We start from the raw sequence: 72,089 nt of genomic DNA, 5'->3' as shown, positions 1-72,089 counted from the left end.
AGAAAAATTTCAATCTATTGGTTATCTGAGAAGAGCCAGGAAAACTCAGAAGTGGGGTTTTTGAATTATGTAAGCCCATTGAAAGACACAATTGTGAAGGTTTTAGGTGAACCTGTGAAACCTATTTTCATAGTGAACGCTGATATCCCCTACGTGAGGATATTAGGAGTGGAGTAGCAATCTGTGTGGCTGTTGTTTAACAGTTGGTGAACACACAGGCGAACCACTATAATTCTTTGTGTATTGTGGTTTGAATGTTTGCTTAATTTCTATATCATTTATCATTCAAAATTGCGGGATGTATGTGTGGATGTAAATGTTGTAATATTTACATTTCAAGCATTGTGGGGAATGTTGTAATAGTTTGGATTCAATTCTTGTTATTTCCTTTCTGTTCCTTTACAGTTTTAGCTTTTAATTCTCTAATTGTTCTAGTAAGGTTGTCCTGCCATAAACCCTTGGTTTTTATGGTGAAAGGTTGTCCTTAGAACAACTAGATTTTGTGATTGCTTTACATTCTGTATTGTGAATTATTATCTTTCTTGTTCTTGGCTATCTTATTGTTTTATTCCGCTGTTATTATTTTAAATTTGGCATAGTCCTATTCATCCCCCCCCCCCCCCCTCTAGGACATATAGCTAGGCCTTTTCAGACCTCGCCATGATGCATGTCTTCCATCCACACTGTCTAATGCTTTAGACGGTGCTGGACACCGTGAGAAGGTGTTGTGGTGCCCCACTATGATGCATTAGTTTCATCCACACCGTCCAGATCATCTGGACGGTGCTGGACCTGTTTGGGATTGTGCAGCCTTAGCTGCTGTTGACTTTAGCAACTCCGTGGGCCCCTTGACGTACATATTATATCTGGACCATCCATCTATATGGACCCACTTGATGCAGTTGTTGCTATACAGCAGACGCTAAACGCTAGCAAGTGTTAAAAAAATGATGATAGATAAATAAACAAATAAATAATATATAATAATAATATAATATATAATATTATATCTATATATACCATATATATCTGGTGGGCCCCACGTGGGACCCACCTGCATGAGAGAAGCAAATTAGTTGGTGCGTCTCACAGCAACTAATCAGCTGCTGTTTTGACGTCACCAAGTTCTGTGGTTCCTACCGTGATGTAAGGGTCATATCCACGTTGTCCATCATCTGGACGGGTGGGACCCACCCCTACACGTGGGGCCTACCTTGATGGTATCTCCACACCATTCGTTTAAGACGTGGACCCCCTCCTGATGTTTATGTTTCATCAAGGCCGTCCACCTGTGGTGATCCAGACCATATATGCATTTCATAGGTGGGCCACACGTGTGGATCCCACCATGAGATATGTGTTATATACCTACCGTCCATCTGCTTGGCACAGTAGCCAACTAACCCAGCAGCTATTGCCAGTCAGTTATGTGGGACCTGCTAATGTATGTGTTCCATCCTCACCATCCAGACCTTGGATGGTGGGACCCACCATGATGCATGTGTTGTATCCATACCATCCAACCATTTGAGAGATCATTTTATGGCAGGATGAGTCAGATCCAAAGTTCAAGTGGACCCCACCATTTGTAAATGGGGCCAGTGTCATCCACCGTTCAAACTTCTATAGGCCACAGCAGCTTCCAATCCAACTGATATTTGTTTTCACTTCATCAATCTCTATGTTAACTTATGAATAAGTTGGATCTTAAATACATCACGGTGGGCCACACCATGATGAGTCCAACCATTGATCAGGTGGACCACACCGCAAAGACCAATGGAGATTGAACAGCCACCATTGAACCCCTTTGGGTTACAAAAGTTTTGGACCAATATGATATTTGTTTTCCTCTTTATCCAGGTCTTTGTGACCTTGTGAACAGATTTGGAAGGAAAATAAACGTTATGGCGGGGTCCACCTTGATGTATGTGTTGTGCATCCATGTTGTTCATCTGGTGGGCCCATTTAAGAGGTGTAGGCCCACCTGCTGGTTGTGTAAGGCCCCCTGTTGTGTGGCTCAGCATGATGTATGTGAGGCCTAGATGGAGAGGCCCATGGGATAAGACCCATTATGATGGAATTGTGGGCCCAGATTGAGAGGCCTGATGTGATGTATACAAGGCCCATATGATGGGGCCCACCTACTTAAATTTGAGGCCCATGGGCAAGGCCCATTGTGATGTATTCATGGCCTATGGGCAAGGCCCATTGTGATATATATTAGGCCCATTAGTGCGACCCATTGATGCAGCCCAATTGATGTATATGAAGCCCATTGGTGCGGCCCATGGACGCGGTCCACTTGATGTATATGAGGCCCATTGGTGCGGCTGTGGACACCTTTCACTTGATATATATGAGTCCCACTAGTGTGGCCCATGTGATATGGCCAACTCGATATATATGAGGCCCATTGGTGTGGCCCGTGGATGCGATCCACTTGATGTATTTGATGGCCCATGGGTTGAGGCCCAATGTGATGTATATAAGGGCCATGAGTGAGGCCTAATGAGACATCTATGGCGCCTTTGTATGGGGATGAATGTGATGTATATGTGGTTCATTGCAATTTGTGACTACTCTATGAAGTATGTAATGATGATTATGGCAAGCCATGCCTTGGGAGCAATGATGGTTTAATGGCCACATTAATGGGCAATGATAGTTTAATGTCCACATTGTGACCTTCCCTTAGACCCTTTGTTAGGTCGAGTAAGATTGTCGAGGTCGATTCCAATTCCGATTATCGAGGCCGATTTCGATTGTCGAGGCCAATTCCGATTTCGATTGTCGAGGTCGAGTCAAATTGTCGAGGCCAATTCCAATTCTGATTGTTGAGGCCGAGTCAGATTCTAGAGGCTGATTCCAATTCTGATTGTCGAGGTAGATTGTCGAGGCCGATTCCGATTCCAATTGTCGAGGCCGAGTCAAATTATCGAGGCCGATTCCAATTCTGATTGTCGAGGCCGATTATCGAGGCCAATTCCGATTTCGATTGGCGAGTCAGATTGTCGAGGCCGATTCTGATTATCGAGGCCAATTCCGATTATATTGTGGAGGCTGATTCTGATTGTCAAGGCCAATTCCGATTGATGAAGCCGAGTCCGATTGTCGAGGTTAATTCTGATTGTCGAGCTCGATTCCGATTATCAAGCTCGATTCCGATTATCGAAGCTAACTATTGGTGTCGATTGTCGATACCGATTATGAGTATGTGACAGCATAGCATCATGATACATGCCCATATGCATCATCTGCATATTTATTATGAGATGTGGTTGATCATCGCATATATCATTGGGCAGGTTATTAGAGACTCCCAGATAGGTAGAGATTGTCTCACATGAGGGCACGGTATGTGCAGGACGATGTATGACTGGATTGTATGACTCATATATCTTGCATTGCGTGTTGTAATTATTGTACGCCCTAGCGACATCAGGGTCATAACCTCCACAGGCATATCATGGATGGTTAGATGGGATACCAAAAATATTTGGTTCAAACATCTGGACACTTTGGATGTTCGTGGGTGAAAGTCCCTAAACCTCAGTGGCTAGAAGATGCCCCCATATAGAGATCGAGTGGATACATGAGCGCCCGAGTGCCGAATACTAGTAGGTCGCGTCTCCCACTGTGTCGTGGTAGGTTGGGAGGGGGTGTGGCCTTACCCACCTGAGGGTAGGGGGCATAGCTAATCTGAGTTAGACCAGCTCGTGATTGGGTCCACCATCAACGTGCTGGGTAGATATTGGCTGACTACTGGCCAGGCGGATGGTGAGGTCTCTTCCACTTGCATGGTAGTGCGTCAGTGGGCGGTGATTGATGTAGAGTATACTAGACCCCGATGATGATCTCATAGATGTACAGTACTGATTTGTGGACTGATTGAGCAGGAGTTGTATACTTAGCATTATACTCATTCATTTATTCATTCACTATCCACTCGGGCTGGTGTTGTGCAACTAATTGCTATGTGTACTTTCGTAATGACCATGATTTCGGTTGGGGCACGCTATTAACTTGAGATCAGGAGCTTACCACATTGAGTCTGTCTATCCAAATTTAGGTATGGGACTGATTTGGATAGAAGTCCTTTGTGATAGGCCTCATAGCCTGCGATATCACGTACTATCATCTTGATTTCACATTGCAGCTTGGTCATTTCATTCGCACCACATATTGCATATTGCATTACATCCTCGACATATGGCATTTTGGGCTTCTATGTTTCTGCATTCATATGACTTAGATGAGGCTAATGGTATTCGTAACTCTTCAGAATTACATATGGTATTGTATCATCGGTATTTGATATTTGACTCATTATGTCTCTGCATTGCATAACTGACCTACATTATTTTCTCAGTATATGACATTGGCTTGTTATGTCTTTTCATCGCATATCTTGGATTAGGTTAGTGATATTTTTATATGACTTGTCAGTACTCCTGCTTACTCTGATATTATATGGCTCGTGGACTTACCAGTATATCCATTTACTCTGATATTACATTCTGAGCATGCATATACTGCTTACACACTTACACCACCCTCTAAGCTTCTTATAAGCTTATGCACGATAGATGCCTGCAGGTGATGCTAGGACATATTCGTAACTGAGCAGGACCAGGAGCGTGCAGCCGAGCCTTGTGAAGATTTTTATTATATGCATGTATTTTTCCCTTTCAGCATTGTACTCAAATGATTATATTAGTAGATATGTGGTGATGATGCTGTGCTTGTGATTTGGGTATACTTGTGGTTATGCTTCTTATGAGACAATTCATATTGAAAATCCTCCTTGTAGAATCCCAGGATCGAAAACTGGCGTATAGGCACTGGGAGCCGAGAATGGGGTGCTACGAAGGCTGTCGGCACCGGATTCAGCGATCGAAAATTTTGTGAGCCCGATTTTCGAGTTTAGGGCAGACAGTTAGTCTACCCGAACCAGACTTTGGGCTAGCCTAAGTTGAGTGTATTTAACATAAAATGTGATTCTAAATATGCATGAGTGAAATACACTTAACCTATGGTCAAACTAGGTTTATACTACCTATAGGTTGACTCATACGAAGTGTTCTGAACCTCGAATCATGAAAGTCTTGCTTTAAGATATTGAGCCGTCTTTCCAAATGCTTGATCGAGTTGAAAGCTTCTCTTCAGTTCAAGCTTATGATCGTAACTAGACTATGAAATTTGATAAACTAAAATGTGCTCTTAGTATAAGCACTTACAATCTTCCCCTTTGTCAATTTCGTGACAAAATTCACTTAAACAACAATACAACTCAGCATAACATATTACAACATCTCAAACAATACAAATCTTTTGAGTCGACACTATTAATCTTGTTACTCCCCCTGAGATCATGCATCTTTATCACTCTCCATGAGCACCTAGTTATATCTACAAAAATATAGTTCATAGAGTGCATGCAAATATGCGTGCTCATAAACGAGAGAAATGATGATATTGATCTCATATCCATATCACAAAAATATAACATATTTCTCCCCCCTTTTGTCAGAAGTTGACAAAGGAAGAAGCAATCATTGAAGCATAATGGATATTAAAAAAAAAAAGGAGCAAATAATATAAGGATTAAGTAGCATAAAATAAGCATAACAAAGTTTCATATCTAGATGTATGTCAGCAAGAGCAAAAATATAGCAAGTTATTACAGACCAAGAGTATTTAATCAGTCAAAACTAGAGGAGGATGGTGTCGACATGTCGGGGTCATTAATCCTCAGAGTCTGTTAAAATGATGAAAGTACTTTTTCATGTACTCCATCTGTTGTTTCTGAGAAGCATGTAGGTCATCCACCTTCTTCTTTATATTATTCAACCTCTCTGAGAACAGAGAGGGCTGGAAGTCAAAGTCATTGGTATCATCAAATTCTTCCAGATTTGTAAAGATATCATCCATATCGACATCTTCTTCAGGAACACCTTCCTGATCTCCTCGCTGCTCAGGCCTTAGTTTAAGTAGCGTCATGTTGAGATTAGCATTACCAAATGGGAGCACAAACTCCAATGCTTCAGTTGTAGGGATTTGAACATTATAGCGTAGTGCAATGCAAGTCATGAGATATGCAAAAGGAATAGAGCCATGATGAGGATGAAGATGGTACTCGATAATTTGATAGGTGATCAAAGATGGAAGACAAATACGTATACCAGAAACGACTAAATGAAGGATACACATCATATAGGGAGAAAGGTCTGTCTTATTCCCACGACAAGGATAAACATTCGAAGTGAAAATACGATGTAGAACACAGTATTTTGGAAGAAGATTATAAGCGGGGAGCGAGTTATGGTTACGCTAGATTGCATTAAAACCACATAACTCCCTAGTGAGAGACTCTCTTTCCATTTGGTACATATCTTCAAAGATTGGTGGAATAAAGATTCCCTCTTCCACCATATCAATATCTAAGATTGACGATATGATGGAGGGGTTAATAGAAACTGTGTCTTCCATAAACTGAATGAAAAATATTAATTGTTCTAAAGACACAGTATTTATAGATGCATACAACCCTCTTACGATAGACCAATAAGATGCACCACCCCACGAAAAATATTTTCCCATCCTACCGCAAATAGAATTTCTATAAGACCGAATCAGGCAATATGGTTTGTATTAATGGTGCACTCAATGACAATGTTACGGCTACGAAAATCCCGCACATTTTCTAAATCATTTTCTAGTAAACGGATAGAGTGCACAACCCAAATAGCAGATTGAGAGGAAGAACCAGTTTGAGGGCCTCGCACAGTACGCTTAGGGCGAGATGCCATGATAGAAAATTAATAGATTTTCTAAAAGAAATACCAACAAATGGAAGGAAAAGATCTAGATCAAATTTCTATCAAAAACCCAACAAAATAGGATTCTAGATTCAAGAAAGATGATGAAATCTACAATAATTCATAAGAAGAAACTTAAATCTAAAAGAAAATTCAAAAATAATCACTTACTAGGACATTAGAATGATGGGTTGGCCGAAGAAATCCACGAGCTGACCGAAAAAAATGAAAAATGGAATGATGATTTTTTTTTTAAAATACCCAATATAACCCATTTGCGCATGGTTCGGCTAGCTCGAGTACGTCCTCGGCTTACTCGAGCTAGCCGAACCAGGTGGTCAGCTCAGGGTTGGCCAAATATAAAAAAATTTATTAAAAAATGACATGAATAAGCATTATTCTATTAAAGAAAAATGTAAAATAACAAATTTCAATATAGAATAATTAAGAAATACTACATAAATCAATATCATTTTTTAAATTAAAAAATATGACACTATCAAGAGGTTTTGTCAGAATGTCTACAAACTGTTTTTTAGTATTAATATATTCAAGTATAACATACTTTCTTTCAACCAATTCTCTGATATAGTGATATAGAATATCAATGTGCTTAGTGCGAGAATGTTGAATAGGATTTTTAGATATATTTATTGCACTGGTATTATCACAGTATAAATGCATTGTTTCTTAATCAATACCATAGTCTGCGAACATCCTTTTCATCCACATTAATTGCATGCATGCATTTCCTACCGCAATATATTCAGCTTCAGCAGTGGATAATGATACTGGGTTTTGCTTATTGCTCATCCAAGAGACAAGACAATTTCCAATATAAAAACATCCACCACTTGTGGATTTTCTATCATCCACATTAACTGTCCAATCAGCATCAATATATCTAGCAATTTGTAAGGATGCATAATGATGATACCATAAACCCAAATTAATAGTACTGGCAACATATCTAATTATTCTTTTTACTGCAGCCAGATTAGATTCTTTAGGGTTACATTCATAATTGGCACATACGCCTACGCTGAAAGAGATATCAGGCCTGGTAATTGTTAAATATAAAAGAATACCAATCATACTATGGTAAAGATAAGGATCAATACTTTTACCTATGTCATCTTTAGATAATTTGAATGTTGTAGCCATGGGACTAGCAAAGTTTTTACCATTCTCAAACCCAACTTTCTTAACCAAGTTTATCGCATACTTGACTTGAGATATGAAAATTCCATCTTCAAGTTGTTTCACTTGAAGTCCAAAAAAATAGTTCAATTCTCCCACCATGCTCATCTCAAATTTTGATTTTATAGACTCTGCAAACTTAGAAGAAAGGTTAGCATTTGTTGATCCATAAATAATATCATCTACATATATTTGAACAATCAACAGTTCTTCATTAATTCTTTTGATGAATAGGGTTTTATCAACACTACCCATTTTGAAATTTTGACTAATAAGAAATTTTGTTAATTTTTCATACCAAGCTCTAGGGGCTTGTTTCAATCCATACATGGCCTTTTTAAGATGGCATACATTGTCAGGAAGTTTAGGATCTTCAAAACCTTTACGTTATTCCACATAAACTTCTTCATTTAAATCACCATTTAAGAAAGCACTTTTGACATCCATTTGATGAATTTTAAAGTTTTTATGACATGCGATGCAGATAAATAGTCTGATGGATTCAAGACGAGCGACTGGAGCAAAGGTTTCATCATAGTCGACTCCTTCAGTTTGAGTGTACCCTTGTACAACTAATCCTATTTTATTTCTTAAGATATTCCCAAATTCATCAAATTTATTTTTAAATATCCATTTAGCTCTAATCACATGTTTGTCAGATGGTCTATGCACTAGATATCAAATATCATTCCTGACAAATTGATTTAGTTCATCTTGCATAGCTAAAATCCAATTTTCATCATCTAATGCTTCATTTACATTTGATGGTTCTATCTGGGAAGTGAAGCATAAATGATTACAAATGTTTTCAACTTGTCTTTTGGTTTGAACACCAGTGTGAGGGTTACCAAGAATTTGATTAGTCAAATGGTCTTTGACTAGTCTATTCTTAGTTGTATCTGATTTGATGAAGGTGTTGATTGATTAAATATAATAACCTCATCATCGTATTTATCAGTTGGAGTGATAGTTTGATCATTAATTACAACATTTATGGATTCTTGTATCACTTCAGTCCTTTTATTTAGGACATGATATGCTCTACTATTTAAAGCATACCCTAGAAAAATACCTTCATCACTTTTTACTTCAAATTTTTCCAGATGTTCCCTATCTCATAAAATGAAACATTTGCTTCTGAAAGTATAAAAATATTTTACTGATGGTTTTTTGTTAGACCAGAGTTCATACGCTGTTTTATTTAAACCTGCTCTTACATATACTCGAATAATAATATAACAAGCAGTGTTGATAGTTTCAGCCCATAAATTTTTTGCTAATTTTTTATTATTAAGCATAATAGTCCCCATTTCTTGTAGAACTCTATTTTTCCTTTTAGCTATACCATTTTATTAAGGAGTTTTAAGAGTAGAAAATTCATGGGATATTCCATAGTCATCACGAAACTTCTCAAAATTGCTATTTTGAAATTCTGTTCCATGATCACTTCTTTTATTTTCATGGGAAGTTTTTTTTCCGTCTGGATGCGTTTAAATAACTTTTTAACTTTGTTAAAAGCATCTGGCTTTTCTCTTAAGAAGGCTACCCATGAATATCTAGTGTAGTCATCAACTACAACTAGAAAATATTTTTTACCTCCTCTACTTTCTGTTCGGGTAGGTCCAACAAGGTCTATATGGAGTAATTCGAGGGGTTTAGATGTGGTTAAGGAGTTTACCTTCTTATGACTACTCGTGATTTGTTTGCCTATTTAACAGGCACCACATACTTTGTTTTCCAATTTTTTTAACTTGGGTAAGCCTAGAAGATGAACTCTCTTGCTAAGTTTGTATAAATCTATAAAGTTCACATGTCCAAGACGTTGATGTCATAATTTAGTTTCGTCTGTTTAGACCATATAACGAGAGTGACTTGAGGAACATGATTCATCAATGATATAACAATTTTCAGAGGTTCTTTGACCATTTAATATTATATGACCTTAATTATTAAATATTTCACATCCGTGATCAGAAAATTTAACACTGAATATTATAACATATCTGAGATATGCTTAGCAAATTGTGTTTCAAACCTTCAACATATAAAACATCTTTAAAAATAGGAAATTTTGGCAGTTTTACATTACCTCTTCCGCTAATTTTGCAGTTACTGTCATCTCCAAATGTTACTGAACCTCCATCAATATAATTGATGTCTAAAAGTATCGCCTTATCACCTATCATATGTTTAGAGCATCCACTATCCAGACCATCTTGAATGGCTACTAGCTTTAAAAGCTATATGGATAACAAGACACTTATTTTTTGAAACCCAATTCAATATGATTTTGGGTTTAGGAGGATCTCTAATAACATGATTAGTTTAATGGCCATAATTTTTTCTTATTCTCATTTACTCTCATAGTTCTAGAGTTGGATTTCAAGAGTTCCTTAAGTAAGTTCATTATTTTATCTACAAGAGAAGGATTATAATTTTTCTTTCGATAGTTGAACTTAGTTTTGAATAAAAAGGTTTTTGAAAAGGTTTTTTCTTTATGTCCTTTGTAGTTTCTTCTTTAAATTTTGAAGATTCACCTTTAATAAATATAGGAGCAATTTTTTTAGATTTTTCTGAATGACTCTTGATATAACCCAAGCCGAATTTTTTGTTACTTTGACGAGACACAAATAGTAGTTTTTAAAGTCTCAGGTCACCTTAGGTATACATACAAGTCTTTTTAGAATTTCTTAGAGAAGTAATTTCTAATAGTAAATTTTTATTTTCAGTTTTGAGATCTTGAATTTTAGAATTTTTTAGATTGAATTCAAGTTTGGTTTTTTCAAAACAATCAAAAAAATGTGATTTCTTCAAAAAGGATTTTTTAAGTTCTAATTTTAAATCGGTAAATTTATCCTTTTGAATCTTTAATTTTGTTGCAATCTTACAACTTTCTTTATATAAGGCATCATAGGCTACTTGAAGATCTTCTTCATTTTCAACATCACTTCCAAGCATTTCATAATTAGATGTTTCATCTTCATTTGAAGAAGTAAGTCAAGTTGGGGTCATAAACGCCTTTTGATCATTTTCAGTTTCATGATTTGATTTGTCAGTTTCTGAATCGAATTCAGATTCAGACGATTTATCCCATGTAGCGATCATGCCTCTTCTTTTAGATTTATCATTCTTAGGACATTTCGCAGTTAGATGCCCATAGTTAGAACAGTTGAAACATTGAGAGTCTTTAGATTTAGATTTCCAATTCCCTTTTCTTTTATCAATCAGTTTTTGAAAATCAGATCTATTTTTATTTTTGAAAATTCTATAAAACTTTTTAGCAAGCATAGCCATGTCATCCTCATTTTCTTCATTATCTGAATATTTTTATTTGGATTTTAAGGATTTTAGGGCTATGAATTTACTTTTGGGAGCTTTGAAATTCAGCTCATAGGTTTGTAGAGATCCTACTAATTCCTCCACCTTCATTGTATCAGTGTCCCTCAATTCTTGTATAGTAGTGACTTTAGAATTGAACCGGTCAGGAAGCGATCGTAGGATTTTTGCACATACTTTGCTTTCAGGGACTTTTTCTCCAAGACCCCATATAGAATTAACAATGTCATTTAGTTTAGTGAAGAAATCATTGAATGATTCGTTTTCTTCCATATGGATTTCTTCAAACCTTGTTGTAAGAGAATCTTAGATTTCTTAACAATGTTAATTTCTTCGTGTGTCATTTCAAGTATATCCCAAGCTTATTTTGTTGTATCACACGAGATGATTCTTTTGAACTCGTTTGGTGATAAAGCACAAGTAATAGCATTACGTGCTTTTGCATTAGCACTACTTTCACTTTTCTGACTTGGAGTCCAAAGATTATAAACTTGTACTTTCATAGAATTAGTTCCATTTTCATCCACTACTTCCAACATTGGAGGGACCCATTGGGTCATGGTAGCTTGCCACACACTTTCATCAATAGATTTGAGGAAGATCCTCATTCTAGCTTTCCAATAGGAATAGTTTGAGACATCAAAGGGCGGTAGCTTGGAAATGGATAGACTATCGAAATTTGACATTCCAATAGCTCTGGATTTAGCTCTAGGAAGTTAATCCCAAAAAAAAAACTACCTCGCTCTAATACCACTTGAAAAGACGAGCTATAGAAGTCCTAGAGGGGGATGAATAGGACAATGCTAAATATTTCGATATAATGCGGAATAACAAATCAATGTAATATAATTTTGCAAAGTATTGAATTCTTGATATCAAATAGTTCGTAGGACAACCTTAGACCTAAAGGATTTAGGTAGGACAACCTTTTGTCACGATGTCTTTGAAATCAAAATATTAAACTATTGTAAAGAATAAGAAAAGCACAATAGCATAAATAATAATACGCAATCACCATAATGCACGAAAGAATTATATTGATTCAGTGCATCAACGCAACCTACTCCACTCCTAAAATTACTACCCTTGTAATTTTGGCTTTTACTATTTTAAGGTTTTCCAGGATCACCTTAATAACCTTATACAGTTATTGCGATTTTCACGGGCTATCACAATCAAACCCACTTTGTGATTTTACAAGGTCACCACAAACAAACCCGCTGAGATTTTTGGGCTATCTTAGAAAAAGCCAAATTGAAATAAAATAAAAGACATTACTTATCTTCGATTTGGCGAGTCGAAGTCATAGCTGTAGCTTAAATGCAGCAATTTTCTTCTTGGGATATTGATGAAGCCGTTGTATAAGTTCAACCCAAAAAGATACAAAGGGATCTAATAGATTTTTAATGAAATGAATAAACCCTATTGCTGTAGATTCGATTCTCCCTATTATCAAAGTAGAGTATGGATTGTTCTATCAAAAACAGTTTAATTTAACTTCAAGAAGGAGAATAGAATAAGCTAAAAATAAAATATGAATTACAATTCAAATAGCTTAAGGATGCTTAAAGGATCTTTCTTTACAACACGATAAAAGATTATGAATTTTCGTGGTTTAAAGAGTAAGAGAAAGCCTCTATTTATAGCCAAGGATATTTGTAGTTCGGCTGGCCTAAGTTTCAGTTCGGCTGGCCGAACTTCAAAGATTATGTTCCAATCAGAATATGAAAATCGCGGGATAAAATCTTTCAAAACTTCGACTGGACTAAGCCCAGGTTCGACTGACCAAACTGATCTAAATTTTGAATTTGTTCCATTCCTAGAAACTTGACCGAACCACCTTAGATCTGAATTTTGTCTGAATTTTGTCCTACCACAAAAAATAATAATAATAATAATAAATAAAATTTTAAGATCTGAATTTTGTCCGAATCTTGTGGGGTTGGTCCAAGTAGTTAGGCTGGCCGAACCAGACTTTAGACTATTTAACATAAAATGTGATTGTAAATATGCATGAGTGAAATACACTTAAGCTATGGTCAAACTAGGTTTATACTACCTGTAGGTTGACTCATACGAAGTGTTCTAAACCTTGAATCATGAAAGTTTTCCCTTTAAATATTGAGCCTTCTTTCCAAATGCTTGATCGAGTTGATAGATTCTCTTCAGTTCGAGCTTGTGATTGTAACCGGACTATGAAATTTGACAAACTAAAATGTGCTCCACTTATAGGAATTATATTACAAAAAGTTTTAAAAATTTTCTTAGGGCCCTTTATTTTGAAAAGATCCATCCAATTTTGTATAGAGGTGTGGTCATGTGATTTTTATTTGGCATTTTTCTTTTTGGATTGATCTAACTCATCCTTTTGTTACTTGTTTAGAAACCTAATCATCATAATTGAGGTCGGTAATTATTAACACTTTTTTTTTAAAAAAAAAATTTGATTTGTCATTTCGTGATCGAGGTACGTTTTTATTGACACTTTTTTCTTTCTTTTTTTGAAAAATAATCTTATATTGTCATTTTGTGATCGGATGTCATGATCAAGATTGATTTTTTTTTATGTTAACTATTTTTTCTAAATCTCCCAACTGGTGGGCCATACCATTGCCCAAAGTAGTGCGATTGTCTTAGGTTAGGCCATGGAATTTGTAAGCGTGCATGTAGGGTGCACGCGTTGATCGAGGAGCCAACAAGCTCTTATTGAGGGGTCAAACTGGTCAAAATACAGGTTTTAAAGTAGTATTTCTGGTCAAATTTGTCGTTTTGTATGCACCCAATTGGGAAGCCATTCCCCCTAATGCAAAACTATCTCTGAAAAGGAGAGCTAGCGATGTCCTAGAGAGGGGGTGAATATGACAATGCCAAATAATCGAAATAAATGCGCAATATGTAAAAATTACAAAAATCTCAATCGCTTGAGTATTGAATCCTTGATTTCAAATAATTCGTAGAACAACCTTCACCTAAAATATTAGGCAGGATAACCATATGTCACGAATGTCTTTAAAATTAATCTTTCAAATTAGTAAGATAATGTAAAAGGATTACAACATTCACCATAAGAATGAAATACTAAATAACATCCAATCACAAAAAAGAATATAGCATTTATCATATGGCACAAGGAGTTATATTGGTTTGGTACCTAAAACAACCACACCAACTCCACTCTCAAAATTACTACCCTCATAATTTTGGTATTCACTATAATAAGGTTTTTACAGAGTCACCTTAACAACCTAATACAATTCCTTGTGATTTTCACGGGCTATCACAATAAAAATCTTTTTGTGATTTTCACGAGCTATCACAAATAGAAACCCCACTGAGATTTTCACTGGCTATCTCAGACAAACTTAAAAAGAAATACAGTAAATATACTTATCTTCAAATGTAGATTCAAAGACGTGGTAGAAGCTTGTAGCAGAAGGACTTCTTTCTTGAACGTAGATAGTGTAGTGTTCAATCAGACAGAAAGAGTCTAGGATTCTATAGATTTTAGAAATGGAAAACCCAAATACTACTTGATTCAATTCTCTTAGATCTCAAAGAAGTGTATAAATTACTCTCTTATAATAAAACTTAAATGATCTTGAGAAAAAGGGAATTAAATAAGCTATAAATTAAAATTTATAAATACCACACAGATAGCTATGTCGAGGACTTGAGCTTCACTCTCTTGCAGAAGGATTATAGTAATTTGTCATTATCCTTTAGAATGAGATAAAGACTCAATTTATAGGTTAAGAGGTTAGAACTTCGGCTAGCCTAAGACTGGCTTCAATTGGACGGAGTCCACCGAATTCGGTCTAACGGCTTTGGAATTACGTAGGATAAGGTTTATCCAAAATTCGACTGGCCGAATTTCCACAAATTTAAAAAGATTACATTGGTGGAATTTCACCCGAACTTTCTCAAGCTAGCCGAATTTCAAGCTTAGACTAGCCGAACCAGAACTTAGGTTATTAAATTTTCAACAAAAGTTATTATTTTGCTACGGCTTGAAGTTAGGCTGGCCAAATTTCATAGTAAAAACACTTATAAAAACTGAAGATAGAGAAAGTCTTTCTAGGGTTATACCACCTGTGTTTTAGGAAATACATGAGTCACCTTGTCTTGAACTTTGACTTGACCTTGTCTTGAATACGGGTGTCGATTTCTTTGAGAAGATGTGTCAATCTTGACTCGATCGTAAGCCAATCTTGAGTTGATCTCTGGGCATGTAGAGTAGTTGTGATTCCATACTTATGATATGATCTTTGAAACGCTTTTGTCTTACGAAATTTGACAATCTATGTGTGCTCAACATAATAGCACTTACAATCTCCCCATTTGTCAATTTCGTGACAAAACACACAACATTACATAGTACTACATCCATTAACGAGATTAACCATACACAATACATCTATTAAGAAGATCAACCAGATTCAAGATATAACAGACTTAAAGCTACCCTATGTGAGCATCCATGTACTCTCCAACTATGCTCAATTGATGCTCCCCCTGAGAAATATACATATAGCATTCTAGCATTCCATTCTACTATCATCTTTATCCATAGCTTCAAATTATTCATTCCATACTAGCATTCATTCCATAGTATGTATAAACATACTAGCATGCATTCCATAATTTCTCTCCCTTTTTGTCACAACTTGACAAAGGAAGAACAAATTAAATGAGAGATTATGAAGCATAAGATGAATATCAATAAGTAAGAATATTAGAAAGAAGGAATATCAATAAGCAGGAATAGCAGGGAAAATAAAGCATTTAGTTAAATTACACTGTTTAAAACAGTGTATGTAACGTCCCAGGTTTTCAGAACCCAAGTATATGACTCGTTTTCCAAAAACCCGAGTGTTAACCTCTAAAAATCTAAATTCCACGTATATATTTCTTTTTTTTTCTTTTTAGAGTGAGCATTTAGGCGGAATAGGAACAAATCAAGCATAAATGGAATCTTCATACACATTCAAATATACGAGCAGTTGCCCAAATGACTTATATAAATCAATGTCTCTATACTTAACAAATACAAGAATTACACAATTTAATGCATGAGAGATAATAAAGTGCATATAAACTTGAGCCGCAAGATTACGGAATTACACTTGGCAGATACAGTCATGCATCCTTGACAATTGTACCCTGCTCCTCATCAATATGAACACGAATATCATCTAGGCCACCTACACTACTTGTACGGTTATATATTCGATGAATGAGTGGCCAGCTCAGTGTGAATTCCCATCAAGATTACACATCGCCACATTAGGTAAGCATAGTTATAAATACAAAGACATTCGAAACAATACATGATGATATCTTATTAAATGCATGGATGCATGAGTGCATATCAACTGAGGAAGCTCATCCAGTTGGCTTTTGGAAGAAACCCATGCATGTGGCCGGTCACCTGTGAAAGTACATAATACATGTGTAGTGCCAAGCTCACTGAAAGTGGGCTGATAGTCGGTGGTCTGTGGGCTAGAGAAACGATACCCCAACTAAATCCTATAGACACATGCTACAGCATCCAAAATTAGCCACCCGTCATCACCTGTATGCTATAAATGCATGATTAACCCATCTGTTATTATTTCATTTACAACTAGCCAGTTTAATAAAGCTTAAAGGTCACTAGGGGGTTCATCACCCAGCGTAGGCCAATAGCTCAAGTATAGTGTCTCATTCTCACCATCCCTGACTCATGAGACCTCCACCTTAAGATGTTTAATGGAAGCCCATTGACTAGTGGCCAACATAGTTCAACATATGAAACTTTACCATCACATGTTTATAGAGAAATAAATCATCGAAGCTACAAATGGCAATTACTAAGTCGAAGCCACATAGGGTAAATAATAAATCGAAATCATATACGGAAAATATCAAATCGAAGCCGCATAGGGTAAATATCAAGTCGATGCAATAAAAAGACCATCCTCAAAAGTCACGCAGACACAATAACCCATGGATGGTAGGCCCACTGCAATATTCATATTATTCAAAATAACCACTAGATCGAGGGCTCATTACAAACACAATTAATCAAGTTACATCCCAAGTATGGGTGTACATTTACAAGTGGGGTTTCCCACTGATTGATGTACCAGTTTAAGTTCCATAAGCAATCCACAAGTAATCCACAAGCATGAGAAAATATGCAGGATAAATATTGAGCACGTAATCTAGCATTCAATTCCAACAACTAGCACATGTAATGATAAGATAATGATATCAATTATCAACTGAAATTAAAATAAAAACTATCACTTAAGCTAATGGAAAAATGGAAAGCTCGAGGGAAGAAATCATCACCTTATATTTTGAATCACCTACGACGTCGCTAGGAAGTCTACACGCCTATAGACTTAGACCCTACCATGAATTGTAAGATTATACGATTAGATCGAAGTTCTACACACCATCTATAGTTAGGATCTTAACTTCAGGTTTTTGATACACAATTTAGCTTTAGGATTAGCCCTTTTCTTCCTTTTTTTTGTTTAGAAACTTTGAAATCTAAGTTGTGCACCAGATGATAATTAATAATAGAATTATAATTGATGATAATAATAACAACAATACTAATTAACACATTGTAATATTAATTATAATTTCTAATCAATAGCATTAAAATAACATTAATTGCTACAACAAATAGAAAATAATAACAATATTATTAATAACAAAAGTAACTAATGACGAATCTGATTAATGAAAAGAAATGAAAATTCTCACCTATGTTGACTCGGTTCGACCAAAAGCTAGATTCGATCCCAACTCAAACCAAACTTAGCAAGTCAACCAACTATAGTTCCCTGGCAGCGTCAGAACTGAACTAAACTGAAATAGACCAGATTCAACCCAACTCCACTTCTTCAACCCTGGTCGAGCTGAGTTGACTCGGCAGTTGTACCACATGCCCGTCTCCCCTTCATCCTCCATTCTTCTTTCTTCTCTTTTATTCCCTTCTTCCATCTTCTATCCATCCCCTTTTCACCCAACCTAGCAACAAGCTAGACTCACACAAGCCCTAGGGACCAACCTAGACCCTCTACTGAGTCAAATAACGAGTCAAAAACTCAACTTCTAGACCCGTTTCTAGCTTAGACTCGACGATGAGAACCGAGTTAACTCAATTAGTGCTAGCATGACTGTAGAATGAGAATGGCGCCCCCAGATCTTCTCCTCACACTTCTACTGATCTCCCTCACTACTTAATTAGATGGGGTCGAGACATGACAATGGGCCAGACTCAATCAGCTGGGCAGATTTCTGAGTCGACTAGCCGGAGCCGCAAGTTGAAAGGGCCCTACCTATTCTCTCTATCATCATCTTCTTCTCATCTTCCTGCTAGACCAAATAGGGCTTGGACTCGATCTAGCAATACCACTGGAAGATTGGGTTCAACGCGATCTGAGCTGTGTTGACTCAGTGCAGCATGAAGCCAGACGATAAGCCCCTCATGTCTTCTCTTCATTATTCTTCTTTCTTTCTTCTTCCATTCTCTTTCTCTATTTTTCTTCTCTTTCTTCCTGTCAATCATAGCCAACAAGGGAAGCTCCCATGCATCCAAATCTCGCCCCGACAACTCGGTGTGACTTTGAAATAGCAAAGTGCAGACGTTATTTTGGCTTAAACCGTTGTTTCCCTTTAATGGTCGGACCATGATGGAGTCCTGGTGCTTAAGATGAACTCAGATGTCTTTCTTGGCAGACGAAATAGAGCTGGAACCCGCGGTTCACCTGACCATTCTTCGACGAGGAAGACGGCCAAGCTCTAATGGCAAATTCGAGATGAAGCTTCATTTCTTCATTTTGCTTCTTGTGGATGACTTCTATTGATTCCACAATGCTTCCAGACCATTGATTTTGAAGCTCTAGTTGCATGTCCTTGGTGGTTCAAACGACAGAAGGTTTCGGGTTTTTTTTTTATGAGTCGTCACAGGAGGCTGAGAAGAGATGCAGCTGTTCAAATTTCTTTTTCTCCTTTTATATCGCAACTTAGCTCTCTTGCACCGTTGAATGAGTAATGAACAGCTTGAGTGAGTTCTAGGGCAACTGATATCCTCTAACGGAAGGAATATCCAGCTATCCTTGCACAGCCAAAACCCTATGTTGAAGGGCTCAGATGCTCCGCATCCAACGGTCGAGATGGAGGAGAGATGCATGCGGACTGCCAATGTGGCAAGGAGAAACAAATAGAGTTTCCGCTTTCAAAAGATGCTGCATGCGGCTCTATTTGGGTCTACATTTGTGCGCATGCACACATGCATGAACTCGTGTGGTGGCGTGGTTCTGGTAGAATTTGAGTGGTCGATGCGATGGACAGTTTAAATCGTTTAATCAATGGCCAATGGTGGGCCCATTTTCAAATGGACGATCTTCATTCATCATTGGTGAGAAAAGAAAATAAAAGAGGAAGTTTCCTCTTTTGCTCGGGTTAGCAGGTTAAACCTGCCTTGACCAGGTCCTGTAGTCACAGGTACGCATGCACTATTGTACACATGCACTGTGTGGGACCCACCATGATGTATTTGAAAAATCCACTCCAACCGTTCTCCTTAGAGGCCCTAATCAGGTCCTCTAACAAAAAATCAGGTAGATCTAGAGCTTAGGCAGGCCCCACGACTTGTTTTATGTGATAATATTACACTCCTAACAATCTAATGGCTGGATTTTTTTCTGATCTTAATCCATCACTATCCGAAAGGTCCTAGGGTCCTAATGGGCTGTTTGTATGTCTTTCATAATGGGTTACTAACCAAATACTAATATTAATGTTAATTTATTTTTTTATTACTTTATTATAAACTATATATCATTATCATTACTTATTTCACTTTATTATTATTATTATTATTATTATTATTTTCTTCTTCACACTTGCATGCATTTTTATTCATGTTGTGGGTCCCACTATATAGGTAACTAAGATTACCCATCTTATGATTTTATACTATTTAACCATTAACTATTATTATTGTTGTTGTTGTTATTTATTTGTCTTCTCATTGTACCTATATTTAAAATGTGGGACTACTCGTTATGTATCATTTAGCTATATACCCTGATATTATAATTACCTTGCATTAAACTGGGCCACTCCAAGTGAACGTGTAATTCTAAATTCTCGACATCCTACTAATTTGCTTAATTCAATGATTGGATCGCTTGATCTAAGAATGGAGGTTTCTTTCGACGGTCTTAAGGGTCATTCTAAATTAAGATCCATGGTTGAATTGGTGGTCCGATGGTTTGATTGTGATGACCAGGTGACAGACCTTTAAGTTGGACGTTGTGGATCCAACGAATGGTGGATCTGACGATCTAAGCCTATGATTGATAGCGTATGGCTTAATCTATCTAATAAGGTAGGGTTAGACTTCTGTCACCATTTGGATCCTAGCAGCATGGTGGGTTCCTAAAGATCAATGTCACTTTTGGGATGAGATGATTGTTCATTTGTAAGAATCAACGGTCAGATGACTCGACATATGAATGAAGATTGTACTAGATGGTCCAGATGGATAGATTGAGGACCACTAGATGATGATGCATAAGGTGAGTCATGTGTGATCCCATATACGTGTAATTAATTTAGATCTTCAAGATAACACCCGAGTACTAAAAACTACAAGGTGTTACAGTGTATGAATGTTATCAGCAAGCTAATCATCCAAAATGACAAAATTATTCAAATATCCAAACAAGCCATTAAATTAGATTAGTACAGATCTAACATAGGGAAGGAAGATAAATAAATCAAGCTCAATCTGACCCAGAAGAAGATGGTGTAAGCATTAAAGGATCATTAAGCTGCAAACTCCAGTTGATGTGATGAAAATACTTTTTCATGTACTTCATTGTAGACCGTTGGGTTTGGGCCAATGAAGCCTGAGATACATGCAGAGCTTGAACCTTATCTTCTAGTGTAATAACCTCTCATCAAATTGAGAGGGATGATAGTCAGAATCAGCTGGATCATCAGAATCTTCTAACTCATTAAAAATATCATCCATGATTGTGTCTCCTGCCTGTGGTTCTTCTTGTCCTTCTTGTTGCTTAGGTAGGGGAGTGAGTTTCATCATATTCAAATTCGAGTTATTAAAAGGGAGTTCGGATTTCAGTGCAAACGTAGGGACTTGGACATTGTAATAAAAAGCAAGACTAGACATGAGATGTCCAAGTGGAATCGACCCATGCTTTGTATGCAAGCAAAATTGAATGAGGATATAGCAAATCAAAGAAGGTAAACAGACACAAATACCCGAAACAAAGGCATTGAAGACTCTAATCATAAAGGGAGTAAGATCAGTCTTATTCCCCGCTCTAGGATACACAATGGAAGTGAAGATACGATGCAAGACGCGGTATTTAGAAAATAGTTTATTTGAGGGTAATGCATTACCAAATCGCCATTCAGCATTGAAACCACACAATGCTCTTGTAATCGTTTGCTTTTCAGAGCTAGACATTTTCTTTGAAAGTGTGGCGATTGGAATTTCATCATCTATAATGTCTATGTCCATTAAAGTAGATATGACGGAAGGCGTATTAGTTAATATTTCTTCTACAAATTGAATAAAGAATGACAAATTCTTAAGTGAAACATCACAAATAGAAGCATACATCCCTTGCATGATGGACCGGTAAGTCGTTCCACCCCAATTCAAAATACGTTCTCATCCAACCTCAGAAAGAACTGGTACAAGACCAAAGCAAGCAAAATGGTCTAGATTTAGAAATTTTTCAATGATAATATCCTTTGTGCGGAAGTCTCAGACATTTTTTGGATCATCCTCCGGTGAGTGCAAGGTTTGTACACCAAGAGGGGTTGATCGGGAAGATGAACCAGCTTGAGCCTTACGAATAGATTTTTTAGCTCTACGTTCCATTATAAATGCACAAGAGAAATTACAAAAAAAAAAAAAATGCAAGGAAGAAGGTAGATAAGATTTTGATGAAAAGCCAACAAGAAAAAGGGTTTCAAAATGAAGAAAAACTACTCAAACTTGCAAATCTAGTGATGGACAACATAAATCTTGAAGAAAATTGAAATAAAATCACTTACAAGAGAGTTGGGTTGATGGGTCGGTCGAATGGGGCACCAGCTAGCCAAGTAAGAAGATTTGGAGTGAAAATAAATTGGGGGGTTTTTCCCCCTTTTGAGTAATTCGTATGATCTTGGGCTAGCCCAAGCATGTGCTAGGTTGGTCGAATTCTTCGGTTAGTAACAGGCTAGCTGAAAAATTCCAAAACTTTAATTTTATTTATTTTATTATAACATTTATATTTATTTTTTATTTTTCTTTTCATGCATATCATAATTACAAAAAAACATAAACATGAATGCAAAGGAAACAAATAATTATTTAGCGATACATAATCCAATACCATGCTTTAGATTTGAAAACTTAACATTGTCAAGGGGCTTAGTTTGTATATCTACAGCGGCTTTTCAGTTTGAATGTATTCCAACATTATAGACTTATCTTCAACTAATTCTCGAATATAGTGATATCTTATGTTAGTATGCATTGTACGAGGTGTTGAATTGAATTTTTAGAGACATTTATTGCATTAGAATTATCACAATATAAAGTTATAATATCTTGCGTAATTCCATAATCAACTAGCATTCTTTTCATCCTAATTAGCTGAGTGCAAGCATTCCTTGTAGCAATATATTTAGGCTCTACAGTGGATAAAGATATGAAGTTTTGTTTCTTGGTAACCTATGATACTAAGCAGTTTCCAACATAGAAACATCCACCATCGGTAGATTTTCTATCATCAACATTTCTTGCCCAGTTTGTATCTATATAACATGCGATTTGTACAAACGTATCATGTGGATACCATAAGCCTAAGTTCGTAGAACTTGCGACATATCTGATTATCCGTTTGACAGCAGATAAGTGAGCTTCTTTAGGATCAGATTGATATCTAACACAGATTCCAACACTGAATGCAATATCAGGTCTACTAGTAGTTAAATATAAAAGACTACTAATCATACTATGATACAATCAAGAGTCTACACTTTTACTTGGTTCATCTTTTGAGAGTTTAAGAATCATACTAATCGGAGTATTGAATTTCTTAACATTTTCAAAGCCAAACATCTTTACAAGGTTCAAAGCATATTTGGTCTGTAAGATAAACATACCATTTTCAAGTTGTTTGACTTGTAAATCAAGGAAATAGTTTATTTCGTCGACCATACTCATTTCAAACTTAGATTTCATGAGATCTGTACACTTAGTAGATAACTTAACACACATAGATTTATATATAATATTGTCAATATAGATTTGAACAATCAGGATATTACTATTATATTTCTTGATGAATATGGTTTTGTCAACACTACCCATAGCAAAATTATAAGTAAGTAAGAATTTAGTCAAAATTTCATACCATGCTCTGGAAGCTTGTTTTAAACCATAAAGAACCTTGGTAAGCATAATCTGAAAGTTTGGGATCTTCAAAACCTTTTGGCTATTCAACGTAAACTTCATCATTTAGATCACCATTTAGAAAGCACTTTTTACATCCATTTGATATATTTTGAATTTTTATAGCATGCAATGGAGATAAATAATTTAATTGATTCAAGGCGCGCAACTGATGCAAAGGTTTCATCGTAATCAATACCTTCAATTTGAGTATAACCTTGTACTACCAGTCATGCCTTATTTCTAATAATGTTCCCCATTTCATCAGTTTTATTTTTAAAAATTCACTTGGTTCTAATCACATGTTTGTCAGTAGGTCTGGAAACCAAATACCATACATCATTTCTAATAAATTAATTTAATTCCTCTTGCATCGCATTTATCCAACTTTCATCAACGAGCGCTTCATTTACATTACTCAGTTCAATTTGGGAAGTAAAGTAGACATGATTACATATATTTTCAAGTTGTCTTCTTGTCTGAACGTCAATGTGAGGGTTACCAAGTATTTGATTAGTCAGATGGTCTTTGACTAACCTTAACTCAGCATTGTCAAACTTAGATGAAGACTCGAGTATATTAAGCAAATTGATATCATCATCATCTTGATTAGGATTAGATGTGATATGTTGATCACCTATCATAACATATATCGATTCTTGTATAACCCTAGTTCTTTTGTTAGGAACACGGTATGCCCAACTATTTAAAGTATAACCCAGAAATATTCCCTCATCGCTTTTGGCTTCAAATTTTTCTAACTTTTCACGGTCACATAAAATAAAGCATTTGCTTCCAAAAGTTCAAAAATATTTAACGATGGGCTTTTTGTTAAACCATAGTTCATAAGTTATTTTGTTTTTAGTTTTTAAATATAAACACGATTAATTATATAACATGTAGTACTAACAACTTCAACCCATAAATATTTAGGTAAGTTCATGCTATTTAGCATTACATTAGCCATTTCTTACATAATTACATTTTTTCTTTCAACAACCACATTTTGCTAAGGTGTTTTTGAAGCAGAAAAGTCATGCAATATACCAGGATCATTGCAGTATTTCTTAAAATTGCTATTTTCAAATTCAGTTCCGTGATCGCTTCTAATTCTGATTACAAATAACTCTTTTTCAGTCTGGATGCATTTTATAAGTTTTCTGACTTCATCAAAAGTATCTGATTTTTTTTTAGAAAGGCTATCTAAGAGTATCTAGTGTAGTCATCAACTACCAATAGAAAATATTTCTTTCTGCCTGTACTCTCCATTCTAGTTAGTCTAACTAAATCCATATGGAGAAGTTCAAGAGGTCTTGTTGCGGCTGAATTCACTTTCTTTTGACTACTTCTAATTTGTTTACTTATTTGATAGGCGCCACATATTTTTCTATCTTTTTCAGTTTTGGTAGTGTAAGACCCGTATATTAGTCCGTACCATTTCGTAGGCTTCCGCAGTCTTTCCGGTTAAATTCTGGCAACCCTCGACCTATATCCGATATTTGTGCGCGATCTTAAGCCGAGTCCTACATACTGAAGTCGGCTTGACCCGAATCTTGTACCCTAGCGACTGCGCCGTCGCCGTGACTCATGCACCGAACTGATACCTGGGCTAGGAGATGTGAGCCCGTGTTCATTTCGAAGAAAATGCCGCATGTTATGAATTTTGAGGGAATCTCTACAATATATCCCATTAATCAATCAATCAATCAAGTCAAGTACACTCCATACCTGAAGTACAAGCAATCCATCCCTCCTTTTTCCCAAGTCAACACTCTCTCTCCCTACCCATCCCTCTTTTTCCAACTTTCAAACTAAACCTTACCTCTCCATATCCTTTCCTTACAAACACCCATCCCATATCATCCCATCACTCCTCTCTCTCTCTCTCATTATCTAGCAATTTTTCAAATCTCATAAGAGCTCCAATGTCCAAGCTCCTCTCTCCCAAATACTAAGTGTGGCCCACCTTCTCATCTCCCATTTTAACCTTCCAATCACCATCAACCTCCATCAAAATTGAAGGCAAGGAGTATACAAGTCCAAGGAGCTAAATAAGGAGTAATATAGGTGGGTGATCCACCGTTAAATCTCATTTTTTGGGCCACATGTGGTGGGACCCGTTTGAAGTATGTAATGTAAGAAATGGAGGGCCCATAGTGGCGGGGTCCCTCCTCTTCATCACAATCTCTCTCTCTCTCTCTCTCTCTCTCTCTCTCTCTCTCTCTCTCTCTCTCTCTTCCTCCCCCTAGAATGAAGTGGGCCCCACCGAATTGTGTTAAATCTACTCCATCTATCAGACGGTGTGGCCCACCGCATTTCAGGGAGATCTGCCGTCCACTGATGGGACGGTGGGAAATCCCACCCGCTGGATTGAAATATATATAATATATTTATATTATATTAATATATATATATATATATACATGCATGGTGGGCCACATCCATGTGGGACCCACCATGATGCCTGTGTTGTTTCCACACCGTCCAACATTCAGGGACGCTGGACGGGGCCCCACAGTGAACTGTGAACTGAGAGTGTGGTGTGTTGTTGGCAACAACAAATATATATATAGTAGTTAATTTAACAAGCCTTGGGTGGACCACTCATGCAGGCCCCACTTTAATGTATGAATCCAATCCACACTGTTCACCCTATTTCTTTGCCCATTTTAAACGTTGAGTCGAAATATGAGGCCAATCCGATTATCGGGCGGGCCATACCATATGAAATAGTGGTTTTACCGTTAAAATCCACCTTGATGTTTCTTCACACCAAAACACATTGAATATTGGGCTCATTTGGTCTGTCATGAGCCATAGAGTTCAATGGTTGGGTCGGATTCTCCTGATGCAGACCCCACTTAAGAAAAACTATCAGAAAATTAAAAATAATAATATATAGTAGTAGACGTTACTGCTGCTGCTATCCAGAGGACGGTGCAGTAGCGTCCTCTGCACATGGACTAGAGAGGCAGGGACCCACGGTCCCAGTCGTAGGCCCCACCATGGTGTGTGTAGAACATCAACACCATGCATTGATGGCCCCCTTCCAGTTGTGGGCCACCCCAAAAAGATCAACTGTATGTGGAACTCAAGTGGCCCACATCACAGAAAACAGTGAGGATGGAACATCTACCATTGGAACCTCTGGTTCCAGACATCCTAGATCAATATAAATATATATATTATTTATTTATTTATTTATTGTTGTTGTTATATGGGTCTGTGTGACGTACCAATATATGGGTGGAAAATAAACATTATGGTGGGCCCCATGTGGGACCCACTAATGTATGTACTCCACACATTCCATCAGTGTGGCCCCCACCTTGAGGTGTATGCTTTATCTATGCCATCCATCTATATGGGGCCGCTGATGCATGTGTTGCATCCAAACCGTCCAACCATTTTAAAAGATAGTTTTAAGGCTTGAGACAAAAAAAAATAAATAAATAAATACAATAAGGCAGATCTAATATCAAGTGGACTATAGAAAACAGTGGTGTTGAATGCCCACCCTTGAAATCCCTTTGGGTTACAAAAGTTTGATTCAATATAATAATTGTTTTCCTTCCTTGTTCAGATCCTAGCAACCATATGAACAGTATGGATGGAAAATAAGTACTATGGTGGGCCCACTAGAAATTTAACTATGGAAATCATTACCACCACTGCCATTTGTGGTATGGTCCAGATGATCATTTGAATATGATTCATTCTTTGATCCCTAGCGATGGATGCATGGAGTATTTGACTCGGCCCATTTGATTCGGCCCATTGAATCAACCCATTTAATTCAGACCATTTTGATTTATATGAGGCCCAATGAGACGTATGTGAGGCCTTTGTATGAGCTGACTGTGATGTATATGAAGCTCATTGCGATGTGAGATCCCACCATAATTCATGTAATGAATTTTTAATGGCCGTGCCTTAGGAGTAATGATGGTTTGACGTCCACATTGTAAGAGCATTGATGGTTAAATGTCCGCGTTGTAATTCTCTCTAAGGCCCATTAATAGGCCCATGCTTGTAGTATGTAGACCGTCTAGGCCCATCATCGTTATGAATAAAGTCCATCACCATATAACATATTTAGTATAGCTCCTTGCTCATATGCATCATATGTATGCTTGATATGAGGAGTGAATGATCATAGCATATGCCTTCGGACAGATTGTTTATGGGCTCCCTGATAGACGGAGTTGCCCTTCATGAGCACGCGATACGCGCAGGATTGTTGCATGACTGGTAGTGTGATTCATGCATTTCACATTTGTATAACATGATTTCTATACGCCCTAGCAATATCAGGGTTATGACCTCCACAAACACATCGTGGATGACAGGATCGGATACCAAAAATATTGTTACTAAGCATCGAGGCGCCATAGATGTCCCTAGGTGAAAATCACTAAACCCAATGGTACCAGAGGATGACTCCAACATCAAGACCGAGTGGATACATGAGCACGCAAGAGCTGTATACCAGTAGGCCGCGTCTCCCACTATGTCGTGGTCAGTTGGAAAGGGGTGTGACCTTACCCACCTGAGTGAGGGGATAATTTCTAGGTTGAGTTTAACCAGCTTGAGGAATGAGTCCTCTATCAACGAGCCGAGCCCGATATTGACAGGCGGATAGTGAGGTCTCTTCCACTCTTCCAGTTGTGCGTTTGGATAGGGGCGGCAAGCTAGCGTAGAGTGTACTAGACCCCGGTGATTATCCAGAATGAGAACTGTATTGATACTTGCTGAGCTGTATGAGGATTTGGATGAGGATTGGTATGCTTGAGTTGCATCTCACATTGCATGTTCTTGATATAGCCGATAACATTCATAACTTGCACCGCATAGCCTTGGTACGGCTGATTGCATTCATGTACCCATCGGCATGATTCCGCATTACTCTGGCATTGCATTCTGAGCACGTTCATACTACGCACACACTTACACCACCCTCTAAGCTTTATATAAGCTTATGCATGATTGATGCGTGTAGGTGACACCAGGACACAGCCATAGCCTCGCCACAGTTGGAGTGTGCAGTCGAGCTTCTGGAGTTTCTGTTATTTTCGTTATCTTGTATTTCCCTTTCATACGCATTGTACTCAAAGTTTTTTATCAGAGTGGATTTTATGATGGTGTTCTTGTGGTTATTGTTCGTGGGTTATGCTTATGATTATGCTTATACTGAATCAAAATCATGTTTGAAATCTTCCTTGTAGGATCCCAGGATCAGAACCTGGTGTATGGGTGCTGGGAGCCGAGAATGGGGTACTACAGAGGTTGTCGACGATCGAAAATTTTGTGAGCCTAGTTTCCGAGTTTGGGGCGTGATAGGTAGGCCACGTAAGTGATCACTTTTGCTCAATTTATATAAATCTCTATAATTTGCATGTTTAAGACGTTGATGCCATAGTTTAGTTTCATCTGTTTGAACCATGTAACATGAATGGTTTGTTGAGTAAGAATTATCAATTATATAGCAATTTTCAGAAGTTATGCGACCATTTAATATTACATTTCCTTTCTCATTAATTATCTCACATCCGTGATATGAAAATTTCACATCATGTTTATTATCACGGATCTGAGATATGCTTAAAAGATTATGTTTTAACTATTTAACATATAAAATATTTTCAAAGAGAGGTAAGTTAAGAAGTTCAACATTACCTTGGCCAATAATCTTGCAGTTGCTTTTATCTCCGAATGTAACTCAACCACCATTTATTTGGTTGATGTTCGAAAGTATAGCCTTATCATCTATCATGTGTCTCAAACATCCACTATACAGGTACCATCTTAAATGACTACTTGCTTTGAAAGTTGTGTGGATATAAGACACTTAACCTTTAGAACCCATTTCATTACGGTTTTAGGTTTAGGAGGATCTCTTGCTTTACGCTGTGTTTGGGAGTTAGGATTTCTCTTTTTTCTATATACTCTAGTATTACTAGAGTTTGATTTCAATAGCTTTTTAAGCAAGTCTACGATTTTTTCAGCTAAATGAGGATTTTTATTATTATTCCTTTGACATTTATAATAGTTGGCATTATTATTTATTTTAAAGACTTGAAAAGGTTTTGAGTTTTTGAAGTAATTCCTTTTATAGTTTGAATCTTTTAGAGTCTCTGCTTTAGAGTTCGAGGATTCTCTTTTTACAAAGGTAGGAGCAAAACCCTTAGATTTCAAAAAGTTATTTTTAATATAACCTAGTCCAGACTTGTCACTACATCGCTTATATGAGGTTAGTAGTTTTTCAAGTTTTTGGTCACCAAGGGTATATTTCCAAGTGTCCTTTGAACTCTGAAGGGAGGAAACTTTAAGTTTTACTTTCTCATTTTCAAATTGAAGTTTTTACAATTCAGAAGTCTTAAAACTCAAATTTAATTTAGTCTTTTCAAAATAATTGGAAAAATGAGATTTTTCTAAAACAACTTTTTCAAGTTCTAATTGTAATTTAGCATAATTTTCTTTTTGAATTTTCAATTTAGCCGCAATTTTATAACTTTCTCTGTATAGGGCATCATATGCATCTTGAAGATCATCTTCATTTTCAGAGTCACTTCTTGGAGTTTCATAATCAGATATATCACAGTTATCTGAAGTAGTAATTCTGGCTATAGTCATAAAGGCTTTCAAATCGTTTGTATTTTTCCGGTCTCATTCATCAGTTTTAGAATTAGTTTTAGATTTTGATGATTCATTCCAAGTAGCTATCATGCTTTTTCTTCTAGATTTATCCTTTTTAGGACATTTAGAAGCTAAATGCCCATATTCAGAACAGTTGAAACATTGGGTATCTTTTGTTTTAGATTTCCAAAAATTTGAATTTCCTTTTCTTTTAGCAGATGGTTTTTGAAAATCTGTTCTTTTCTTATTTTTGAAAATTTTATAAAATTTTTTTGCCAACACAGCCATATCATCTTCGTTTTCTTCAAAATCATAATTTACATTAGATTATTTTGAATTAAATTTAGAAGATTTAAGAGCTATGGACTTGATTTTATGAGCTTTGAAATTCAGCTCGTAAGTTTGAAGAGAACCAACTAACTCCTCAACTTTCATAGTATATGTATACCTTAATTCCTATATAGCAGTAACCTTAGAATTAAACCTATCAGGAAGTGATCGCAATACTTTTACAAAAACCTTGCTTTTGGGGATTCTATCTCCAAGACCCCACATGGAATTTACTATATCATTTAGTTTCATATAAAAGTTCATAAAAGACTAATTTCTTCCATATGAATCTCCTCAAATTTGGTTATGAGGATTTTCATTTTAGATTTTTTGACAATAGTAGTTTCTTAATTTTTGTGTCATTTTGAAAATATCCCATGCTTGTTTAGCTGTATCGCACGAAATGATTCTTTTGAATTCATCTAGTGATAGAGCACAAGTTATTGCATTTATGGCTTTTGCATTTACAGTACTTTCACTTTTCTAAACAGTAGTCTAAAAATTGTATGCGGTTTCTTTCATTGATATGGTTTCATTATCGGATACTACTTCCATCATAGGAGAGATTCATTTAATTACAGTAGCTTGCTACACACTTTCATCAATGAATTTGAGGAAAATCCTCATCCTGGCTTTTCGGTGAGAATAATTAGAACCATCAAGGGGAGGTGGCCATGTAATGGATAAGCTTTTGAAATTTGCCATCTTGTAACTCTGGATCTAGCTCAAGGAGGTAAATCCAAAAAAAAAAAAAAAAAGAGCGAGAGCAACCTTCTCTGATACCACTTGAAATGGAGAGCTAGCGATGTCCTTGGGGGGGGGAATAGAACAATGCCAAATAATCGAAATAAATGCAGAATATGTAAAAATTAAAAAAATCTCAATCGCTTGAGTATTGAAACCTTGATTTCAAATAATTCATAGGATAACATTCACCTAAAATATTAGGCAAGACAAACTTATGTCATGGATGTCTTTAAAATCAATCTTTCAAACTAGCAAGAGAATATAAAAGGATGACAACATTTACCACAAGAATGAAATAAAAAATAACATCCAATCACAAAAAAGAATAGGGCATTTACCACACGGCACAAGGGGTTATAGTGGTTCAGTGCTTAAAACAACCACACCTACTCCACTCCTAAAATTACTACCCTCGTAATTTTGGCTTTCACTATAATAAGGTTTTCACAGGGTCACCTTAACAATCTGATATAGTTCATTATAATTTTCATGGGCTATCATAATAAAAACTCTTTTGTGATTTTCACGGGCTATCACAAATAGAAATCCCACTGAGATTTTCACTGGCTATCTCATAAAAATCTAAAAAGAACTTATCTTCAAATGTAGATTCGAAGACATGACAAAAGCTTGTAGCATAAGGACTTCTTTTTTTAACGTAAATGGCGCAGTGTTCAATCAGACAAAAAGAGACTAGGGTTTTATAGATTTTAGAAATAGAAAACCCAAATGCTACTTGATTTAATTCTCTTAGATCTCAAAGAAGACTATAAATTACTCTCTCAGAATAAGACTTAAATGATCTTGAGAAAAGGAAAATTGAATAAACTATAAATTAAAATTTATAATTACCATACATAGCTTTGCTGAGGACTTGAGCTTTTCTTTATTATAGAAGGATTATAGTAATTTTTCATTGTCCTTTAGAATGAGAGAGAGATTCAATTTATAGGCAAAGAGGTTAGAACTTCGGCTAGTCGGAGTCCACTGGATTCAGTCCAACGGCTCTTGGATTGCGCGGGATAAGGTTTATCCAAAATTCGGCTGACTGAATTCCCACAAATTTCAAAAGATTACATTGGTGGAATTTCACCTGAACTTTCTCGAGTTAGCCGAATTTCAAGCTTAGGCTAGCCAAACCATAACTTAGGCTATCGAATTTTCAACAAAAGTTATTATTTTGCTAAGGCTTGAAGTTAGGTTGGTCGAATTCCATAGCAAAAACACTTATAAAAACCCGAGATAGAGAATTTTTTAAAGTACCTAATCCTAAGGTCTTTCTAGGGTTATACCACCTGTGTTTTAACAAATACATGAGTCACATTGTCTGAAACTTTGACTTGACCTTGTCTTGAATACGGACGTCAATTTCTTTGAGAAGATGTGTCGATCTTAACTCGATCATAAGCCGATCTTAAGCTGATTTCTGGGCATGTAGAGTAGTTGTAATTCCATACTCATGATCTGATCTTTGAAACACTTTTGTCTTATGAAATTTGACAATCTATAAGAACAAATTTCTCACTTTTATTTTCTATAAGAACAAATCTATAAGAGTCCTCAAGCTCACTGAGTCCTGAGTTCGTTTACTCATTGAGTCTACCAGAAACACTGATTGCGATAGTCGAGTTCCTAAGGTGGTTCCTTTGTGATTGCAGCACGCAGGACCAAAATAAGGCTTGTCATATTTGGGAAGCAATTCGCTAGCAACCCATCAATGATCTCTAACTTGAGAGTATATGGGGCGAATTTCGCTTTAAGGACAATGTATCTGCTACGTGCTTTAGCTTGATTGATTCCGATCAGCATTTTATTTTAAATTTTCTGTACATAAAATTCTTTATTTCGAAATATTTCCCAACAATCAATCATTATATATTTTTACTATTTCCATCCATAATCCTTTTGGCCTTTCACCTTGTCATTTTAAAGCCTTTAGCTTGCACCAACTCACTCTTAACCATAATGACCCTTGACATCCATTTAAATCATCCAACCATCTAATTTTGCTTTATGTTACCTTATATCTATTTATTACCTGTTTGTGCTGCCCATAAGGTCCCTTGAATACATCCATTTTTATTCCTTCATTCTCTATCTTTTTACTAATCCATCTCAACAAACTCATTTCAACTACACTCATTATAAGAATATGTTATTACTAAACTATATAATATTTTGTCCCATGAAGCATGATTGGTCTTATAGCTATTTATAGAATTTTATTTTCAACTAAAGTAGTACACAAGGGTCATATGTAACTTAAAAAAAGGTGGATCTCTACTTGTTTCGTTGCTCATTGGCACCATCCTTCGCTTCGGAAGCGGACTACGTGCCGAGTAACTCAGTACGCTAAGCATAATAAGTAAACTCAATGGGGTTTACCGTGATTTATATATTTTATCCACTCTATTCATCCATTTTAAAAGATAATTTTAGGGCTTTAGCCAAAAAACAAAGTATATCCAAAGTTCAAGTGGACCTCACCACGAGAAACATTGTGAATTGAAATTCTACTGTTGAAAATTTTTTAGGAGCCACGGAAGTTTTGGATCAAGCTATTATTTGAGTTTTCCCTTCATCCATGTCTTTGTGATCTAATGAACAGGTTCGATGACAAATAAACATCATTGTCGGCTCTATCAAGATTTCAACAGTGTAAGTTATTATTCCCACTGTTTCCTATAGTGTGGTCCACTTGATATTTTTATATAATTAAATTTTGGCCTCAACCACTAAAATGAGCTGGAAAAGTAGATGGACGGCGTGGATATACCACATACATTCAAAGTAATCCCAACTAAGTTTACTCAGTACGATAAAAGCCTATTGAGTAACTCAGTACGCAATCCAATTTCCCTTCATAATCTCTTCATTCTCATGGCTTGTGTCCTAATGCATGTCAAACGGATTACTCAGTACGCAATCCAATTTGCCTTCACAATCTCTTCACTCTTATGAATTGTGTCCTAATGCATTTCAAACGGAATTTTTGGACGTTCGTGCTGTAACAAACTATTTGCCCATCCATTCCCAAGAAGTTTATCTGGTCGGAAGCTATGCCGGGCACAAAAAGATGCCCACAGCAAATCTACTCCATACACTAATTTCTAACTTCTCAAGATCATGATAGAACATGATTCCAAAAATAATGCAATGAGCCACATCACACAAAACAATGATAATAGAAACATCGACCATTAAACTTTCCTGGAGCCGGGCATGATGGGGTTATTACATCTCAGATAAACTGTAGCACAAATACCATCCTGATACAAAACTTCCGTGGAACCTACAAAGTTTACAATGGTGGCACACCTGAGTTTTGGATCGGCCAGATTTTTAAAATTTTACCTTACTGTGGTCTTGATAAACTGATGGACGGAGTGGATTTGTCACAGGCATTTCTGTGTGCCCGACTGCTTCCGACCACAGGAACTCCGGACGTGAATTGCCTGTACGCCCACGCCTCAAGAAGGGGTGTCAATGCGTCGGGCTCGGCCCTGCAAAATCAGAACTTTGAATATTGCCGGTCTGAAACAGTTCAAAATCCGGGCTGTGACAACCCCAGGCCCGGCCCGTTGATAGCCCTGGCAAGGTATGAAAATTGAATTCTTTAGCAATTAACACCGCGTGTTCATCCATCCTCTGTACGCTTGCACGCAAAAATAGTACACATTTAAGTCAAAACAAGAATCCACACCGTCAATCTACTTTGAATGGGTAAAAAAAAATATTACCCATAAATAAAGATCCTATTTAGCCATAAATGACAGAAATTCAGGAGACCATTAAAATGAAAAAAAATCAATGATCTAAATTGAACAAACGAATGTCCATATATCAGATCTGGATCATCTATTAAATGTTTTTTTTTTTTTTTTTGGATTATGATCGGATACAGTGGGTCCCATAATAAGGATGGTCAAATTTTAGTTATACATATGGTACATTTTCAACCGAACAGTGCGTGTATATGGACCCTCACTCTCTGGCAGAGTATCAAATAACTCCCCGCTGTTAAACGGAGAAAAGGTGGCAATTAATGAAGCGATTCAAAACATCTTTGAAATAGCTGTTCTGAAGTAGGAACTTCCATCCATGCAACTAAACTTAACTCTTTTCCTGGAATTTATTTGATACTCTGGCTCGTATGGCGCTTGATACGCAGGCAATTCGGAATGGTAGACGTGGCAGATACTAACTGAAATTAAACCGATTAAATTTTGGAACCCAGTATGGCTAAGTTACAATCAGAAGATCAGACAGGTTGAACAATTCTGACCGTTGATTTATGGACACTGGTTTGTTCAACGAAGTCCAATGGATTATTTTCAACTACAACCGTCCAAAGAATTTCCACCTATCCGGTACTAAGGTAATCTAGTGAGTGTAATCATCGGATCATGATAAATCTAAAATGGCACCCGTAATTTGAACGGTTTAATTTGAATTAATTTCTAAAGTGCCTGTGTATCATCCATCACCCTCTGCCAGAGCATCAAAGTTTTTGCAAGTTCCCGTGGAAAAGGCAGCCCATCAATTGGGCAATCCGAAATAACACAATAGGCGCGTGAACAGGTTAGCTGGACGGCGGGGATGACCCGTTGGTACCAATTCTTCTTACGTCATCCTGGCGGTTCAATTTCCTTTCGAGGGCGAGGACGGAGGTGGGCCATCTACGATCATTTTAGACCATTCATGGTAGTTGATCACCGTGGATTGCACATGGCGTTGAGATCCCCCAGATTGTATGATCAAAGCAACCAATCAAAGGCCAGCAACAAATGCACAGCGGACCAATCCTATCATCCATGACTACAGCGTGTATCCAGTGGGCCCCACGGAGGAATTCCGACCGGAATAGTAGGACGCTGCTTCGGTGGATCCCCGACTGTATGGCCACCATTATGCATGTGTGGTGTATCCACGCCGTCCATCCGTCCTGCCAGCTCATTTTAGGGCATAAACCAGAAATCCAGCAGATCCAAATCCAAGGTGGGCCACACTATAGGAAACAGAGGGGATTGACCATTAAAAACTTCTTATAGGCCACACAATTTTTGGATCAGGATAATGTCTGTTTTTCCCATCGTCCAGGTCTGTCTGACCTTATCAACAGGTTGGATGGAAAATAAACTTTACTGTGGGTCCTAGAAAGTTTTTAATGGTGGAAATTCAATCACCACTGTTTCCCGTATTGTATTCCACCTGAGATTTGGATCTGCTTTATTTTTGGGTTCACGGCCTAAAATAATCTTATGAAACGGATGGACGGCGTGGATATAAGACAAAAACATCATCATGGGCCCCACAGTCAGAGATCGACTCACCTCGGTGGAACCCTGGATCCACCGAAGCCGCGTCCGGCGTAACTACAACATATATACCAGATATTGCAATCACGATTAAGAAAGAAAATTCCTAAATGATCACTTTGTTTTACTTTTCAACACCTCCTCCCTCTCTCTCTCCGTCATCACACCTCAAAAATACCAGAAAACCCTTCTCTCCTCAGATCCGTTGCAGCAGACATCTTCCCTGAAACGGATGCATCTTCCGTCAATTTCATTTCTCCCTGAAACGTATACGCATCTTCCATCAATTTCATCTCTCTAACTGCACTGAATAGAAGAAGCTTGGAGAGAATGAAAGATCCAACCCTGCAAAATCACAGGTCGGTTTGTAGATGCTTCATAAAAACGCATCTGATTTCATTTCTAAATATAGTTTCAGCTATAACAAGTATGTAATCTTCGTTCGCTTCTTTTTCCTTAATCTTGCTTTGTTTTCTAACGTTCTTAGTGCTAATACAGCGATGGATTTCAGGTTATTGTTGTGTTTGGGGATCAGATCTCTTAATTTTCTTTTTGGAAGTTCAGCGTCTTGTCCTTGTTTGTTTCTTCTACTATGGATGTAGATTTGTCATTTTTTTGTTTTTGTTTTTTTTGTTTTTTTGTTTTTTTTTTTTCTAATTTAGGGCATTGTTACATTTGACATTAATTACTTGATTTGTGTGTCTGCGTGCCTTGAGAGCGTTCTCATTACATCTCAATCTAACCATGGATTTAAGACTCGGTGGCTCTTGAAGACTTGTCCGGTCTCGAGTTGAGTTGAGACTTGCCTGCGGAGTCAGGGGTGGCTCATCCGGTCAAACCAGATCAGGTCCGGTTGAGTCTTTTGCATACAACGTTTGAGTCCACCAACGCTCACGGCCACCCCCCAATGCTCGGATTTTTAAAGACACAATGAGAAGGGTAGAAAGTCAATCTACAATTGAGAGGTTGAGGAAGATGACTAGCAAACAATAAAGTAAAAGATGGTTTTGGAACATGAAGAACTGACAATATATGTACAGATGGAGATACGCTAATGTTGCCCATCCCTCCAATATGGGTGTGAGAACCATCAACAAATTTGACATCATTGTCTGATGCAAGTAACGATGAATATGAGTGAAACTGAGAGTCTATGCCAGTCATGTGATCTGAGGCACCCAGATTAATGATCCAGGATGCATTGGCAGAATAAGTGGACGCTAGCTGTCCAGTGGCTGATATACCTAATGGAGAATGATTTCAGATATGAGAGGAGGAGGTCCCTTCTAAGAGAACCAAACGATGATGGTCTCTAATTTCTTCAGTTAGAGATCGATAAGTACCATTTGAGGACATCAGACTAGGGGACTCATCATGACCACCTACAGATGAGTCAGCAATAGCAGCATAGGCATTCCTTGGTGGTCAACCAACTAAGTCCGAATAAGTATCTCCTGTATACCTGGGATGACCATAAGTGCAAACCAGTTTTCTTCTTTCATCACTGCACAAAGTGCTTTGGCCTTGACCTAAGTCACTACAACCACGACCCACATAGCCACGACTACGGCTTGAGTCACCATAACCCACACTGAATTACAACAGTCCATACCGTAGCTACTAGAGCCAAATCATTCACCATGCCCTCCATGATGCTGCAACTACGACCATCAAAGAGGATTTTTTGACTCTTTCAACACACCATGTTGCTCTGACCCAAGGAGAGTCCTCTGTACCTCCTTGCTGACCCCTTCCTATGTACGAATGTTCATCATCATCTCATGTTGACCTCGTGGTTACCTCTTTCCTTGTGCATCTCATCCTACTCAACAAGCTAACGACCTGAAGACTTGTCTTATAGGAGAGAAAGGATGTTACTGCTGCTCCTCTTGATGGTTCCCTCCAATGTCATGCTCTAAACCTAGGTATGACTACTCATTTTGATAATTTTGACATTCCCATTGCATTTTGCAAGGGAAAGCAGTCGTGTACTGCTCATCCTATTGCCACATTTATCTCCTATAACCCTCTCTCTCCATCATATTGTGCCTTTCTTTCCAATATTTCTTCTATCTCAGTCCGTACTACTATTTGCCAAGCTCTCATGCTTCTTGAGTTGTAGTGATCTCAAGTGGTTTACAAAGAAGAAGAAGAAGAAGAAGAAGAAGAAGAAGAAGAAGAAGAAGAAGATTGAAATTGGAAAAATCTCATCGTTTTCAAATCTGTCCCATCCGCTCTCTAATCTTGATTTCTACAGCAAAACCGCTGTTTTACTCTTAAAAAATTAGAAGGGTTGGTTGATTTCTAGTTAAGAAGGGACTAGGAGCAAAGGATTCGAGAGGAAATGTGAATTTAGAGTTTTTTTTTTTTTTGGATTTATTTATTTGGTTTTTCAAAAGAGGGATGTCGGCTGGAATGTATTGACAATATATATTGATGGTATCATTGATACATGGAAGAAAATGACTATATATTGATGGTATCATTGATACAGGGAAGAAAATGACTATATATTGATGGTATCATTGATACATGGAAGAACATAACTGCGATATAATAAAAATATCACAATGCATCTATATTTCCATGATAATTTGTGATATTTCATGGGATATCAACTGATACTTAGTAGTCATAACACTTTTGGGCAGTTTCATATCATTGACCATATATTGGCCTATACTATCGATACCGTAAACGCTACTCACAAGAGCCGTCTTTGTTGATATAATTTGTTTCCAAAGATTGTTCTCTTCCATGCTTTTAAACTAAAGAGTCTACATTGTGGAAAATGGACCACGTGCAAAGGGGAAGAAAGGGAGAGTCTTTTCTACTTTCTCTGTTCCACACACCTTTATTTATAATAGAACTTGCAATGAAGGATAGGCCCAAAATAAATACAAATGAAATCTAAAAGATACACCATTATCTCCAAGGATATGGTGTACCCCAGGACAACAAAATATGTGTATTCTCACACCCAGATATATTGTAATGCACCTACAATGAAAACTGTGTACTCTAACACACCTCTCAAGTTGGAGCATGTACATCAAACATGCCAAGTTTGTCAAGGATTTCAAAGACTTGGAGTGGCTGATTGCACTTATGATAACTTATGGAAGAGGGTTTTGCACTTTCTGTATTGCTAAAACAACTAATAATGCTTCTGATGGTTGGGATGTGAGTCACATGTACTTCTGGTGGCTACTGTGTTATGCGGCAACACTTCTGGTGGCTCTAAGGGTGCTTCAACCAGTGTTTGAGTTATCGGCGAGAAATCGATAATATCGCCGATATTATCGGTGTCGCCAGACCTGCGATACCGAAACCCCAATATTTTGTTTCTCTTCTAGATGTCGCCGATATTTTCGATATTATCGGCGATATTTTCGGATCACTAGCCAAATCAGCCAACTCCCCTATAGATTTCGATAAAATAGGCAAAACAAATGCCGTGTTTTCGGCGACATTAGGCGACGACCCTCTTATTCGGAAAAAAATATAGAAAAAGAAGAAGAAGAAGAAGAAGAAGAAGAAGAAGAAGCTCTCTTACCTTTTTACTCACGTGGTCAACAGCGCCGGATCTTTCAGAAGAACGAAAAACCTAAAATCCCCTTTTTCCTTCGAATGGAATAGCTTTGAAAGGAAACTGGATTCTACCTAGGCTTACGGGGATTTGATTTGGGATTTGAAAAAAAAAATCGAAATTTGGGAAGAGATTTTTGGGAGCTTTAAAATCGCCATGGTCGGGGGTCGGTTTATCAAAAAACAGGGAAGTGGAATGGGTGGTGTACACACAGTAGCTGTATAGCTGCTGTAGGTACGTGGCGTGCGCAGACGAGCACTAACGCTCCTCGAGCTCCGAGTTGTACGAACGGTTCAAAGGAGATTAAAGTTACGTGGGCCCCACAGTGATGTATTTATTATATCTACACCGTTCATCTATTTTTAGAGATGATTTTAGGGCATTATCCAGAAAATGAATCATATCCAAAGATCATGTGGACCACACCACAAATAGCAGCGGAGATAATGATTTTCACCATTAAACAATTCGTTGGGCCACCATAACGTTCTGTAGGCCCCACCATGATGTATGTATTGTATCATTACCGTCCATCTATTTTTCGAGACAATTTTAGAGTATGAGATCAAAAATGAGGTATATCCCAATCTCAAGTGGACCACATTACAGGAATAATGTAGATCATTAAAAACCTTTTGGGACCTATAAAAGTATTGGATCAAGCTAATATTTGATTTTTGCCCCCCTGTATGGCGTAATCATACAGATTGAATATCAAATAAATAGTACAGTGGGCCATAGGAGGATTTTAACGGTGGATATCCAATCATTATGTGTTTCATGTGGTATGGTTCATTAGAGATTTGGATCTGACTCATTCTTTATCTATTACGTTAAAATGATATTTTCCAATGGTTGGACGGTGTGGATACGAAACATAAACCATGGTGGGCCAGATAACAGCTACATGTCACTACGGTGGCAAGTCTTGCCGCTCGACCTGTCGTACCTGAGCCGCGTCCCTACCGACTCGAGTACATATGTGTTTGCGTACTGAGTAAATTATATGGGGTCCACCATAATTTACATATTTTATCCACTCCGTCCATCCATTTTAACAAATAATTTGAGGGCTTTAGCCCAAAAACTAATTATATCCAAATCTCAAGTGGACCTCACCACGGAAACAGTGTGAATTGAAATTATAACATCTAAAATTCCATGAGGCCTAAGAAAATCTGGATCAATATATTATTTGTGTTTTTCCTTCATCCATGTCTTTGTGACCTTATGGACAGGTTAGATGACAAATAAACATCACTGTAGGCCCTACCAAGGTTTCAACTCTGAAAATCATTATTACCAATGTTTCATGTGGTGTGGTCCACTTGAGCTTTGGACATGCTTCAAATTTCGAAACAACTATTAAAATGAGCTGAAAAAATGGATGGCCAGCATGGATAACCCGCGCACATTTATAGTGGGCCACAATACTACTCTCAACGGCCATAAGATCTGAACAATGATTACGAGTCACCTTGTCATTCTATGTAGGGATGAAATGTGGCCATAAATGTGTATTTTTTTTAAATGCATTTACTTTTGCATGTCTTAATTATTATAAGCTTCCATTTGTATTACATAAACTCATTTTGGTTATTATTTGAGTAATTTCTTACGACAACGCGTGCCTTTTGGCCCCCATTAAATGGAAACTTCTTATTTAATGCATTCTTTTTGTAATTTTTTCATTTCTAAATATGTAAATATGTGTATTTAGACATGTCATGAAGTTTCACTGAAAAATTCCACCATTTTCTCCATGTTTCCCCCTTTTTCCCTGCATTTCCAGTTATCGGCGATATTATCGGCGATAACGATATTATATCTTTATCTCTGGCCAGCGAAACTTGTAGCGATACCGACAACTCGAACACTGGCTTCAACTACACTTCCGGTTGTTGGATGATAAACCAACAACACTTCTATGGCTCTAGGATGCTTCACCAACACTCCTGGTGGTTGCAAAATAAATTGCCGACACTTTCGGTTGCTCTAGGGTGTTCCAACAACGTTTCTATTGGTTGTTGACAGGCAAATCTAGAGAGGTTGTTATATCTTCTGTTGAGGGAGAGCCCTTTAAGACTTCGTGATAGGGTTGGAAGAAAGAAAAAGGGGTGAGGGAAAACAATAGAGATTCGGTAGAAGAAAGGTGGAATAATGAAGGTATCCTGTCTTTGATACCATTACTAGAATATCGAATGGAAATATTACTATAAGATTGATACCATTACTAGAAGATCGAATGGAAATATTACTAGAAGATTGTTGGGCCATTTTTCTATGGTTATAGGTTATCTTTTATTTGACCCTCTACCTGTTGGGAAGATGAAGAGGAAGAAAAGAAAAAATAATAGAAATTTTAGAAGATGGAGAGATTTAAAATTTGTTGGCTATTGGAAGATGAGCAGTTCAATAGAAAATAGGGAATACATATGATATTTTTTTCTTCTTTTCTTGACGATACTTTGTAGAAGCTAAGACAACTAAGGCTTCTCTATAGAAAAATTCATTAAGTATAAGAAAATGTTGGGAATTCAAGATTTTTCAAATTAAGGGGGCGTTAAAACAATAATTAGAAAATTTTGTTTTGTTTTTTGTTTTTTTGAATAGTAAAAGTCCAAAAGAGAGTTCTTGTTGTAAAAAGTTGTTGTTGTTGTTGTTGTTGTTTTGTTTTTTTTTTTTAAGAGAAAAAAAGAAAAAAGAAAAAGGGTAGTGTGTAGAAGCTTCATAGAGAAGCCTCAGTCGTCTTGGTTTGTATAGTGTATCATCAAGAAAAGAAGAAAAAAATATCCCCTTTATTCCCTATTCTCTGTTGAACAAAAAGAAGAAAAATTTCCTTCCTCAAGTGTATCTTGGACCTTCACGTTTTTGTTCTTCCAGCTCCATGCTCTTAGTTCATCAAATATAATATTTATGGAAATCACAAGCTCGCTTGTTTTTGGATTAAATAGACGAATTGCTTTGGATTCTTTGCTATAGCCAAACCTCGCTTGTTTTTGGATTAAATAGACGAAATGCTTTGGATTCTTTGCTATAGCCAATGAATGTATACTTTTCACCTTTGTCATCGAATTTTTCTCTGATTTGAGATGGGATATGTGAGTATGCAATGCAGCCGAAGACTTTGAAATAACTTACTTTTGGCTTCCACTTGTGCCACGCCTCAAATGGAGTCTTGTTAAGAACAGCTTTTGTAGGTGACCTGTTAAGAATGTAGATGGTTGTATTTACAGCTTCAGCCCAAAACTCGTTTGGAAGCTCCTTTCCTTTCAACCTACTTTGAGTCATTTCGACGATGGTTTGATTTCTTTGTTCCGCCACGCCATTTTTTCTGTGGAGTATATCTTGCTGTTTACTCTTTTGATTCCCATCTCTATGCAATAGCTGTTAAATTCATTAGACATGAATTCTCCACCATGATAAATTCTTAGCAGCTTCAAACGATGACCGCTTCGCTTTTCCACGGACGCCTTGAATTTTGTGAAAATGAGAGTACTTTTGATTTTTGCTTTATGAAATAAACTCACATAATCCTGTTAAAATCATCAACAAAGAGAATAAAATATCTCTTTTTGTTAAGTGATGGAGTTCGTGTTGGGCCACAAATGTCAGCGTGTACCAATTCTAGAGGAGCTTTGGCTCTCCGGGATGATTTAGAGAAGGGGAGTCTATGTAGCTTCCCATGGACACATCCTTCACATATCTTTCCTTCATCATGTATAGAAGGAAGGCCAATCACCATATTTTTCTGTTTCAACAATTTTAAGCTTCTATAAATCAAGTGACCATATCTTAGATGCCATATCAGCGAATCATTAATATCTTCTGCTTTCAAGCCATAATTTCCATCTGGTGGCATAATAAGAGGAAACACCTTATTTGGTGTCATTTTTATTTTTGCCACCAATTGCTTGTTTCTTTTATCTAAAATTTCACATTCATCTTTGTCAAAACTCATTGTATATCCTTTTTGAATAAGCTGGCTGACACTTAATAAATTTTGAGCTAATCCAGGAATATAAAGAACATCATAGATGAGTTTAGATTTACCTCCCTTTGTTTGCACTGATATTACTCCCATGCCTTCAACATTTTGCAGCTTTCCATTTCCAAGCTTGACTTGTGAATTCACCTTTTCATCCAAACTGATGAAGCATCTCTGGTTTCCTGTCATATGATTACAACAACCACCATCCACATACCAAATATCTTGTGATTCTTGATAAGTATTCAAGCATGAATAAAATAGATGATTCAAAGAGTTATCTTTTTTCAGAAAAGTTTGCTTCACTCTTTTGTTGAAACCAACAATCCTTTTGCACATGATTAGGAATCTAGCATCTATATCGGCAATGTTAACTTGCATGCCTAAATTTCTTGCAAGCAGTGCATTTTAGGGTAATTGTATGGCCTTGATTAAAATTTCCTCCGCGGCCATAGTTGGAGTTTTAACCTCTTCTAAAATGTGGCTTTTGAGATGAGCCCCTTCTTTTGTTCTCTTTTCCAGCATCTTGATCCCTCCTTTCTTTCAAATTCGGCTTTGATTGAATTGCTTGTTCCAATGGTTGCTCTGCAAACCTGCTCATTCCTTTCCATGTGCTTCAAGAGAACCCATTAGCTCATGTACAAATAAAGTAAACAAGTCTTTAGATTCTTCAGTAGCAGCAACAACATGCTCAAATTTTGCAGGTAAGCTTCTCAATATTTTTTCAACAATTTTTTTTTTTTTTTGTGAATAGTATCCTCATAGCTTCTAATTTGATTAATGATACCATAAACCTTAGAAAAAAAAAATGCTTGAATTGATTTGTTATCTTTCATAAACAGATTATTAATTCTCGCCATAGAGATTGTAGTTTGATGGAGATTACCTTTTGAGATCCTTGAAATTCTTGCTTTAAGATTTCCCATGCTTTCCTCGATTTTCTTGCAGAAAGTATTCTTGGAAAAATTGTTTTACTTACCCCCTGCTAGATAAAGAGAAGTGCTTTTACATATTTCTTCTTGCTTTCCTTGTACTCTTTCTGCTTTGCATTCGTCCATGATGCGAGGACTTCCATTGATGCCGGTTCATCATAGCCATCTTCAACAAGCTCCCATAAGTCTTGTGAGATAAAAAGAGTTTTCATTTGGCAAGCTCCAATAATCATAACTTTCTCCATCAAAAAACGAAATCAGATTTTGGGCATAGTTGAAGCCAGGGGATTCAGAACTTGCTATGCTGTGGCCGAGTAGAATAAGAAAGGGCAAGAATGGGTGGCTCTGATACCAAATTTGTTGGGAAGATGAAGAGGAAGAAAAGAAAAAATAACAGAAATTTCAGAAAACAGAGAGATTTAAAATTTGTTGGCTATTGGAAGAGGAGCATCAAAGAAGGAAATTTTTCTACAGAGGACAGGGAATACATGTGATATCATTTTCTTCTTTTCTTGATGATACTTTGTACAGACCAAGGCAACTAAGGCTTCTCTACGCAACTTCTACACATTGCCCCTTTTTTCCCCTCACTTTTTAAAAAAAAACTTTTTACAACAAGACCTTTTTTGGAATTTTACTTTTCAAATAAAGACAACAGATTTTTCTAATTACTGTTTTAACACTACCATGGCCAGCTCAAAGAGCTTGTGTAAAAGAGGTAGGTTGATATCTAGGAGGGAGATCATAAAACCCTTACCAATCTACCATTTATTGGCCAACTCCAAATTGATAGGAGAAAGTCTAAGATGACATGATGATAATGATGACAACGATGATAGTATTTTGTTAGAAGTTGGAGAGTGGGAAGGTGGTCTATTGTGCAAATTTTAGGTGGGTTGACTGGTCTGATGTTGAGTTGGTTGCAGAGGTTCCGTGTTGTTAGGGGAGTATGGATCTTAGGAGTGGAAGTGGGACCCATAAGACGGATCCTGCTAATCATTTATTTGTTATTTAATTGGGGGCTTAAAAGCAACTAAACAAAAAGAATAAATTTGTTATTTGTTATCTAATTGGGGGCTTAAAAGCATGTGTCGTTGTAAGAAACAACCTAACCATCCCATAGATCCCATCTAACCTTCTAATCATCCATCTTACCTTCCATCGATATTGTAGAATATCAACAACTCACAATATTTTACCAAGAAATCATCAACAACTGGAAAGAAAATGAAAGATTATGGTCTTGATATCGAGCATGTTGCGATAACGATAATATTGAGATATGATCGATATTAGCAACTGTAAATTGAAAATTGCATATAACAATGTGCTCATAAAAAATTTGAAATAGATTTTATTTTATTTTATTTTATTTTTATTTTTTTTATTTTTTTATTTTTTTAATAATAAACAAACTTTCTGTGATATCTCTAAATTGGTGATATTATTGAAATATCGCCAATACACTTGTGATACAAGCGCCATTACACAGTTGAAAATATTGGCGATGCATTGGCGATATCGGTACATTGGCAATACAAGCGACACCTGGAATTTACACAATTGAAAATATTGGCAATATCGATATGTTGATGATACTTAGCAATATGTTATTGATGTATGGAATTTCTAATACTACAGGTGTTATCGGTATCGCCAAGCTAGAGATAACGATAATATCGAAGATAATTCAAATAATGGGTCCAATCAATATCAATATCAATATCTAGCCTAAAAGATATTCCGTTAAGAAAAACATAGAATTTTTTTTCTTCTTCTCGAACAACAAGAAAATAATGGACATCATGCAATCCCCAAAAGTAGGAGGGTTTGTTTGGATGACACCCATAAATGATTCCAACTCTCTCTCTCTCTCTCTCTCTCTCTCTCTCTCTCACCCTTTTTTTGCAACTAAAAGTGGTCATTTATGAGGGTTTTTGGGTCACAACTTAACCAAAAATATTTTTTTTTGAGAAGTCATTGGGGTGGTCTCCATGGAGTGGACGCCGGGCGGTTCATCTAAATGATTGGGTCTTTTTTTAGTATAATCAAGATGGACTGCTCATTTTTTAGGTAAGTGAGAGAATGGTTACGATCGATGATTTTGGGATGTGAACTCACCATTTTACAACCATCAATTGGATGGTTGGGATCATCCCATAAAAGTGATTTTGAGAGGGATGGGACTAGAGGTGGGTTCACATAATGGATGGTCGATATCAAATGCTTCTGCTATAATCATCTGAATTGTACATTTTCCTTTCTATTTGTTGAAAGGTTATGATCATCTAATCAAAGTGATTTGAGAGGGTTGAGCAACCAAAGGTGGGCCCCACGTGCTGAACGGTCCATATCAGTGATAAGATCCTTTCTAGTATAATCTCCAAGATTTGTAGGCTACGCATGTTAGGATTGTTTTTGGTTGAGCACTGGTTGTTTTATGTGTTCTTAGCAATATGTTTGAATGCCCCAATTGATTGGGGCCTGTTGGATCCACTTTGGATGGGGCATGCCCCAAAAGTTATGATGGCGTTAATCACTGAGTCATGTTGCATTGATTTTTTCATCAAATGTTCTTCCAAATGCTGACATCCTAACAACTTCATACGAAAAAACCAAAATGCAGACTGTCATTGAACATCATTCCCAGATCAATATCATCTTTGGAACTGATTTCCTATGATTGCATTTTGGCATTATTCGGTGGCCAGAAAATTATTTCTGGACTGTCATCTAAATGGGACCAAGGTGTCACGGTAACACTCTTGTTTGGTTTTGCAAGATTATGATCTTGATGGAAAGAGTGGAAATTTGGGTTTTGCAAGTGTTCAGGGCATTGTATCCTTATGATAAAAGTGCTCATGGCATTGTTCATAATCATTTGGGGGTGGTGAAGTTTATCTATCCGAGTATGTTTCCTATCCTTGATTCTTTCAATGTGAAGGTACATGGATTACTTGAGTCACCAAATTCTGTTGCTCATTTGCTCACATCTTGGGTTCATAGGTAGTGGAAAGGAATCCTTTGATGCCGTTAGGTGGGTTGGTAGATGTTTCTGGAGAGATGCATAGAACAGACCCTTGTTTTTGTGCATACAAAGATGGAATTGGAAGAGGACTCTTTAGCCAAGGAGGTAGTCAAGTAGTAAATAGGACGAGGCCAATGTTGTTAACTAGGAACATGAAGTTTCCATGGAGTAATTTCTTAAACGCTTCTTGAAGTAATGCTACGGCAATTGCTCAGAGGTGATTTGTGGTCTTATTCTGACATGTGTCCTTTTCTACCCGCACTTAAGGCAGTGGGTGCAATGTAAATATCTATTGGGTCCACCATGGTATGTGCGTGACATCCACTCCATCCATCATTTTCGCTAGATCATGTTAGGACTCGATGCAAAAAATTAGGCTTATCCAAAACTCTTGTGAGCCACACCATGGCAAACAGTGGAGATTGAGTGCAAACAATTAAAACCCTCTTGGGACCCACTGAAGTTTTATGATCAAGCAGATATTTGGTTTATTCCTTCATCCTGGCCATAATCACCATTTGAATGGGTTGGATGTCATATAAACATCATAGTGGGCTCCAGGAAGATTTCAATGGTGGGCGTCTCTATTTCCATTGTTGCCTATAGCGTGGCCCATGTTAGTTTTAGGTCGGCCTGCTTTTGAGGCTCGTGTCCTAAAATGAGCTGGCATGTGATTGATGGATTGGATGTCACAAAGATTTCTTCTGTCCATTCTACAAAGAAGGGGGGACACGTGTCGGAACAAGACAGCGAATCATGGGAATCGCCCCTGATCGGATGGTCGTATCATTAATTCATTATGCTTCTTGTTTTCTCATGTCTTAGACAAAGCTTGTATCAATAAGAAAATGTCTTTTAGAATTTAGGTGGTGATATCTGAGGGATCTGCAATGTGAGGTTTGCCATTTGAGTTGAATGATAAAGGTGCATTCTTTTGACCCTCTAATATTTTCTCTTGCATAAAAGATTTGTAGCGAAAGTTTACCAGCTCTGGCATGAGAAGTTTTTTGTTAAAGGTCTTCCTGTAAATGTATGAAAGCTTGGGATTTTTGTTGCCTACTTGGAAAGTTTGGTACATTATTTTTTCTTTGTTTAGAAGTACTGCTGTCTGGTGGATATAAAAAGACAGGTTTTTGATTTTTTATTTTTATACAGGAACATAAGATTGCTTTCATCTGGGTAAAAAAGTCAACGTTCACAAGTTCAGCTAAAAGGAGATGAAAATGGCACCCACAAGCAAGGCAGACAGGAAGGCAGCATTAGATGTGGCCTCATGGATGTTCAATGTTGTTACTTCTGTCGGAATCATCATAGTGAATAAAGCCTTAATGGCAACATATGGCTTCAGTTTCGGTAAAATCATCAGAGTTTTCCTAGCTATGCTTGATCAGTTTCTTTTGTACTATTATCTTTTCCACACATATATTGCAGTTAATTAGGGCTGTCAATGGGCCGGGCTTGGGCCTAGCAAATGCAAAAAATTGAATAGGCCTGGCCTGAAAACCCAGACTAAATAGTTCAAAATGCTGCCTGAAGCTTGTTCCGTTGAAATTCCTACAGTTTATGTCTACTTGGCTTAAAAATGCTAATTGCTTTTTTCTGTGGAACCTGAAGATCTTCCTTGATGTGACGTGACTCAACTGTAACATAGGCTTTTAAGTTCAGATTTGTGCAAACTCACAATGAATGGGTTGATTCACAGCCAACCAATCACCTAGACAAAATTTCTCATGCAATTCTCATTCTAGTGGGCATGAAGGAAAATACTAATCGCTGCATCTCATAGTGGAACTCTTCTTCTTCTTTTTTATAATAATTATTAGAGGAATTCTGTTTTGAAAATGTAATTCCCGCTTTCATCCTCATCATCATCAGCTAAACCTTAACCCAACAAATTAGGGTCGGCCACATGAATCCTTTTCCGCCATTCAACTCTGTCAAAATGTAATTCCTACTTTGTCCTTCATAAAAGTTTAGCATCTCTGGAAATTATATTATTGTTTATTCAAACCTGGGTGCTCTCTGGTCAGTTTTTGAACTACAGTGATGATATGGATCTGCTAATGTCAACTGGAATTTTGATAACTATCTTTAATAGGCAGTCCTGCTACTTTAAATGATCTGGAGTTCCGTTTCAATAGAATTAATTAGTTGAGTCGAAGTGTCACTGTGTTTGAGATGACGAGGAAAAAGCAGGAAATAATGTTACATCTCCAAAGTTCTGAATTGTTATAAAATCTCTTCACAGGCATGGCTCTCAGTTAACCACAAGGAAAATGGTCAGGGTGAGTTGGGATAGCGTTAGGAGATTCTGGTATGAAAGCCTTTCTACCGAGAGATAACAAAAGCCTTTGAAAATTAATACTTTGCACAACTCATCTACTAAACTTGCTTGGTTGGTTGGAAGGGGTATGAACTTGGAATAAATTCCCTAATAATGTGTGTTAATGAGCTATACTAACCTGCATATTATTAGTTTCTTAAATTAATAAATCCCCTTGAGCAATATTTTCCTTTGTGGAGGATTTGAGTCTGTAGCTCAATGGTAGACAGCGTGCATTTCAATGTCAAGGTCTCAGGCTCGATTCCAGCTTACCTATATAAAGAAATCCTTAGACATGTTAGGATGGAGGTGCGAGTAGGGTGGGATTCTCATCGTCCACTTTGACCATGGATTATTATACTTCAATTTCAGTTTACTAGTGGAGGTTGCAACTGTTTCGTCATTGGATTGGAATCTCCAAGCTTTGAAATAATGTTGATAATTGCGGTTGAAGCGACAAAAATATCTAGGTGACTAGGTGGAGGAATCAACACATCGGAGTGGTGCATGTGCTTTTGCTGAAAAGAGTTCCGTTAGTAACTTAAGTATTTGCATATGGTGATTGTTTGTTCTTTCAAGATGAATCCTGTGGCGTTGGTCTGAACAACCATTCTTTACAGTACCTGGTGCTCATTGCTTGGCTGTTGTCCCCAGACATTGATGGAGAGATTAAGACTCTTAGAACTGTGGTGGTCTACGCAATCAAAAGAACTAAAAAAGAGAGGTAAAAAAGATCTCGCTAATTTAGACTTCCTTTAACTAATGTGTTGGGTGCATGCGGACAGCGTGGCGTATTATATTTCAGGTTATTACTGATTGAGTGACATGATTACATGGCAACTAAATCAGGAAGCCGAAACATGGAAATCAGCGGCTCACTCAAGCTAACCACACAACAGGAAGACGAGCCAATTCACTTACCTGATCCACTGTCAAAATGGTAACTGGTAAACGTGGTTTCGATCAAGCATGCAAGTGGGCCCCATGCACACTCCACATCTCTCCTCCCCCCCCCTGTCTCTGCTCCTGCTACACATACCAGTGCATCTCTCTCTGTCTCTAAATAAGAGGTGAGGGAGAGGGAGAGAGTCGGTATGTGGTGGAGGGCTGGCACACATGACCATATAGATCCAATGGACTCTTTGGGGGTGCAAATAGAAATCGAGTATTGATATTTTTGAGTTCTTTACAACCGTCCAGCTTCAGTTAAGCCTTTTTGGTTGTATGATAGTCTAGATTTTGATTAGGTACTCAAATACCATATGGTTGACATGTATGCAAGGTTAGTATTAGTTTAGACTCTTTAGTTGCTGTTTTTTTTAGCTTCCTTCTAGAACACATTTATTGGGAGAGATATATTTTAGCCAATAAGCTTCATAGTTTACTTTTATTTTAATAAGAGACTTTATGGGTGCGTTTGGTGTGAGTCATATTGCTATTTGCATGAGAATATTGCCATAGTCATAGCTTATCTTGCATATGGCGCACAATGGGCTATGCTCATAGCAACAGTTCTCCAAATATTGCCATTTGGCATTGTTTTTTCTTAGCCTTAGTTGTGGTATTATCCAAATAGCCTGGAGAAAAACAGTACAACTATTTTCATAATCATTATTCGGAGTATCCCTGATGTTATCGATAATATCCCAGATATTATCTGCTCTCCAGCTTGGCAATACCGATGACACTGGTAGCAATACCGGTAGTTTAGAAATTTCAAGTATAGACAATATATCATTAAGTATCACCAATGTATCACCAATATTTTCGATCGTGTAAATTCCAGGCATCACTTGTATCGCCAATATTTTCGACTGTAAATTCCATGTGTCACTTGTATCGCTAGTATATCGACGATATTTCAATAATATCACCAATATATCACCAATGTATCGATATCACCAAAAACCTTTTTATTAAAAAAAATTTCCATTTCAAATTTTTTTTGGGGCATGGTTGTAGGATAAAATGTATACTTGTATGTTTGTATATGCATGCGTGCATGGATGGATGGATCATGTATGGATGGATGGATGGATGGATGTGTGTATATGTTTGTATATCTGTATGTGTGTATGAACGAATGCATGCATGGATGGATGGATGGATCATGCATGTGTGTTTGTATATATTTATGCGCATGCATGTATGTACGGTTGGATGGATGGATAGATCCATCATTATCTCCATGTTTCCACAGTGTTTCCTTGAGTCAACGATACACGCTTTTAGGCCCCATTAAAGGGAAACTTATTATTTGATTCCTAAATATGCAAATATGCATATTTTTCTCTATTATTTGATTCTTAAATATATATATATATATATATATATATATATATATATATATATATATATATATATATATATATATATATATATATAAATGTGTTTTTTATCATCTCCTAAAATATCATTGAAAAATTCTACTATTTTCCCCATGCTTATCTAGTGTTTTCCTGAGTTAGCGTTACATGCTTTTAGACTCTCATTAAAGAGAAACTTATTATGTATGCGTCTTTTTTGTAATTATTTAATTCCTAAATATGCAAATGTGTTTTTTTGGCATCTGTTCAAGTTTCATTGAGAAATTCTGCCATTTCCTCGTGATTCCCCAATGTTTACCTCAGGCAGTGATACATTCTGGGTATCAACGGTAATATCGGCGATATCGATACATGTTTGTGTGTCCCAAACTAGTGATACATGTACTGATACCGATACTATGAACACTGTTCATAACAGAAAAAACAGATGGGGACTCTTGTAATACTTTTGCACCATTTAAATAAAATTTTATAAACAGAAGGGCACTCCTATATTTAAAAAGGCACGGCATTGGTATACATCAATCCAGACCATCCAAATTGACGACTCAGCTGTGGATGGTGGGGCACTTGATTTCAACCGTACAAATGGCGTGGTAGTATGGAAATTGAGACTGTCCAATACTTGGTTTCAACGTTACACATGGCATAGTTGTACATTGATCAGACTGTCCAACCACACACATGGCATAATCGCATGTTAATCCAAACCATCCAAATTGATGATTTGACTATGGATCAAATAGCGCCCGTAGCGTATGCTACGTAGCGTAGCGTGGCCGTAGCGCTACGTAGCGTCCCAAATAGCGTAAATCCCCTGTAGCGTACGCTACAGGGGTCGTAGCGTATGCTATAGCTACGTAGCGTGTAGTGTCCGTAGCGTAAGCTACAATGTATTTTTTTACTATTTTAGTTTTTTATTATTTTTCATGTTTTCTTTGTTTCTAATGTTGAGGAATGTGACACTTGTATTGTACTTGATACTTTTAACCTATGGGATTTTTATTTCTTTTCATAATTGTGACTTGTGGTTTCAATTAGACATTATTAATTAAAGTAGTTTGCTTAGAAAGTTGTTGATGTGATAATTATTTGATTTGGCTTATATACGTGTATTGGCTTTTGATAAATGATAACTAATAACTTTTTTGAACATGCTTATAATTGATCAAATGAATCATCTTTTAGGCATTTTTATATTTTTTTCCTTTTTTTTCACTATTTATTATATCTATTTTTAAATTAAAAAATAGAAGTATCGTGTAGCTTACGCTGCACGCTATAGAGGGCTGAGCGCTACGCATCACGCTACTGCTATTTAAAACACTGCTATGGATTGTTGGCCACTTGGTTTTAGTCATACACTTGGCATAGTTGTATGGCTCCAAACTGTCCAAATTGCCAACCCAACTGTGGACGGTGGGCCACTTGGTTTCAACTGTACCACAGCAGTTGTATGGTAAATCAGACTTTCCTAATTACCGAGTCAACTGTGGATGGTGGGTCACTTGGGTTCAACTGAACACTTGGCAGTTGTATGGTAAACCAGACTATACTAATCACTACCTCCATTGTGGATGGTGGGCCACTTGATTTCGATCGTACATATCACATGGTTGTACTGCAATCTAGACCTCCAAATCACTAAATTAAATGTAGATGGAGCCCCATTTAGTACATGGACCAGATCTCATACAAGTGCACAACGTTGAAGTGTTTGGTGTGATTAATATACCACACGTTAATTTTGTCATACAAACAACAGCTACCCCTGCGTCCACAGGCTTGTGCCAACAGGTAATGTCACTGCCAAACACCACATATCCATTGTCATGACAACTATAATGATTATAAGATAATCATCTCTATGGAATGCATGCCAAAATGGACCCTATGACTTGTGTAAAAGGCAAGCCATACATATGAACCATAGAGGCATGGACTGTTGAACTAAAAAAGTTATATTTTGAGGTTTTCTTTAAGCATGTGGTGCTTTAGTGTTAGGCCTGTTTGGTAGATGCCTGAAAATGAGTTCACCTCTATTACATAATTATGATTAACTAAAATGAGATGAACTGTTCAGGTGTCTAGCAAACAGGACCTTAGTTGCCTTGACCCTTTCTTTCTACTTGTATAAATTAGACATCTGGCAGAATATACTTCCACGGTCAACCGTTTGGCGTTTTATTCATTTGCATGGCAACATTGAAGGATTTGGAGCTTTAAATGGCAATCTGGACTCTCCATTCATTTCGTGCTACTACTGGCAGATTGCAATGCAAATATGAAGAGAACAAAAGAGGTCCATTCATAATCTTGAAACATCTATTTGATAGGTCCAATAATTGGAGTTTTAGTATCGTTACATGTATTGATGACCGAGTTCATGTAAACATGTAACAGTATCTCGTTGATACTTGGAAAAATATCACTGACTGAGGGAAACATTGGTGAAAACATTGAGAAATAGGTGGAATGTTTCAGTGAAACTTCAGGAGATGTTAAAAGACATTTAGGAATGAAAATATTAAAAAAACAACTATACACTATAAGTTTACATTTTATAGGGGCCCAAACCATTTGCTATTAGGGAAAAAAGAAAAAGTAAAAGAAAAAAACAATGTAGTTATATCCAAGATGAGTTCATGCCATTCAAATACCATACAATGCAAGTAATAAAACATCCATTCTCAATTTGAGGGGTAAAAATGGAGGAAATTAGGATTTCCCCAATTTCCTACATTCGCCCATTTATATGTTGATTCATTAATCACAAATCAATGTCAATGCATGAGATCAAGCAATTGCAATCCATGCTAACATTTGAAAAAAGATGGAAGTTTTTATAAATATTTTGTCGCCTTTGAGCTTTGGCTTGTCTCCACTTCAAGTCAAGATTTCTCCTCTGTATCCAAGCTTTGATTCAACAAAAATCAAAATGAGTGGTTGAAATCACCTAAGGAACACAATCCTAAAAAAAGCTCAGAAAAAATGATGATTTTTGAACTTTTGGGATTTCCCTTGATTTTTCTCTCAAATTTCCGGCGTTTTTCGGAAGTATCCCTGGCATCGCCGATATTACCACTAGTATTATCGATACCAGGGAACTTCTATATTGTCTAGAGGCCAAAATATCTTTGGTATCACCTAATATGCTAATAATATTGAAATTATAGGCGATATTTGGAAATTTCTATATTACCTGGGGTTTCGGTATCACTTAACTGGTGGTATGCTGATATTATTGATAATATCACGGATATTTAGTACAATGGATAGGCCCCAACGTGGACCACTTATGATGTCAAAGAAGCATTTGGTTAGATGATGCTAACCATCATATCTATGTCATACTTCTAAAACTTTGTGACTCAACCAAGTCAAGCTTGACTCCACAAGATTTGGAGCTTAGTTACTGAGAAACTTGCTCGCAAGTGAGACATCCTGACTCCACAAAACTCGTTGAGTTCAGGGTCAGCTCGAAGTGACTTGGTGCGATTTGAATCAAGTCACTTGCTGATTCTTTCAAAAAAAAAAAACAGAAGGGAAAAAGTGGCAATTGAGTTTTGAACCCATGCCCTCAAGTAGGGAAGCCTATGCCAGCTTCCAATTCGCCATGCGTTGCACCTTTGTCTAGTTAGGCCGCTATTTTAAACTCATATGAAATTTCTTTTATAATTCCAATATACTTATTATTATTTTTAAAAAAAATTAAATACTGAATCGAGTTGCATAAAGACTTGGTCAAGCCTTCGAGTTGATCTGACCCGGTGGGCATTTAGTCGAATCAAGTTGAGTTAATTCAGTTTCTGAGCTATGATCTGTGGCTTGTAAAAATGATTGCTTGATGATTATCCAAAGGACCAGAAGCATCTGCTGGTTTGATTATTGCGTCGTGCCCTGCTAACAGTGGTGGAATGAACTGTCATTCCAGGTAAACGATTGAACTGTCTATGTGTAATTTTAAAGCTTTGAGTACAATGCTAACATGCCCATGAAATTGCATGCATCAGATTGTTTCATATTACTATGTGTGCCTGTCTTTATTTATGTATGGATTCAGCAATAAAACAGCTCTCACAGTGGCATGAGAAATTTCCTAACATTTTCCATCTATCATATTCAATATTATTCTTCATAAGGTTGCACTATGATTGACTATAAAATGATGTTTTTGGAACTGTCACAGGCTCCTTTTCTCATCCATGATGATTATTGTAACTATACAAATTGAAACATTATCTCTTTCTTGAATTTTGATTTGGTACATTGAGGTCTTGGGTTTTGAGTCCAGCTTACCTATATATAAATGTGTGTATATACACATTTATATGTATATTGATTTAGTACATAAAAATCTTTAAGCAAATAATCATTTGCTATACATCAATCATGCTGTCTGTGCTATCTAAGGTTGGGGCTGACAATGGTTTCAAGATCCTTTATAATTGTAGAGGTACCCTCCAAAATAGGAATGGTTGTTCTTTTGGTATATTCTTTTGCAGAATTCTGGTTTCTGCCTGATGCATGTACCAAGTTGTTGTCACTCACATCTTCTAGCAATAAGGTTTATAGTCGCTTATGAAAAAATAAAGCATTATAAAGAGTTTTGCAGTGCAGTGGTGTTTCTAGAGCAGGCAGTTGCAGTGCTTTCAAGTGTATCTGTATGGGAGTTAACAGAATATGTTTTTCTAATAAATTGCTGGGCCTGACATTGAGTTGAATTGTGGTAATTTCCTACAGCGACGACATTAACTGGCCTGCATTTTGCCACCACAACCCTGATGACTGCTTTTCTGAGGTGGCTGGGATATATCCAGGCCTCCCATCTACCATTACCCGAGCTTCTGAAATTCGTCCTCTTTGCAAACTTTTCAATTGTAGGGATGAATGTCAGTTTGATGTGGAATTCCGTGGGGTTCTATCAGGTCTGTTCTAGTACTCACTTCTTTTCTTTTATCACAGGAATATTGGGAATTACAGAATGTTATACCTTCTTTGATATATGATTTTCAGATCGCCAAGCTTAGTATGATCCCTGTATCCTGTTTTCTGGAAGTTGTCTTGGACAAGATCCGATACTCAAGGGATACTAAGCTCAGCATAGGGGTGGTTCTGCTTGGCGTTGCAGTATGCACCGTTACTGATGTGAGCGTCAATGGCAGAGGATTTATTGCAGCCTTCATTGCAGTTTGGAGCACTTCTCTACAACAGTATGTAAGTTATGATGTTCTGAGATGAGATCACATATATGTTTTTCTTCTCCAACCAATTATAGTCTCTGTCTGGCTTTTTCTGAATGTTTGTTTCAAGTGGCCAAAAACGCCCCTCTTGTTGTAAGATTATACCGTAAGTGGCTTTTGTATCGGTTGCTAAAATACTGCTGGTACTGGTACATTTTCACTGTGGCTGGAGCTGGCACGATGCCCAAATCATGGGAACTTTGTGCTATATGCACAACTGAGAATCTCAGTTTCCTTGGCATTTGCTACGATGCCGATCATGTCCTTGTTTCATAACTAACAATTTATTTCTTTTTATATAAGCAGTCATTTGCAAGAGGGTTGTATTCATTGACCGATATTAAGCTACCTCAATAATTCAAGTGCTTTGCTATGCCCACACACGTGTGCACTAAAGCTCATGTATGTGCCACACATGTGCCAGCATGGCATGATAGGTACGAGATCCAATCCATCCATCAGAAATGCACCACTATATTGATGCTCTAGCCAACAATCACATTTATCCCCTAGTCAGGCGGGCCACAGTATGCAAAACAAAAGCATGTCTCTGAAAAACATGGCTGAAGTTTTTTAACCAATCCACCTGTTTCCAATATTGGGGCCCTGTGCTGAGTGTACCAGATTTAATTGTGAGAAAACATGTAAAAGGTTGGACTGACCTGATGGATGGATTGGATCTTGCATCTACATACCATGCTGGTATGTGTGTCGTGTACATGAACTGTATTGCACATGATGTGTGTAGGCTTAGCAAAGCTCATATTTCAAATTATCAATTTATAATCAGGTATTGGCTGCTATAGTGATGATTGAAAAACCTCTGATATATATAAAGCCAGCTGGAGTTCATAATTTGTAGATCTAAAGCAAGTGAATCTCTCCAATTTCTCAACCTTTAATCTGATTATTTCTGGTGATTTATTGTTTGCAGTATGTCCATTTCCTTCAAAGGAAGTATAATCTTGGATCATTCAACCTCTTGGGGCACACTGCTCCAGTCCAGGCTGCCTCATTGCTGGTACTGGGGCCCTTCCTGGATTTGTGGCTGACAAATAAGAGAGTCGACCAATACGATTATAATGTTACCGCTGTGGTAAGTACAATCTAGTAAACTCGAAGAACCAAAGCTGGTTCATACCATTATATGACTAAAGTTTGAAATGGCCAGGGAAATGCACCCCACATGCATGCATACATTTGTATGTGTGTGCAAGCTTGCGTATTCGTAGACGTGTTACATTGTCTGTGATGTTTTGCATAGTTATCTATCTGGACATCTTCTGATGCATTTGTCTGAATGATTGTTTCTAAATAATTAAATAAATAAATACATGAGATTTGCCAAGCTCACACATGTCACGTGTGTACAATAATGCTAATGCACTCGCCAGATGTGCTGGTGTGGCTGACAGGTGCAATATCCAACCGTCCATAAGGTGGTCCTGATCATGTCTACGTTCTCTCCCAAAAAAATAATATGGCCCATTCAGCAGGTGGCCATAATGTCAGAAACATTTGGGCAGTTAAAAGAACTTCAGCCATGCCATTAATTTATTTTCTAAACTATGACCCATCTGATGATTGGAACCACCTAATTCCCTGGGTGGAAGCATCCAAGTAGTGGAATACCTCTAATGAATGGATTAGATTTCGTACTGAGGTGTCACATTGGCACATGTGCTGGTGTGTGCATTAGCATTATTGTCCACGAATATGGGCTTAGCAAAGTCTAAATACATTTCATGGCTGTACCTGTGTGTGTGTGTGCACACATGCATGGTGAAAGTAATTGTCTTGCAAATTCCAATATGGCCTTGCATCCATGTCTGCCTTTTCTTTCATACATGTGCATTTTTTAGTTTTTAGTGACACTGCTCTCTGTATACACTTTTTGGATTCCTATTCTATATTGATCCATGTATCCGCAGATGCACCTTTGTGCACGTATGCATTTGCCTTTGACTTGCTTGTGGATGTGTTGTGTCTACATCATTGTTCAGGTGCAGATACCTGCATGTATTGTGCATGGATGCATGCACATTTTTGTTTATAAGCACCAATTTGCCATTACCTTTGCTAACTTTCTTCCCGTCAATTCTACAGTTCTTTCTTATCTTGTCATGCACGATTGCGGTAGGAACCAACCTTAGCCAATTCATCTGCATTGGGAGATTCACTGCAGTGTCTTTCCAAGTCCTCGGCCATATGAAGACCATCCTCGTGTTGATCTTGGGATTCTTCTTCTTTGGGAAGGAGGGCCTCAATCTACATGTAGTTTTGGGCATGATTTTAGCAGTGGTGGGTATGATCTGGTACGGCAACGCCTCATCTAAGCCTGGAGGGAAGGAGCGCCGGAGCTATTCACTTCCGACTGACAGATCTCAAAAGCATGGTGCACTGTCGGACTCGGGTGATCCTGATGACAAGGTCTAGATGTAGGCCTCACATTCTCCATGAGGAGTCGCAACACTCATCACGATCCTTATTCTCAAGGATATGGAAGGACAACATTCGGAGGATGATAGGGAGACTCCAATAATCACTTATAACAACAAAGGTAGAACTCTTTTTTGTTTTCCGATTTTTTTTTTCCCATTTCCCTTTTGATTTTGAATTTCTGTTTGGAATGCTATTTGGTCCACATGCAGATTCCTACAGAAACTTATTTTTGCTTTTTGTTGTTGTTTCATCTCAATTTATAGTATAATTTATTTCCTTCCACTTTCAAATATAAATCAAATTATTTGCAGTGTCTTGTGACTCATTTCCCAGCAAATGGATCTTAGTTGGATGTCTCCTTTCATCCTTTTCGGTTTCTTCTAATGAAATTTGCAGGTACAAGGAATTGGGTTTATCACATGTAACCCAAGTTGGGGCCTATGGAACTATTGGACTGTTGTGCCATGATGGATGGTCCATGCCTTAAATCTATTGGAAACAAAAAAAGGTATGAGGTGGGCCTCATGGGCTCAAAAATAGGCCAATCCACGACTTAGGTGGGTCACACCACTTGGAATGGTCGAGAGAGGGGACACCCACCCATTAAAAACCTTCCTGATTGTTTCTGGAGCCCCTGAGATGTGGTTCAAACATCTGAACTGTCCATTGTTTGTAGCCCACCTGGATGAGGGGTCATACCAAAGTTCATGTCATTCCAAAATTCATGCAAGTTCCTCCAAGTGATCTTAGTTGTTTTAGGCATGATTTCACACGGTTCCAAATGATGTGGCCCACCTGTTTTCTGGCTGATTTTTTTTTTTTTTTCGGGACATCCCATAAACTGGAGGGGACACATCAGATGCACTGTTCAGATATCTGACACACACATCACGGTTGGGCCATGGACATGAGAAGCTCCCATGAGGTCTGCCTCATACCACCTTCTCACAACAAAACCTTTCAAAATGTGATACAGTTAGACGGTTAAGAAGAGAAGTATGGCAACAATCCATATTCAACTTGAAGTAGTACTGTGTTATTGGTGACTAAGGATCTTCTGATCCAGGAAATTTTAAGGAACAAACAAACAAACAAATGGTCTAGATACAGAACAACACCTGAGAGAGAGAGAGAGAGAGAGAGAGAGAGAGAGAGAGAGAGAGAGTCATATACTGCATCCGTAACTGCAGGGCTATATGGCTCGAACCCCCAAATCTGGCCCTAGGCACGATATCCAGGCTTCATGCCTCTGTCCTGCCCCTGCCTGAAGGATTACGTCCTGCCTGTGGTGTCCACCGTGATGTATGGGTTTTATACACGCTGCCCATCCATTTTGTTATGTCATTTTAGGGTATGAATCCAAAAATGAGGCAGATCTAGGGCTCAAGCTGATACCACTAAAAACTTATTGGTAGCCACCCAAGTTTTGGATCAAGCTGATATATCTGTGATTCCTTTTTTCCAGATCTATATGCCCTCATGAACAGGTTGGATGGCAAATATGCCTCACAGTGGCCCCTAGTAAGGTTTCAACGGTGGGTCTTATTATTACTATGGTGTGGTTCACTTAAGCCTTGGATCTGCCTCATTTTTGGGCTCATATCCTAAAATGATCTGGAAAAATGGATGGACGGTGCAGATAAAATCCAGGCGGGGCAGGATGCAACCTGCTTCCCCGTGCTACCAAGCCGGCCGGGCCTACTCAGATTGTCGGTCCTAAAGTAGTCTATGCTTGTTCGGTATGGAAAATCCTAGTTGTGCAAGATGTTGGTCACAACATAGAAATCACGGTGCAAAAATCAGGATGGTCCACTAATTATGCAAGCTACACTGTTGAAGTCAGTGGTCAATTAATGGGCTGAATCAATATACATTTGTAACCCATGTAATGAGTGAATTGGTCTGATTTTCGCCCCATTTAAAACTTACAAGTGGCCCAGCCTGACCGTACAGGGATAGAGCTCCTGATAAAGTCTAGGGCTAACCCAGGCTGACCCTAGCCCAGTTGATTGCCACCGTTAATCAACAGTCTTCATTGATGAACCATAAATTCCACATACTCAAACTAAAAAGCTCATGATGCCCTTGATGCTATTTAGGAGTAAGATGCCAGTAAAATTTTAAGTTGTGAGAGTTTAAGAGGTTAACTATTTTTACTTTGTCCTGTTTGCTTTTATATAGCGGAGTGTTTAAAAGCAAACAATTTATTGTGTTTGTCCTTGTAAAGTTAGTTCACACTAGATAAATTTTGGATGATACATTCCACAAAAATCTTTAAATGGGCTCGATTTTGTGGCTCCAACGCACATAATGGACGGAATAGATGTACTACACATCATAGTGTGCTCCACATACAATTTAGAAGGTTTTTGATGTTGTGGACTAGATGAATTAATCAGCTTGTTCTTTTGGGTCCTAGGAGATACTAAGGGAAGCATATGATTGATGGATTTGATGTACCATAGAGATCACATGGGCCCTACAAATAGAGCATGTGTACCATGTTGGGCATTTGTGCTACGGAACCACACAAATCTAGATCTAGGATAGCAATTCAATAGTAACAAGCAATCACAGAAGAACATTATGTTTTTAACGTGGAAAACCCTTGCGGGAAAAAACCACGGCACAAAGCGACAGAAATCCACTATGAAATAGAAATTACAAGAGAAAGGACTTACCCGATTCGAACAACCTCGAATCTTACCCTTGCTACACCCTTTGATAACCCCAGAACCCTTTAGAAAGCTTTTGAATAATTTAGAATAGCCCTAGGGACCCTTATTTATAGTTTTAGGAAACTCCCTTCCGCATCCTTGTTGCGAAAGGACTCAAATTCGCAATCCGCACAAAATCGTGGAACGAATCTGCGTAACCACGACTGGTCGAGCCGAGGCTACGACTGGTCGTAGGACCCCTACGACCGGTCGAGCCATTCCTTCGACCAGTCGAGTATCTCGGACACCAAAATACATAGCCGCTGGACTTTGAGTCGAGCGGGCTACGACCAGTCGAGCCGCTCTCTACGACCAGTCGTGTCTAAGCCACGACCGGTCGACCAATGCTAAAAAAATTGATTTAAGGCATCTGACAACAATCTCCACCATGCCTTCAATCTTCAACCGTGTAGCTCCTTGATCTCTTCTCTTATTTCTTCATTGCATCATAACTTCTCGTGCACACTCCGTCCTTCTTTTCTATCATCGCCAAACCCAGAGAAGTTTCACAGACCTTGAACTTCTCTACAGGAACGATCTAGGAGAGCATGTCCGTCAAATCAGAATCCACGTGCTCAACCATCTTTGCTCCTGTCTTCTCAAAAGGAAATACGTAGTCTTCTTACTATCTCACCGCTACCCAATATTGCTTGCCGGGGTACTTGCTCACAACACTGATAGCCTGTGAAATAACCGGTCTAATCCTGACCATGGCATACACTGCCAACCGCATTCGAATAAGGCTCATTAGATATCCTGCTTTTCCTCATCTGTTTTGAGACATGTCCTGAGGAAAACTTGAGGAGAGATGCGTAGGGAACGCTCTCCGGCTTTACATGGTCCATCACCTCCTTGATCAATACCTTCACACACGGTATTCCTCCTGTGATCACCAAAGCCTACTCCTCCTTCAGTCTCAACGCCGAGAACTATCTTTGCAGCCCCCCGATCCTTCATCCTGAATGTCCCATTTAACCGAGTCTTCAGTGCATTGATTTCAGACATGTCATAATTGGCGATCTACTTGTCATCAATTCCTGACTCACCGTGAAGGAATCAAACCACTACTTAGGCGACAGGTCGAACCACAACCTCTTGCAAAGTCTTTTCTCAGCCCCCTTTAACTTCGAACCACTCTAGTTGCTTCATGTAGATTTGCTCTTCACTTTCCCTCGCAAAAGTGCAGACTCCACATCCATCCTTCCAGCTCAAGATCACATTGACCAACCAGCGCCAATCACGGATCTAATAGACACCTGCTATACCGTCGGCATGAATATCTCTGAGAAGTCGATCTCTTCTCTCTGAGCATAACCCTTCGCTACCAACCTCGCCCTGTATCTATATTGTATCCTCCTGAAGATCCACCTACATCCAACCGCTCTCAGGCCAACTGGAAGCTCCACCAGCTCCCATATGTCGTTCTGGTACAACGAATCCATCATATCGCCCATAGTCACCTTACACTTCTCAGCACCAGGCTCACCTAGAGCCATCTGAATAGAAGGTGAATCTCTTGCGATATTGGAGTCATTCAAGTACCTCGCCGATATCGAGCGATCATGCCGTGTGATTCTTCTCACAGGTGGCTGCTCCACCTGCTCTGTATCTCTATCCGCGCGTCTCAGCCTTCCTACCCTGCTCGCTCATGTGGTCATGCCCAGCATACCACACACGTGCAGAGGTGGAATCCGCTACATCCACTGCAGCTTCACCTTTTGAAGTGCTCCCAATCAAACTGTACAAGTTATCGAGTTATTGCGCTTTCATGATTACCTGTGTCCCCTTAGATACTTTAAGAGCACCATCAATACCTGTGTACTTGCATCCTTTTAACTCAAGTACACCATTAGATTCTACTTCAAATCAGGAACGTACCTGACATCAGTTAAGGTACGCTCCACCCCATCAAACATCCTGATGCGCACCGAACCAACAACCACAACATTACAGGCAATGTCATTGCCCATAAATACCTGTCCACCATCGCACTCCCTGTAGTTGGTGAACCAATTCTGATGAAGAGACATGTGAAAAGATGATCCTATGTCTAGCATCCACTCGTCCTTACGATCATCATATGACCGTCTGAGCAAAGACACAGACAAAACATCACCATCACATCTACTCGATCTATTTGACGTGGCAGCATTGACCTCTCTATACGAAGCCTTAGAATCTTCTCTCTTCGATTTAAGATTTTCACAATCCTTCTTTACATGTCCTTCCTTCCCACAATTCCAGCACTTTACCTTTCCTTTGCCCTTGCCCTTGGATTTAGATCTATAACCTGAAGAATCCGTACCTTGTTTAGAATTCCTATCCATTGTAAACAGTGTATCAGAAGATGTCACTATGTCGCCGTTTAGCTTTCTCATAGCCTTCCCTTGAAGGGCTGAGATAACGGTGTCGACATTTAAGGTTTTATTCGCGGTGCACATCGTGTCCCTGAAAGACTCATATGATGGAGAAAGAGAATTCAACAATATATATGCTTGTTCCTCATCTTTGACCCCTTCTTCCATATCCAGCAATTTGCACTTCAATTTATTAAAGTTGCTGATATGGGCTTCTAGATTTCCACCCTCTGCCATCTTGAAGGAAAAACATTGTAGCTTCAAGTGTAGCGATTTTCAGAGGACTTTTTTGCATAGATGTTCTCTAACTTTGCCCACAAACCAGCCGCAGTTTTCTCCCTCAAAACATTATAGAGAACCTCATCCGTGAGACATAAATGGATAGAGGCTAAAGCATTGTTATCAAGGTTTTCCCATTCATCATCTTTCATGGTAGATTTCCGCTCCTCCAGAGCCTTAATCTCGCCTTGCTTGGTTAACAGGCTAATCATCTTAACCTTCCATAACTCAAAATTATTTTTGCCCAAGTACTTCTCAATATCAAACTTGTCGTTTCCCATTATTACTAATCCTGCAGATTCAGATCTGTGCCCCAACGATTGCTCTGATACCACTTGTTGGGGATTTGTGCTGCGGAACCACACAGATCTAGATCTAGGATAGCAATTCAATAGTAACAAGCAATCATAGAAGAACACAATGTTTTTAACGTGGAAAACCCTTGCGGGAAAAAACCACGGCACAAAGCGACAGAAATCCACTATGAAATAGAAATTACAAGAGAAAGGACTTACCCGATTCAAACAACCTCGAATCTTACCCTTGCTACACCCTTTGATAACCCCAGAACCCTTTAGAAAACTTTTGAATAATTTAGAATAGCCCTAGGGACCCTTATTTATAGTTTTAGGAAATTCCCTTCCGCATACTTGTTGCGAAATGACTCAAATTCGCAATCCGCACAAAATCGCGAAACGAATCTGCATAACCACGACTGGTCGAGCCGAGGCTACGACTGATCGTAGGACCCCTACGACCGGTCGAGCCATTCCTTCGACCAGTCGAGTATCTCGGACACCAAAATACATAGCCGTTGGACTTTGAGTCGAGCGGGCTACGACCAGTCACGACCGGTTGACCAATGCCAAAAAAATTGATTTAAGGCATCTGACAACATACCAACCATCATGCTCTTTTATGTATGATGTCTCTGTAAAAGTAGTGATTACTTTGTAGCCTTAAATAAGTTGTTTTTACTTGTAAAAAATACCGATACTCGTAAAGTTGTAAACGCTTTGCAGGTAAATTTCTTATTCCAAACATTACTTATAATTTTATTTATTTTTAATCTCTAACCCTTTAAAACTAAAAGAGTGAAATTATCATGCTCTTACTCTTGCTCGGGTGGTAGACTCTCAGGAGTTTTAACTCCCGGTCAAGGGTTCGAGTGCCCATAGGTGGTGAAATTCCACTAGCGTGAGTGTGTGGGGTGTGTAAAAAAAAAAAAAAGACCCTTTGAAACTAAAAGAGTGCAGGCAACCAAACCATCCCTAAGGCAATTTATCTTGGATGATGTTCACTCCCCAAGTATAGGGTTGTGATGTAGTAATAAACTCGGTGAGACGGAGGTCGAATCCCAAGGGACTGATACCTGTACGTAATCTGAAACTAGGTAGAAATAGAACTAGCCTAAGATGAAATCTAAATCAAATAAAAATTGATGAATAATGATGAGAGATTAATGTAAAACTTAAGAGAAATCAGAGATAAGAAACTAGGGATTCAGAGGATCCACTTGTAGAGATCAGGGAGATCTTATGCCTGCTTTAAAAATCAAGAAAATTAAACTGAACTTCCTCTGATAAAATTTTAAAGAGATGAAAAGTATATGAATTAGAATAGATTCCATCACCAAACCATGCCCAGGAGACAAAGCAAACAACAGAATTAAACTAATTACCAACCAATCAACATGCTATGAAGGTTAGGAAGAGTACCGTTATCCGACCATGCCGAGGAGACGATGGTGAACAACAGGACTTCTTGACGTCATAAACATAAAAAGGAAGAGAACATGATCAAAGCCATTGCAGACCCATTGTAATTTTAGTCACAACAGACCATTAAGGACTAAAAACATTCCCATAATCAAACTATAATCAACATCCATTCAGTGTAAATAAAAAGCACAAGCAAAGGGTCTCCCATCACGCTACAGGCTTCATCTCTTAGTCCTAGTTAAGAGGTTCAGCCAGACATGGATGGACTGGATCTCTTAAAAATAAAATAAACAAATTAAAATAAAAATAACAGGAAAAAGAAAAAGAAACAAAACTCTCTATCCTTCTGTCTCTCTCACGTTCACCGCATCTCCCCTCCTTCCCCTCTCTCTCACGTCTCCTTTTATAGATTGATGGGGTCGGGCAGTGCACAAGGAGGTCGGTGGAGTTTTCGCACTCTATGCAGAAATTTTACGCAGCAGCACCCTCTTACGCAAGTCATTCTTGCGTTGAACCTTGGCGAGACCCATGATCGGATCCTCATGAGAAATCCACACCGTCCATTAGACTCACAAGAAAAAATCACTCAGAGACGGCTAGTTTTAGACTGCTGATGGCGTGGCCCTCTTACTGGTACAGTTCACCGTCCATCTTCCGTTTGGATGAATAAAAACTGATCTCCACTATCTTCTAAGATTCGGCCATCTAGGCTCGGATGAGAGGGACCTTGGGCTCTTAATGGACGGTCCAAATCCAACCGATGAAGTACGGTGGTGGCCCACAAGATTCGTCCACAGGCTCTGTTGCGAAACAGAGCCTGCGCGTTCAGCGCTGTGATGGTTGGTGGACCCACGATTGATGTCGGTTAAAAAATCCACACCGATCATTGAACTTTACTCGAAGAACCAATTGAAAATGGCTACTTTTTTATTAGAATCAGTGTGGCCCATGTCGTTTTCTATTCCGCCGTCCATTCTGCGATTGACGGTGCTCTTACATGCTTACATTTGCATGAGTCCGAAGAGAAAGCTTGGAGATGGTCACGACTCCCCTCTAGAGCAGATGGACGGCTCAGATCATTCAAATGAGCAAGGGGTGAGCCCCACTGAGTGAAATAGGCGGTCTCACGTCCGCCACCGCTGTGAGCATTATCTGGTTTGAGAAGAAGAGTCGGTCAGCGCTTGCTGACCGACTTTCGGATGTTTGGTGCACGCCCGGTGCACCTGCATACCTTGCACATACACTACATGTATGGGTCCCACAGAGATGTTTGTGAGAAATCTACTCCGTCCATCCATTTTGCCATATCATTTAAGGCGTTGAGTTAAAAATTGAGGCATATCTAGATGTCATGTGGGCCCAAAATCGACGGTTTATGGGTTGATCTATCCGTTGGGCCACTTATACTGGGATCCAATGGCTGAAATTTGATGTGTACGGTTAATTTATTGTCCTCAGGTCATGTATAGAGTTTCAAGCTGAACAAATGGTGGGAACCCCGTGATCTTGCATTCTGGACGATTTTTTGAGCCACTTGAGCTTCAGTTTTCCGATTTTCTCGGATCTTTGGTGTGTAATTCCGTCAATCTTGGTCCCCTGGAGTCCGTCCGTTGCCTTTAGTGTCATCAAAGCGTTAAATCCATGCTTTAAGCTCCCTTTTCATTCCATGCTCGTAAATACACTCTGCATCACAAACATGATTAAAGCGGGCCATTAAACGGTATCGTGTTCGTAAATCCAAGCAATAACTGGGGTCTAATATGCAATATTTGACCCTCAATAGATGAGTGGTGAATTATGAATCTATACTTTATATTTTAAGGGCGGTTATGATAGGTTATGATGCTCCTTACCACAGCATGGAACCATGGCAGGGATCTTAAATGATGAAATGAACCATTCATATTCTAGATTCTATGCACTGTGTGTCATCATAAGAAGCATTTGATACAAGTGATTATGTATAAAACTCAATGGCTCTTATTTAAATAAAAGACTCAAAGGTATGATCACCGATGAATCATGACCGTAAGATCATAGCTTTTATATGATGGTAATGAAAGCAAGAATGGTCAACACCGTTCTATGGATGCAATGGGATTGGGAGGTGGAAACCTACCACCGTACTATATCAAAACCTTTTAAGAAGGTATTTTTTTTATATAGCGGAAGCAATGTAAATATTCTCAAAGATGAAAGAAAGCTTATTAGAGATGTTGATTCCCAACAATGAGGGAAGATAGCACTATACACATTATAGGGTCTTCAGATTTAATAGATTAGGAATGCTCAGAGAGAAAATTTCTTTGATGTTAGGGTTAGAGAGGAGAGAGAAAGAGAAGTTTTTCAAACTAAAGCCGCACACTTATATTTATAGATATTTATCTCGGATAAATCTAAATTAGAGACTAATTCTATTATCTCTTAAGTTATGGTGATAGTGAGTTGTGCTGAAATATCATGCTCTTTAATAATAAGAAATGTCAATCCATACTCCCAATCAAGTAGACCTATTAGAGTTGTGCTCTGAAAAATTAATCTGACAACAGCTTCCATAACTTAGGCAGTTTAATTTGAAATAATGTACGCCATGTGTAGAATTTCTAATTGTCTGAGCATCAAGCATCATATGCTGCAAAATTATTAAATAACTCTCCAATAAAATAGAGAAATTTCTATTGATCAGGCCCGCTTACTAATTTGATTGAGCTAAGGCTAGTGATTGAGGCTCATTGGGGCCTTATAGATGTGGAATGATTAGTCCTAGGCCTAGCCATAAAATGACCATTTTTATTCAGAAAATCTAAACAAAATATAAATATAAGGTTTAATAAAATAAAACCTTTACTCATCCCTATGTCGTGCCCGAAATTTGAAACTTAAGCCTTACTACTTCATAAATCTCAAACTAGGGCCTCTACTCTACTCGTTAGACTTGGCGAATGGGTTAGTGAACTTCTCGAACGTTGAATTCGGTTCATTGCAGATATTTATGTTTTTTTTGAAATGGTTAATCTACTTAGGGGAGGTACAATCATATACTTGGTATCACAATATGCATCCAAGAAACGAACATGTTCGACATATTATACATAAGATGGTATATTAGTTCAACAATAAGGGAGAACAGATAACAAATCTCCAATAGATCCTGCATACCCCTACAACTGAACATATCCTGAAAAAATGTGTAAATTATCGGTATGAGCAAACCATAGCTCAATGAGTCTGCGGCGTGCATGGAGTAAAATACGACTTATCATGGTGCTCTCATAAAGACATCCAAAACAACCATATGCATGTTATCAATCAAGCATATTATCATAGGTGAACATAGTATCAATCAAGCATGTTATTATAACTAGACATATAATAATGGATGTACAAGTTATATAGATAAGAGGGTTACCATAAATGAATATATATCATAATCCATTAGATTTTTATGAGCATACGACTAATCAAGCATGTTGCCACAGGTGGATAGGTTATCATGAACATATCATCATAAATGACTAGATTACTACAGTTAGTCGGTTTACATATAAACATATTTCTCCAAACTGATGTACTACCATAGTTATCAGGTGAACATGTTATCAATGTTAAGCATCATACCTAAATGAGTAATCATGAGTCATGAGAGTAGCAAGTTATCATGTACAATATAATTAAATTTTATATTCTAGTAAAAGACATGCTTTGGAAAAGAAATGATAAAGCTGGTGTATAATATAGATGGGATAGTAGTACGCGATTTCGCAAGCTGTGATCCATCACAAATGACTTCTATTGAAACCAGTTCCATACCTAATTTGGATAGCTAGACTCAATGTGGTAAACTTCTGATCTCATGTTAGTCATATACATAACTGAAATCTTACCTATACGAATGAGCATAAAACGGTCTAATTGTGAAATCACCAACCTGAATAAAATCATGTATGAATGGATGCATGATTTAAATGTTAAACACTCATCCTCTCAAATGACACACCTCCAAACTGTATAATACTTCTCCACAAGAATAATAACACACCACACAAGTGCAATGCCACATCTCCAAGTATGTGATATATTTTGAAAGAGTCAAGTCTTAGACACGTCAACCCCTTCTCATATGGCCAACAACTTGCTATGAGGGACTTAAATTTGTTTTCCCCTACCCGGCCTCAATAGTTGGAATACGACACCCTCGACCTGACACACGACGATATGTAAGCTTGTCACACTTCTTCCCTTTCCGATCTTGGCAGTAGAAAGGACTCTTCCATCTA

The 72,089-nt window shown here is 37.9% G+C and overlaps 2 protein-coding genes across 3 annotated transcripts; one reads left to right on the top strand and one right to left on the bottom strand.

Annotated features, from left to right (window-relative positions):
- Positions 1 to 37,027: 37,027 nt before the first annotated feature.
- Positions 37,028 to 43,746, bottom strand: LOC131226768 (uncharacterized mitochondrial protein AtMg00710-like). Its single transcript, XM_058222485.1, has 2 exons — positions 43,511 to 43,746; positions 37,028 to 37,211 (listed from the first exon to the last, which is right to left on the bottom strand). Exons 1-2 carry the CDS (start codon positions 43,744 to 43,746, stop codon positions 37,028 to 37,030), a joined length of 420 nt encoding a protein of 139 aa, XP_058078468.1.
- LOC131237357 (UDP-rhamnose/UDP-galactose transporter 6) lies at positions 37,043 to 61,102 on the top strand. Of its 2 annotated transcripts, XM_058235075.1 has the most exons (7): positions 37,043 to 37,225; positions 44,966 to 45,147; positions 49,559 to 49,756; positions 57,797 to 57,981; positions 58,070 to 58,270; positions 59,231 to 59,392; positions 60,403 to 61,102. In XM_058235075.1, exons 3-7 carry the CDS (start codon positions 49,621 to 49,623, stop codon positions 60,730 to 60,732), a joined length of 1,014 nt encoding a protein of 337 aa, XP_058091058.1. In that variant the 5' UTR covers positions 37,043 to 37,225; positions 44,966 to 45,147; positions 49,559 to 49,620; the 3' UTR covers positions 60,733 to 61,102. The 2 variants fall into 2 exon arrangements, with proteins under 2 accessions (XP_058091058.1, XP_058091057.1); XM_058235074.1 differs by lacking the exon at positions 44,966 to 45,147 and having other exon boundaries at positions 37,044 to 37,225.
- Positions 61,103 to 72,089: the final 10,987 nt, after the last annotated feature.

The sequence above is a fragment of the Magnolia sinica genome, chromosome 2 (assembly GCF_029962835.1).
Source record: "Magnolia sinica isolate HGM2019 chromosome 2, MsV1, whole genome shotgun sequence".
Lineage (NCBI taxonomy): Eukaryota > Viridiplantae > Streptophyta > Magnoliopsida > Magnoliales > Magnoliaceae > Magnolia > Magnolia sinica.
The sequence above is the reverse complement of the archived record's forward strand: the minus strand, read 5'-3'. Positions and strand labels throughout refer to the sequence as shown.

Excerpts from the sequence above, each read along its gene's own strand:
- LOC131226768 (XM_058222485.1), bottom strand. The coding sequence starts at position 43,746 with ATGACTCAAAGTAGGTTGAAAGGAAAGGAGCTTCCAAACGAGTTTTGG. Across the intron at positions 37,212-43,510 it reads TTCGATGACAAAGGTGAAAA|GGTTGGATCTTTCATTCTCT; the intron begins GTATACATTCAT and ends GTGATTTTGCAG.
- LOC131237357 (XM_058235075.1), top strand. The coding sequence starts at position 49,621 with ATGAAAATGGCACCCACAAGCAAGGCAGACAGGAAGGCAGCATTAGAT. Across the intron at positions 57,982-58,069 it reads ATTCCGTGGGGTTCTATCAG|ATCGCCAAGCTTAGTATGAT; the intron begins GTCTGTTCTAGT and ends TATGATTTTCAG. Across the intron at positions 58,271-59,230 it reads GCACTTCTCTACAACAGTAT|TATGTCCATTTCCTTCAAAG; the intron begins GTAAGTTATGAT and ends TATTGTTTGCAG.